At 41.8% G+C, this 72089-nt stretch overlaps 2 protein-coding genes across 14 annotated transcripts; both read left to right on the top strand.

Moving 5' to 3' along the window:
- Positions 1-11841: 11841 nt before the first annotated feature.
- Positions 11842-42793, top strand: LOC141415568 (uncharacterized). Of its 11 annotated transcripts, none has more exons than XM_074052459.1 (12): positions 11842-11936; positions 19413-19463; positions 21144-24463; positions 24838-25015; positions 32249-32337; positions 34114-34221; positions 34441-34622; positions 34870-35057; positions 38220-38413; positions 38982-39026; positions 39846-40033; positions 40303-42785. In XM_074052459.1, exons 5-12 carry the CDS (start codon positions 32258-32260, stop codon positions 40653-40655), a joined length of 1338 nt encoding a protein of 445 aa, XP_073908560.1. In that variant the 5' UTR covers positions 11842-11936; positions 19413-19463; positions 21144-24463; positions 24838-25015; positions 32249-32257; the 3' UTR covers positions 40656-42785. The 11 variants fall into 11 exon arrangements, with proteins under 11 accessions (XP_073908560.1, XP_073908561.1, XP_073908562.1 ...); XM_074052460.1 differs by having other exon boundaries at positions 21144-21246; XM_074052461.1 differs by having other exon boundaries at positions 21144-21239.
- A 91-nt stretch (positions 42794-42884) lies between these two features.
- LOC141415569 (ral guanine nucleotide dissociation stimulator-like) lies at positions 42885-50566 on the top strand. 3 transcript variants are annotated; one of them, XM_074052469.1, is made up of 8 exons: positions 42891-43783; positions 45222-45415; positions 45706-45884; positions 48143-48336; positions 48901-48981; positions 49583-49776; positions 50029-50234; positions 50322-50566. In XM_074052469.1, the coding sequence occupies exons 2-8, from the start codon at positions 45319-45321 to the stop codon at positions 50412-50414; spliced, it is 1044 nt and encodes a 347-aa protein (XP_073908570.1). In that variant the 5' UTR covers positions 42891-43783; positions 45222-45318; the 3' UTR covers positions 50415-50566. The 3 variants fall into 3 exon arrangements, with proteins under 3 accessions (XP_073908571.1, XP_073908569.1, XP_073908570.1); XM_074052470.1 differs by lacking the exon at positions 45706-45884 and having other exon boundaries at positions 42885-43783; XM_074052468.1 differs by lacking the exon at positions 45222-45415 and having other exon boundaries at positions 42889-43783.
- Positions 50567-72089: the final 21523 nt, after the last annotated feature.

Genomic DNA, 72089 nt, shown 5'->3' on the forward strand with positions numbered 1-72089 from the left:
ACAAGTTCACATTCTGGTTTTACCCTCACACTATTCCAGGCTTAAGTATTTAATATTTAACAATCTGTATTTTATAAATAGTAGATGTGCCTGTCTTCACAATGGAGGGTCAGTAGCAGGTTCGATTGTTGACAAGAGTGCTCATGTGTCAGGTGCCAGTGGCTCACACCTGTAATCCTAGCTACTCAGGAGGCACAGATCAGGAGGATCACAGATCAAAGCCATCTTGGGCAAGTAGTTCACAAGACCCTATCTCAAAAAACCCATCACAAAAACAGGGCGGGTGGAGTGGCTCAAGATCAAGGTCCTGAGTTCAAGATCCAGCACTGGAAAAATAAAGAGTGATCACAGTTGTCTCACCTGCTTAACTTATGTTACTGTTAATTTCCCCTTGTGGCTGAGAGTCCAGGGAGGGGTTTGGGTCATTCTGGAGAAGAAAGAGCTGGAAGGAGTCAATTGGAACTGAGCACCAGGGTGCTTGGGTAACTCTACAAGCATCTCAGAAGTTTTATTCTCACACACATGCACATGCTAAGCTGAGAGGAATCACCTGCCCATCCCCGCCAGGGAGCTGCAAGTCTCCCTCCCACAAATACAGTGCCAAAGCCTACTATGTGCAAAGAAGACCCTGTGGGATGGGATGGTTCTCTGTGAAGGGATTTGGCCGAGGTCATAGGGCTAATTGTTGGCAGAGTGGATGAAATTCAATTCAATCCAATTCAATTCAACTTAACTCAATTCAGTTCACCTCAACTCAGCTCAACTCAACTCAATTCAATTCAACTCAATTCAATAAATGGTTGGACAGCAGTAAGAAACAGAACCCTGGCTGTCTAGAAGTTTAGAACATATGAGTCCCTGCTGGAAATTCTTACAAATGAACATCTACTCCATTTACAATAAAATCTGAGCTCCTCTCAAGGGCCAGCATTTCCCCATGAGTTCCTTCTTCTCTCTTTGTGGTCACATCAGCTCCTCAACCTAAGGTCATTGCCTCATCAGGGACATAAATGGAAACCTCTGAAATTGGAAGCCAAAATAAACCCTTCCCCTTTGGAGTTGATTTTCTTGGGTATTTTGTCACAGAGACAGAGAGCTGATATCAACCACTGTAACCATTTGTAGGTGCGCAGTTCTGTGGCCCTTGGTGCATTCTCACTGCTGTGCCACTGTCACCACTGTCCATCTCCAGAAGAGGAAGCTAGTTCTGGGACACTCCAACACTGAGGTCCACAGTGGAGCCGGGGACAAGTTGGCCTAGAGTTAGTGTTACCAGATCTCCCTCTTTTCGAGGGACAGTTCAGATTGTGCCTATTGTTCTGGAATAATTAATAATGGCTCTTTTCACTCTGAAAAGCATTCTAGTTTGGAACTATATGGTTTGGATAATATGGTCAGGCTGGTTCCTATGCCTGATATGCTCTTCCCCCATATAGTCCTGTAATGCTAGGTAAAACAGCATCAAGGCCTCCTCCATCCTGTTCTCCTGCTTTGTTGACTTGGAGTGTATCTCACCAGGGAACCCAACCTATGCCTTTGTTCTGTCTTCTTCACTAGAATGTGAGCACCCCTCATGACAGGACCTGCCTCTGTCCTTCATCTCTACAGGCCCAGAGCCAAAGTCAGTGCTTGGGCTGGTGTAGAAATGTACACGTCTGTGGGTTGATGAGTGAATACAGAGGGAGGCAGCTGAACTGAAGGCTGGCACAGTGCTGAGGGATGCTGGGCCCAACCCAGCCTTCAAGGCCCACCTTGGCCATCTCTCTCTGTTTTCCTCGGAATTTGGCATAGGCATTTCTTGGATTACTCAGGGTGTCAATGTGTGGTTACCCTTGGTTTCTCTGCTTTGGAGGGCAGCTGGGGATTCCTTCTCTGAGCCTCATCACCAGCACATCCTTAGAGGATGTTGTGAAGGAAGGAGGACAGCTGAGGGAGCAGAGATGGGCATTAAGAACTTGGATAGCATTTCTCCTTCTCAATCATGAGCTCCCTTGGGTGGCTGCAGTCTTGGGCCACCCAGTGTTATTTATTAGTCTGATATCTACTCTTTACCAAGAGTTAATGTGTATAAGGGCTGCATTTTTCCCTTGCTTTCAGAACCCAGAACAAAAGCAGACTAGTTCTATGAGTTTGGCATAGCTGCTTAAATAAGCTTTGTGAACAGAAACAAGTAACATAGAAAAAAATATAAGCAAATAAGATGTATGTATGTGTTTAAGTCTCCATGTTAAGTCACCAGAACTTGCTTTCATATTTCCTACGACCTCAGTCAAGTATACTGCAACTTAAAATGAAAATGAGTTGCCAGGCATGGTGGTTCATGTCTGTAATCCCAGCTATTTGGGAAGCAGAGGTAAGAGGATCAAGATCCAAGGCTAACTTGAGCAAAAGAAATCAAGATCTTATCTGAAAAGTAATCTAAGAGCGAAAAGGGCTGGTGGAGTGGCTCAAGTGGTAGGGTGCCTGCCTAGCAAGCACAGGGCCCTGAGTTCAAACCCCAGTACCCCAAAGAGAAAAAAAGAAAAGAAAATGAATGGAGAGACACAAAGAGAGGTGCAACCGTTGTAGAGGATAAAGAGAAAATGGCAATGGGGATTATATACTTATTTTTTTGTCTGTTTTTTTTTTTGAGACAGGGTCTTGCTGTGTTGCCCAGGCTGGCCTCAAACTCATGATCCTCCTTCCTTAGCCTCTCAAGTAGCAGGGATTACAGGCACGTGCCACTTCACCTTGCTCACAAACAATTTTAGATGGGGAAAACAAAGCTCCCAGAAGCTGTGTGAGTTGCCCATTTGCCCCCATCTGACATCGGCAGAGGAATCCAGGCCCAGGTAGTTGTCTAGTGTCTTTCCTTGAATGCTCCCTAATGACAAAGTCAAGTTGGAAACCGCAGCGAAGGAAGTTGAGGAGTTTCTGCTGATTCCATGGTACCAACTGCCAAAAAGGAGTTTAGAGACAAGCTCCCTTGCCTCCTCTCTCCGATTTCCTTTCCCCTGTTGTGCAATTTACTGCTGACTGGGATGGTCTGGAGAATTAGGCTCAGCTGTGGAGTAATCCTGCTGTCATGAACATGGCATGAGGATCCCAGCTCTTGTTCGCTAGCCCTCTGTAGCATTTAATTGTGTTTCTGTGGAGGCCTGGTTGCGGGGAGCCAAGTGCAGGGTCCTGGGGGCAAGTGGAAGGAGGCGCTGCTTCTTGAGGCTGTGCACGTGCAGGGTGAGTGCCTCTGCTGTACCTTGGCTTCCTGGCTTTTGCCCCTGAAGTCCTGGCTCTAGTCTTGGTGCCCACAAAGCTAGCCACTGGAGAGGGAGAATGTGGTAGATAGAGGCTCTGGGGTGTCACTGGTGGGGCAGAGTCTCATTGCTCTTATTTTATTATTTTTGGCATTACCGGGGTTTGAACTCAGCACCTCATGCTTGCTAGGCAGACACTGTACCACTTGAGCCACTCCATCAGCCCTTTTTTGTGTTGGATATTTTCAAGAAAGGATCTCAAGAACTATTTGCCCAGGCTGGCTTTGAACCACAATCCCCTGATCTCTGCCTCATGAGTAGCTAGGATTATAGGTGTGAGCCAACAGCACCCGGCTGAGTCATTGCTCTTTAGACCTGAGGCCCTCTTCTCTGCCCTGTGCCATCTGGGGTTTATCCCCAGATGAGAGATCTCTGAGGCAGGCATTGTCATCCCCTGTCCAGGGCCTGTCACTGCAGCTTCAGAGAAAGTGGGTAGAACTTGAGGGAACTCTCTCTCCCTGCCCTTGACATGGACTCCACACTCACCCGGGCAAGCACTTTCCCCTTCCCATGCAGGTCTCCAGCTCTGGACCGTGGAAAGCCAAAAGGGACCCGTCTCCTTGGGCCTGTGAGACAACCTGAAATGCTTGGTCAGGACTGACTCAGCGCTCACTGCTCATAGGAAATTCCTGGCCGTTGCTGCTTCCCTTCAATTTGTAGGAACATTCCAAGGAGTGGCAAGATGGCCACATTAGATGGATAGACCTCCAGCCCATGGGACTGGAGGAAGGCACTTTGCATTTGGTGATCGTGGTAGCATCTTATTAAGCATACAGCTGGATCATGGTAATGACTCAAAAACTTTTATTACAATAAGAAAGAGGGTTGGGTTTTTATGCATCTCAAGCTGTCAGGTGGGCTGGCTTTGAGAAGGGTTTCCTCCACATCCTATTTAGAAAGAAGCATCATGGGTACTTTAAAAGATGTCACGCCAAAAGAACAGTTGGTTTTTATCTCAGACACACAAACATTGAAAGAGCCAGCTTCGTATTTGACTAGGGTTTAAAAAACCAAAAACACTTGGCGTCTTTGCCAAGGTTTTCCTCTACAGAGCAACTTTGTATGAGAGGAAATGAGCTTCAGTATTGCCATGGAGCCATCAGAGGCTGTGTAAGTCAGCTGGTTTGGGATGCTGGCCAGAGCAAGTGCACGTTTGATGCCGGCCATGGCACACTCCCTGCTTGTGCATGTGCATGTGAAATAAACAAGACCAATTTTGTCACCTCTACCTCTATTATCAAGAGTGAAAATTAGAACTACACAGTGCGGAGATCTAGTTTATGAAGGAGTCACTGAGGTGAGGCGAGGTGCCTCACGCCTGTATTCCTGGCTACACCAAATCTATGAGAGGGTGTGGTGGTGTGCACAACTGTGTCATCCCCACTATGGAGGAGGCTGAGATCGGGAGGGTTGTGGCTCCAGTTCTTGAGATCCGATCTCAACAGAAAGAAGCTGGTTGTGATGGCGTGCACCTGTCATCCTGGCTATGTGGGAAGTATAAATAGAAGGAATGAGGTCCTGGCCAGCCCCAGGTGTAAAGCCAAAGACTATCTCTAAAATAACCAATGCAAAAAAGGGCCAGCGAGTGGCCCAAGTGGTAGAGCTCCTCTCTAGCAAGTGTGGGGTCCTGAGTTCAAACCCTAGAACCAAAAAAAAAAAAGCCCATGATAAAGACAGCATATTTATAACTTCTAAGTATATTTCCTTTAAGTAGTGCATTTTCTGGAGCATTCTACACAAGTTATTTTCCACTGGGCTGTTTATGTTAATCACCTTCAGGATTCCCCTGCATGAAGAATTTTCAAAGGACTTTGAAAGTCTTTGTTGGAACTGACAGGTTTCTTGTCTTTTTCACCTTCACAGGTTTTGATCCAGTGTGCAACATGGCCAATTTTTTAAATTAAGGAAGCTCTAGACAAGGTGTCGAGAAGCTCCCTTCCCATCCCACCATGCAGCTGTCTAGTGTTCATCTCTCAGTGGTAAAGATTGGAAGGGAACCTGAGAACCAGGTCCGGTGACTCTCAGCTCTAATGAAGCATATGGCAGTGCCATCTGCAGAGCGGGGACCACTGACGGCCCCCTGTCCAGGTGTTTTTCCTTCTTTAGGGCTCAAGCAAGACCCCAGAATCTGCATGTCTAACAAGTTCCAGGAGACAAGCCTGTGGCATCTCCTGCTAAAGAGTGTGCAGTACTCACTTAGGGAAGCCTATGATTTCTCAACCTTCTGAAGGTAGGCAGGTATTTATAGAACTGCTCATATTTGACAACAACCAAAAAAACCCAAGAAAAAGAAGAAACCAACCCTAAAACGAGCCCCCGATTCTCCCCTCGGGCACCTAAGCCACCTTGATGTGAACGCTGCTAACTGAGGATGGAGAGGGCCATGTTTTGGGTGCATTTTAGTCTCTAATAGAAGTCACTGGCCGCCCAATCATTACCATTCACAGATGTGTCAGTCAGTGTTCAGTCTCTGTGACAAAATGCCTGAGGAAACCAATGTACAGGAGGAAAGGTTTATTTTTTCTCAGAAGTTTCACTCCAGTCTGCTGGCTCCATTGCTTTTAGGACATGGTAACACCAAACATCATGGCAGTGAACGTGTGGAAGAGCAAAGCTGTTCCCCTCTTGGTGGCCAGGAAGCAGGGGAGGGGGGAGAGAGAGTGGCAGAGGGGCCAGGGACAAGACTCAGCTTCCAGAACAGCCCCAGTGACCCACTTCCTCAGGAGGCCCACCTCTGTTGTGTCCACCCCTCCTAATAATGCCATCAGGTGGCAACCTAGCCTTTAGCATGTGGCCTTCAGGGGCTTTTCAGAGCCAAACCCTGACACCAGGTGTATCCTTGATCTACCAACAGCTGGATAAATAAGAAGTAAACTCTTGATTGTGAGCCTGTGACATAGGAGAGAAATTCCAAGTTCGTGTTTTTCTGAGCACAGGCAGAAGAAGTGTTTTTTGAGTCAGCTTTCCTAAGAGGGAGCTGCACCAGGGGACCAGGCAGCCACTGAATCTGGGTTTAGTCTTCCCCTGCAAACATGCCTTCCTGGCTTTTTTTTTTTTTTGGTGGGATTGGAGTTTGAACTCAGGGCTTTGCACTTGCAAAACAGGCTCTCTACTACTTGAGTCACACTTTCAGTCCATTTTGTTCTGGTTATTTTGGAGATGGGGTATCGTGAGCTATTTGCCTGGGTTGCAGTCTTCTGATCTCATCTTCTCAAGTAGCTAGGATTACAGGCATGAGCCACTGGTGCCTGGTTGCTTCCCTATCTTGGAGTTGGTCTTGGTTCCTCTCTCTCTCTCTCTCTCTTGCACTCCACATCCATGTACTGACAATTTCTGGCTGTTCTGCATTCACAATTGATCCACTACCCCACTGATCCCACTCTGGGGCACCCCAGTGGCACTGCCTGCCTGGATTCTACACTTGTTCCATAACTGGCCTTTTCCCCTTTTCCTTCAGTCACCTCACCTCTCCCTGAAACTGTCCATGCTCTACACTGTGGCCCAATTGGAGATTTCAGATCTATGTCAGATCACATCAGTATGACCCCTCTGATGAACAACCCCTCCCCATCCATTGCCTGGGCTGACTTTGAACCATGATCCTCCTGATCTCTGCCTCCCTGGTAGCTAGGATTACAGGCGTGAGCCACCATTGCCTGGCTTTGGCATGTATGTTTTTAAACTTTACTATCTACCCCCCATCGTGAGAAGGTGAGAAAACCCAAGAGGGCAGGAGTTTCCATCTGGTTGTACCCCAGGGCCTGTCCTCTGGTAGGTGCCTGGAGGTTCAGATATAAGACTTGGCCCAGAGTGCTGGAATCTCTATTTTTATCAAGGGCTGTAGGTCACTTTAATGATTGAGCAAATTTAGGAGATCCTGCACAAACTATATTGTTTCTTTACTATAAGATCCCCCCCAAAAGAGTTCTCCCAATCACTAAATTCCTAGAGTCTCCCCAAGAAAGACAGAAATCAAGCCAGCATATGTGATCTCATTTGTAAGAAGGGGCAAAAGCTTTGATTCTGAAACATAAAACAAACACCTAATTAAAACCTCTTTCCATTCAGCCTATAAACAGAACCATGTGCCTGCCTGCCGTCCTTGAAAACAAAGCCAGGCATGGTGGCTTGTGACTGCAATCCCAGCACTTGGGATGCTGAGACAGGATGGAAATGTCCAGGCCAGTTTGAGCTACACAGTGAGACTCTGTCTCATCAGCAACACAAAAGGAAAACCCTTGCTTTGCCTCTGTCCTCCACACCTTTCTCATCCCATCACTTTTGTGGTTTCTACACCAGGGCTTCACTTCCTTCCTTCCCAGTGGTTCCTCGGCCCCCTGAGGTTCAGCTCCTGCCCTTTTATTTCCACAGAACCATTTACCAAAATCCCCAGTACCTCCCAGATTGCATTCACATCTGTTCTCTAACTTGATGTCTTAAAAATTGTGCTAAAATATACATAACAGAAAATTTACCTTTTTGATCACTTTTATGTGTACTGGTTTGGTGCCATTGATTACACTGAAGTTCAAATGTCACTGCCTTCTATCCCCAAAGCCTCTTCCTCTTCCCAAATTGAAACTCTTCTCCCTGCCCCCTAAGCCCTTAGTACCCACCACTCTTTCTTTCTTGTGACTCCTTCAAGTACCTCATGTCAGTGGGATCATACACTCACTAGTTGTCCTTTGTGACTGGCTCCTGTCACAACTTTCACCCCTGCTGGGACACGTCAGAATTTCGTTCCTTCCCACGTGGAATGTAATACATGTGTGTGTAGACCACATTTTCTCTATCCCTTTGTCCATTCATGGGCACTGTTTGATTCCACCTTTTGGTGACTGTGAACGAGACCCTGTTTTCAATGCCTTGGGGTGATACCCAGAAGTGGAATTGAGGGTTCATGTGGCTTCTCTGTTAAATTGTCAAAAGAATGGTCCAGACTGTCATCTGCTGTCCACAGCAGCACTGTTGTCCTTTCTCACCAGCAATGCTCAGATCCTCTGTATCCTTTCCAGCACTCATTGTTTAGTTGTACTTCTTTTCTTTTTTTTTTTTTGGTGGTTACTGGGGTTTGAACTCAGAGCCTTACACTTGCAAGACAGGCGCTCTACCGCTTGAGCTACTCCACCAGCCCTGCAGTTACTTTCTTTTTGATAATAGTCATCCTTGTGGGTATGAAGTGGCTGTAAGTTAAATTTTCTGAGGTGATAATTCTATGAACACTCCTTCTCTAAACTCTTCTTTCCAGCCGGGCGCTGTAATCCTAGCTACTCAAGGAGTGTCGTGCTTTGAAGCCAGCCTGGACAAATAGTTTGAGAGACCCTATCTTGAAAATATCTAACACAAAAAGGGATGGTGGAGTGGCTCAAGGTGATGACCCTTAGTTCAAACCCCAGTAGTGAAAAGAAAAGAAAAGAAAAACCACGCTCTTCTTTCAGCCACACACAGTGATGCATACCTGTAATGCCTGCTACTTGAGAGACAGAGGTAGGAAGACCACAGTCCACTGGCCTGGGCAAAAATGTCTATGTTTTTCAGACTCTATTTGCAAAACAAACTAAAAAGGACTGAAAAAAGGGGTGTACGTATCTCAAGTGGTGGAGGGCTTGCTTGAGTTTAACCCCCAGTACTCTGACCCCTCCTACCTCCCAGAATTGCTTTCCTCGACCTTCCCCAGCTTTTCTTTTCTACTTTGATTTTGTTTGTCTTTTCTTTTCAGTCTCTAGCCACCTCATCAGCATTTGCGGTACCCAGAGCTGTATCTGAGCTGTGGCTCCGGGGCCACTCTGCTGCAGACTGCAGACACCATCTACTGAAGCTTCATCGAGAGGTGACTTCACCTTCCACCCGAATCGGTGGGGATTCTCAAGTCTGGATCCCCTACCCAGACCCTTTTCCTGAGCTCTGTTCCAACCAGCCACTATACACAGAAGTTAAGAATACCTGACAAAGCCTGACACAGAGAAGCACTCCTGTCTCTTGCCATGTGATGTCCTGCGCCCCCGTGGGTCTGCCAGCAAGAGGGCCAGCATGACCTACAAACCCTCAACCTTGTACCTCCAAAACCATGAGCCAAAATAGCCCTCTTTTCCTTATCATGCATTCTGCCTAAGGTGTTTCATTATAGTAACGAAAAGCTGACCAATATGGTGTCTTAAAATGTACAAATAGGACCTGGGGATGTAGCTCAAGGGAAGATCACTCGGGTAGCATGTGGAAGGCCTCGCGTCCCATCCCCACACCACACAAACATACAAAAAAATCCCTATGAAGCCGGGTGCTGGTGGCCAATGCCTGTAATCCTAGCTACTCAGGAGGCAGAGATCAGGAGGATCGAGGTTCAAGGCCAGCCCAGGCAAGTAGTTTGCGAGACCCTATCTTGAAAATATGCATCACAAAAAAGGACGGGTGGAGTGGCTCAAGGTGCAGACTGCAAAAAAACCAACCCTATGAATAACTTCAACATAAATTACATATCGCCTAATATATAACATAGATTATTAAAAAAAGAGCTAATATTGTGTCAGGTATCGGGGGATGAGTGATTTATAAGTGTTTTGTCATTGATCCTTTTTTCTCTTTCTTTGAGACAGGGTCTAGATATGTAGCTCAAGCTGGTCTTGAACTTGTGATCCTCCTACCTCATCCTCCAGATGTTGGAATTACAGGAATGCACCACCATGCCCAGCTGTGACCTACCCATCATTCAACACTCTCACCAATCCTATCAGGTAGCTTCTATGTTTAGTCCCATATTGCTGTTGAGGAAACTGAGCGTTTTGGGAAGTACCTTGCTCAAGGTCACACAGTTCTGAACCAGCCTCACCAAATCTACTGTGCAGCTAAGTCTGTGCCAGGCCCCTTGGTACCCTTGGCTCCTCACCCCGAGCTTCTTACTGAGTTGTAATCTCGTTTACTTCTCTATCACTGGAATATACTGCATGAGGCTGGGGAAACTTTATTTTTAATTTTTATTTCCTTCTGTATCAGGTCTTAGCATAGTGCTTACTGTTAGCACCTGCATCCAATTTGTGTAGGTGAATGAGCCAGTAGACAGCACACCGTTATTCATCCATGATCACGCAGTACCCAAGTTTACGATATGTGTGTGCATCACAGAAATTATACAAATTAATATGAGTCTTTTGTCTTCGAGCTCAGTTCTCATGATTAAGTGTCATTTGTCAGGAGACTCTCAGAGGATGTGTGACCTGATGCTCCCCTCTCCCCTCTAGGTAGGTAGAAATGGTAGGGAAGCAATTCTTGTTTTTCTTTTTCTTCTTCTTCTTTTTTCTTTCTTCTTCTTTTCTTCTTCTCCTCCTCCCCCTTCCCCTCCCCCTTCTCCTTCTTCTTTCTCCTCCTTCTTTCTACTACTTTTTTTTCCTCAATACTGGGGTACTCAGAGCTTCACACTTGCTAGGCAGGTACTCTAACACTTGAGCCACTCTGCCAACCCTTTTTTGTGTTGGGTTTTTTGATAGGGTCTCCAGAACGATTTGCCCAGGCTGGCTTCAAACCACGATCCTCCTGATCTCTGCTTCCTGAGTAGCTAGGACCACAACCTGCCAACACCTTGATCTTGGACTTCCAGCCTTCAGGACTGTGAGAAAATGAATGTCTGTTTAAATCTCTAGCCTGTGGTATTTTGTATGGCAGCCAGAGTGAACTGATATAGTCTCCATCCATGCATCCATGAATCCCCTGCCCCCTCAGCATCCTGCTTCCTTTGGATGGAGCTGGACTAGGCATCCATCCACCCACCATCCATCCATCCGTCCACCCATCCATCCATCCATCCACCCACCATCCATCCATCCATCCATCTGTCCACCCATCCATCCATCGTCCACCCATCCTTCCATCCACCCGTCCATCCATCCACCTGTCCACCGGGGCCTGGCGGGAGGCACGCACCCTTCCCCCGCGGCAGGCAGCGACACCCAGACTCTGGGCCGGATGATGCACTCCAGAGCGCGGCTCCCCAGAGCATCTCAGAGCCCAAGGCCTCCCGGGACCGCTCCCTGCCACTTGGCAGGTTATGGGACTGCGGAGATTCCAGCGCGTCCGCCCCTGCCACCGTGACCCTACGCGCTGGCAGCGGCTTCCCCGGGAACTTCCTTCAGCCCCAGGATCACTCCATGAGGTGGGGGGGCGGAGGGCGGCCACGTCCTGAGGTGACTCGCGGGGTGTCAGAGCGCAGGGCCCCAACCCCCCCTCCCCGACCCCTGGGGTCGGACTGAGCTGGAGGAGTGGGGGGTGCGCGGGGCGGTGCCAGGGCTGGTGCACAGCTGCGTAGGCAGCATCAGCGGCAGCAGCGGGCATCTGCGGCGCCAGGAGGGGCGCGGCGACGGGAGCCCTGGCCTGGGAGAGGGCTAGTGAGGTGGGAGGGAGGTGCGCGGTGACTCGCGGGGTAGCGGAGCGCGGCGCCCCACACCCCCGGGGGCGGGCTGGGCTGGGGAAGCAGGGGGCGCGCGGGGCGGGGCGGGTGCGGGGGGCCTGGCTGGGGAAGGGGGGGCGGGGGGCGGGGCCAGGGCAGTTGCGCGGCGGCGTCAGCAGTATGAGGCGTGCGCTAGGGTTCCCGGTCGCGAGGAGGAGGAGGATGCGGCGCGCAAAGGGGAAGTGGCTGCCGAAAACAGCCGGGAGGTATGAGCCGGAGGGCGAGGGCCGGGAGGGCGGCGCGGTAGACAGCGGGACTTGGCCCCACCAGACATCCCGGGCATAGGCAGCGCAGGCACAGGGCGGGGGCGCGGCGGGCGGGCGCCCCGGCCGGCGAGAGGCCCGGTGAGGGGGGAAGGAGGTGCGCGATCGCGTCTTGAGGTGACTCGAGGGGTGGCGGAGCGCGACGCCCCCCACCCCCGGGGGCGGGCTGGGCTGGGGGAGCGCGGGAGGGGGCGCGCGGGGCGGGGCCAGGGAGGGTGCGCGGCAGCGTTGGCTGCAGCGGCAGCAGTAGGAGGCCTGCGCTCTGGGTCCCAGTTGCGTGGAGGAGGAGGATGTGGCGCGCAAAGGGGAAGTGGCTACCGAAAACAGCCAGGAGGTAAGAGCCAGAGCGCGAGGGCCAGGAGGGGCGGCGCGGCAGATGGCGGTACTAGGCCCCGCTGGACGTCCCAGGCATTGGCTTGTATCTGATTAGATACAAGCACGTGAGATGATTTGGTCCTTTAACTGGGCTTAAAAAGACTCATCTGCTCCTATTTATGAAAAAGAGAGAGAAAGAAATCATTCTCCCAAAAGTATTTGATAAACTTAAGGAGTTTATTGGACTCATGACAGCTAATTTGTTATTATTATGCAAAATTCAAAATGAGTTGATTCTGGTTGCTATTGTGCTCTACCAAATAGTTTCTGTTTATAGTTCATTTAAATGTCATATTACATTTCAAACAATTTCCTGTCAGCTATACTTTACAGGGTATCTTTTAAGTATCTGACTTGTGTCTTAAAATGTCCAAGCGTCTTAAAATGTCCAAGCAACAATTAAACTATCCCATTATGCTTTCATGAATGGAAAATAGTGTTTTATAAATTTTGAGAATTGCATTACTCACTTGTAAACATCAACATCAACCAAGATGAAAATTGTATATTTTACTTTGTTGAATTACAAAAAGGGTATTAAGTTACATTGATAGGCATAACCAAGCTTGTCTCTGCTTGTTTTTCCAAGAACACAGATGAACTCATTTAAATGTAGCAGTACCAAGGAATCATCAGCCAGAGAGAAAACCATGGCAGAGAAAGTTTTCCCTCACAGATAAATGAGTCACTGTGTCTTTTAAATAGATTTTTCTCTGATGTTGAATGAGACATTATTTTCTTTGCATCAATAGAGTAGAAGTAGTTATATTTTTGTTTTTGTTTTATACTTGCGTTTCTATTCTTAAGTCAAACTTCTTTTCTTACTGTCATGGTCTGATACTGTGCCGAGTAAAAAGCAAATTTAGTTTGTTATAATGTATTTAATTTTACAAGAGTCAGAAGAGAGTATGCTTTTTTTATTTATTACTACTGGAAGCATTACAAATACTGTGCTAAGTGTTTTGCATGTACTATTTTATTTATCATCGAATAACCTGAAATAGGTACTATTAATTTATTTATAGTCTACAGTATTCATTTAATAGTCACAACTAAAACTTATTAGTCTGATGTTCCACAATGAGAACGTAAAGAAGCTGGCTCTAGCATGTGTTCTAACGTTCATATGCTAATCGATTAGGATACATTCTTTCACTCAAGGGGAAAAATGGGCACACACATACACACACAAATAGAAAGATAAGCTCTGCTTTATTTTATCCATGGATTTTTAAAATATTTATTTTCATTATTTCTATACTGGGAGTGCATTGTGATATTTACCAAATTTCTTACAATAAATTGTAGTTCAATTCACCCCCTCCATCACTCTCCTTTATCCTCCTCCCTCCATTCATAAAAGAAAATACATAGTAGAGAAGAAATTCATTCAGCTGATGATAGAAGTAACAAGATAGAAGTTGAAACCATAAATGTAAAATCTGTATGAATTTTAATTTTAGCTGTTTATTTTCTGGAACCTCAAGTACCTATGATAAAATATGAGCACACATTACTTTGCTAAACTGCATCATATACAACTTACTTGTATGTATGCCACTTTAAAACTTTATTTCTCCTATTTTTCCTTGTATGCCACTTTAAAACTTTATTTCTCCTATTTTTCCTGCCCCCTCTTAATAAAAATAATTTACAAAACTGAAAGTACAGCCTCTAAAGTATGGGGGCTTAGAGACCCTCATACTGATAAGTGACATTTCCATAAAATGAGAGCTACCTATGTAGTGATCATACGAAAATCAAAATGAATTGATTCTGGTTGCTATTGTGCTCCACCAAAATCATAGCTACTGTTTAAAGGTAGTTTAAATGTCATTTTACATGACGTTGCAAATAACAAATCAGCTGTCAGGAGTCCAATAAATTCCTTAATTTTGTCAAATACTTTCTGGAGAATGTCTTCTTTCTTGTTCATAAATAAGAGCAGATGAGTCTTTTTAAGCCCTGTTTCAAAGGATCAAATCATCTAGTGTCCTTGTTTTTAATCAGATGTCTTAAACAATAAGAAGAGACAGAGATCTTTATCTTAATATGAAGGCTCATATCAAGGCATGAGCTCATCAGGCTTATATCATTATCAAAATTAAACCCCTTTGTACTATTAAATGTATGCTAACAAAAAAAGAGGATCTTCCTAGAAAAAAACATTCTAATGTATATTTTCCACTTATGTTTATGAAAGGGGTTATTTTCAGATGTAATTATATGCCTGAATGCAATTGGATGTAATAATCAACAGAGAATAACTTTCCTTGGCCTACAGCCAGTGTTCCCCCACTACAGAGTTCATTCATTAGCTGTAAGAAGAGACATTTGCCAGTATTTTAAAATAATATTCTACTTTCTGTCTCGGCTATGAAAATTAGTTGGAGTGATTTCAATGTTTATTCAGTTAGTACTTATTTATCCACATTATTTTTCTTTTTGTAAATTGTTTGAGTGTAATGTTCAATTGAGAAAACCCTATAGAAATCGGTGAAACCAGACTTGGGAGGCATCTTTATGGAGAGTGCATTTTCATCTGTGGCTTTCAATTTTGCATGGGCTGTAGAGGACCTTGATCCAGTTCTCCCAGTTTATCCTGCTTTGTCTGGGTTTTATCAGCAATTTTGTAACATTAGGGAAACAAGGTTAATTATTCGTGAGTTGCAAATTAACAGTCAAGATTTTTAACTACATTATTTATCCACATTACATTCATCGTCTTCTCAGACTTGATTGCTGATTGATCTGTCATCTATCCATCTCTATCTACCTATCTATCTCTATCTATCATCTATCTTGGCAACTATAATTTCAAAGGTGTCATTTAAACATCTGCCTGTGTCTTAAAATGTCTTTTGTATATTTGCCCTTGGTTTTCTGGAAGGGGATATTTTAATATGTAATTATATACCTGAATGCAATTTGATATAATAATCAACAGAGAATTCCTTTGCCAGGACCTGTAACCAGTGTACCCCCACTACAGACTTCATTCATTAAATGTAAGAGGAGACATTTAACAGTATTTTAAAATAAATAGTATTCCATTTTCCATCTTGGCTATGGAAAATGAAAATTTAGCTGGAGTAATTCCAGTGTTTATTCAGTGATTACATATTTATCCACATTATTTTCCTGTTTTTAAATTGTTTAATTGAGTTTAACAATGTACTCTTCATCTTTGCTGAATTCATTAATTGTGGATTCCTTGAGTTTTTATAGAAAGAATCATGCCATATGCTGACAGAAGGGTTTATTTTCTTCATTTCTAAGGTGACTGACTTTTTAAGAGTTTTCTTACCAATTACTCTGGTTAGAACTTTAAGTACAACATTGTGTAGTCTTGGTGATAGTGAGCATCCTTGTTTTGTTCTGATCACGGGAAAAGTTTCAGTATTATACTGTAGAGTATTCTTAGCTGTGAGTAATCATGTTGGGGAAGTTTTCTTCCATTCCTCATTTTAAACTCTTTTTATAAAGCAAAGGTGTTGAATTTTTTCAAATGCATTTATCAATGTTTTCAAATGTGGTATATCAGCTTGGGTGATAATCCATTTTTTCCCTTCCTTTTCTATTAGTGTGTTACAATATATTGATTTTCTTTAGTTAAACCACCTCACATTCCTGGGATAAATCCCACTTGTTCATGCTATAAGTACTTTTAATATATTGAACAATTTGATTTGCTATAATTCAGTTAGTATTTTTATATCTGTATTAATAAGGAATATTGGTTAATTTTTTGTGCTGCTTTTTGCTTTGGTATCAGAATAAACTCTTACCTCATAAAATGAACTAATAAGCAATTTCATATTGTAGAGTTTTTGGAAGAATTTGTGAAAGATTGGTGTTAATACTTTTTAAAATGTTTAACTCAGAAGCAAAGTGACCTAGTCCTAAAGTTTTCTTTTTTGGGAGGTTTCTGATTACTGATGAATTTTTGTTGCTATGTACTTGTTATAGGTCTGTACAGACTATCTTTTTTTTATTTTGGTGAGATTGGGGCTTGAACTCAGGGCTTCAACTCAGGGCTTCATGCTTCTAAAGCAGGTAGTCTACCACTTGAGACAGACCTCCAGTCCATTTTGCTCTGGTTATTTGCCCAAGTTTGCATTGAATCATAGTTCTCCTGATCTCAGTCTTCCTAGTAATTACAAGTACAAGCATGAGCCACCTGTGCCTGTCTATATTTTCTTATCCTAAAATTGTTTAAGTTTGTGAGATTCTAGAAATTTGTCCATTTCATATTGGCTATCCAGCCATTGGCATGCAGTTTTCATAGTTTCCCTCATAATCCTTGGTTCTGTAAGGTTGTATTCATTTCCCCAATTTTGTTTCTAATCTATGTCCAACCACTTTTTCTTCTTAGGTAGTTGAGATAAAGATTTGTTAATTTTGTTGATCATTCTAAGCAACCAATATACTCTATTGAATGTGTATCCCGCCATTGATTTATTACTACTTTAATCTTTATTATTTCCTTCTTTCTTTTAGCTGTCATCTCGTTTGTTTTCAATTTTTTTGTTTTCTTAAGATATAAATTTAAGGTTTTGAATTGACATCTTTTCCCATTAAATTGGAGGTTTTTCCATCCATAAATTTCCTTTTGATTAATACTTGTAGTAAATTCTATAAACTTTGGTATTTATTTTATTTGTTCCAAAACTATTTTTTCTTTTTCCCTTTGTTACTTGTCTCACCCATTAATTTATTGAAAGCATGTAATTTAAATTCCACATTTAGCCAAGTTTTATTCTTTCATTGTATTATTTATTTGTATCTGTATTTCATACCATTAAAAAAATACTATGTACTATTTCAATATTTTTAAATTAACTGAGAGTAGCACTCAGGAGGCAGAGACAGAGGAAAATCAAAAGTTTCAGCCAGTCTTGGGCTACATAGTGAGTCCTAGGTCCAGGTCATATACTGAGAAAAAAGGATTACTGAGACTATTTGGGGGAACTAATTATTGGTGTATTCTGGAGAATTTTAGCCTATACATGAAAAACGTGTGCATTCTTCTATTATATGGTGAACTGTTCTGAATTTATCAGTGTTTTAACTACTTGTTTACATGATCATACAGTATTATTGACTTTCTATTCATTCTTGGAAGTAGAATATTACAGTTTCTAATATATACTTGGCCGTTTCTCCCTTCAATTTTGTCCATATTAGACACATATACTTCTTTTGTTCATTTGTGTTGCTCTCACAAATTACCATGGACTGGGTAATTTATAAATAATAGCAACTTATTTATCAGAGGGTCTGGAGTCCAAAATTACAGTATCAGCAGAGTGAGAGACTGGTTAGGGCTGCTTTCTGCTTCTAAGATGGTACCTTGTTACTACAACTTCTGAGGGTGAGGAATAGTGCATCCTTCAATGGTGGAAGTTTTAGAAGAACAAGAAAATCCTGCTTTAGCCTCAAAAGCCTTGCTAAGAAAGCAACTCCCGATCATGAGGGGCAGAGCACTCATGACTTTACTCCTTATCAGAGGCCACACTTCTTAACACTGTTTGCACTGAGGATTTATTTTCAATAAGAATTTAGAGGGGACACCATTATTCAAACTTTAGCATATAATTGTGGCTTTAGTGTTTGTTGCTTCCATGATGACTGTTGTTATATCTCATTTATTGTACTTTTTTGCCTTTTGTAACTTTTTTTACTTAAAGTTTATTTTGTTTTACATTAGTATAGCCAACTCTGCTCTCCTTTAGTTTTTATTTGCATGGAATATATTTTTACCTTCATTCATCCTCTATATATTTGTGCCTTTGGATGTTAAATAATGCATTATTTCCATTCAAATGTATTACCATTTTTAGCCATTTTATTAATTAGAGCCTAATCCATTCACATTTAAAGTTGCTTACGACTAAGATTTTTTTTCATTTTTACATTTTTATATTTCTTTTACCTTCTTTAATTCCTTGAGTTCACCTAGTGTTGCCTTCTTTGATGTTTCTTTTTTGCATGTATACTTTTGTTGATTCTTTTTTATTTCCTTTTTGTATTTTGTGTATAAATCAGACATTGTAATTAACATATTAAAATGACAGCTACCCTCTTATGATGTTTTTGGCACACAGAACCTCTGGGTTCGTTGTATGACTTTTCACATAAATTTATAATTACTTATTTATATGTTTGTCTTTTAAATCAAATAGAAAATAGTTATAAAATAAATATAAAATAATACCACACTTTATATTTGCCTACGTAGTTATCTTTAATGCAGTTCTTTGTTTTATCACATGGTTTCAATTGATTGTCTAGTGTCCTCTGACTTCATTCTGGAGAACTCCATTTAACATTGTTTTGAAGGTCAGGGCCAAGGGTAATTTTGCTGGATATAATGGTTTTGGCTAACAGCATTATTTCAGTATTTTTAAAATGCTGTTTCATTTCCTTCTCACTTCCATAATTATTGATGTGAAATCTGTTAAAGTTATGATGGATTCCTTTTTTATGTTAAGTAGCTTCCGTCTTTCTACTTCTAAGATCATTTATTTGTCCTTAGTTTATGATAATATGATTAAAATGTGTCTCAGAATATATCTCTGTTTCTCCATATTGAAGTTTACTGAGCTTCATGAATATATGAACCTATGTTTGTTTATCAACTTGAGAAACATTTAGCTTATCATTTCTCCAAATACTCATTCTTCCTTTTCCACCCTTTCCTGTGTTTTTTATTCTTGTATGAATACCATTACAGTTAGGCTGACTTATTTGAAGATTTATTCCAAGTGGTTTTTAATAAGAGTATTAAAAAAAACCCTCCCATGTGTGCCTTATGCAGCTCACATGATGTGAAGAAGCTGTGTCAGTCCTGCCTTAATGTCAGTGGTGTGAGTGTTCATGGTGCTTTCTCATGGTGTCATTGGAACTTTTCACCCACAGACAGCGAGGGCCAACTCTGTCCTTATGTTTGTATGCTTCATGCTCCACATGTACCTTCAGTTCATTGCATGTTCTTTTGTTCTTTTTACTCTCTTCTTGTTCCGTTCCTGCTAATTTCTGGAGGAGGAGGATGCTGTGCGCGAAGGGGAAGTGGCTGCCGAAAACAGCCCGGAGGTAAGAGCCAGAGCGCGAGGGCCGGGAGGGGCGGCACGGCAGACAGCAGGACTCGGCCCCACTGTTAATCCCGGGCATCGGAGGCGCGGAGCCCCCCATCCCCGGGGGCGGGGGTGGGCGCGGAGCGGGGCGGGGGCTGGCTGGGGAAGCGGGGGGCGCGCGGGCAGCAGAGCCCCGGGTGTGGGGCAGGGGGGAGGAGAGGGAGGCTAGATGGATAGAATGCTGGAGGAGGGAGTAGAGGAGCACAGCTTCCACCTGCTGGAACAGTGGGTGGGTGACCCTGGAGTGCTGAGCACAGATGGACCCGCGGTGGCCCAGATCCGGTGATGCTGCAGCTGATCCTGCTTCCCGTGGGCCTACCAGGGATGATACACACGACACACACACACACACACACACACAGAGAACACACCAATACAGACACATACAACACAAACATACACATCACACACAGTACACATACGCACACAACTAGGCATACACAGAGACACATACATGACACACACATGCACAGAACAAAGATACACAACACATACACACGCATAGCACACACACACATACATACACAAGATACACAACACACACATTCACGCATCGAAACACAGCATACAACACACATACACGACACACACAGACGCACATGCACACACACCTCCTACACCCACAACACATACCACACTAACACGTATACAAAACACACACACAAAACACATACGTAAACAATACACATAAACAAAGACACACATACATACAACACACACAGACACACACCTAATATCCCCACAAACCTACACACAAAACATATACACACTGGCTGAACACACTAGACACACACACCAAACACAACACACACACCTGACACCCACACCAAACACATACAACACACACATACAATTGTGCTACTGGTACAGCCTGCATCTGTGCTGTTCCGAGCCCAGGTGCCTCCAGGAGCCTTGCAGTGCATTCAGCAGACCATTTCTGCAAGGCAGAGCTCGCCACAGACTGAGCACCCTGCCTGACCCCACAGGCAAGGATGGCTCTAGGATGCCATAGCCCAGAGACATTGGACCCAAACAGGGCAACTCTGGTGCCTGTGACTCACACGGACTTCTGGAGCATCCAGTCCTCTCTGGAAACCTCAAGAGGCCTTTGGGAGGGATACAGGGAGCCAGTGCCCAGGTTGCAGACACAAACACTGCGACCTCCTCTGGAGGGGGTAAGGGCATCTACAGTGGACCAGACCAGTCACCCTACAGACCTCAAGCATCTTGCTCTGACCCAGGCCTCTAGAGGAGGAAGAGGACCTCACTGCTCAGACCCCAACAGGGTTTGGCTTCCATCAACCCTCAGCAGAAGCCTCAGCAGACAGCCCATATGCAGGGAGGCATTTGGGGAGAGACTTCAAGCCCAGATGTCAGCCCTGGCAGAGTTGTCAGAGAAAATGTGCAGCATGGAGCTTGCATGCCCCATGAGGATTTCCCTGGCCACCCCGGGCTGAGTACCTGAGATAAACTGGGAGAACTATGGCAGCTACTTTCATCGACGTGTACCTGACCTAGCCCTTGGGGACTTTGTGTGCTTGAATTGGCTAAAGATGGGGTGCTGAGGGGCAGGAATGGTGAGGCTTTCTAACAATACTTGAAACCTAATGATAAGCAACATTTCCTCATTATTTTCCAGTGACCGACCTTACTGAAATGGTGCTACAGTTGCTGTGCAAAGAAATTCTGGCGTGAAGAAGAATGTAAAAATCTACCTTCTGTGGTTCAAGATCAGGTTGGGTGTGAGTAGGAGGTTGTGGGGATCCTGGGAGAGCTAACTTAGCAAAGGTGTCTTTAACTTTTCCTTGCTCCAAGAAGCACCCTGACTGCTTTGCCACTCAGGCAGAGGGGACATGTGGGGAGAGTTATTCGATTTTTTTTGTGCTTTATTCTTTCCAGAAATCCACAGCCAAAGTATAGGCTCTTGAGCTCCAGGTACTGCTCTTGGATCACCTTGCTCAGAGCTCACTCCATCTCCCTCTCATGGAGTGTACTTTCTGCTTTCACTTTCAGTAAAACTTGGCTGCTGCTTTGCAATCTGTTTGTTCCCATCCAGTTCTTTGTTCAGGATGCCAAACACCTGAGATCTTCTCAACCAGGGTCTTTTGCGACCACCCTCTGGGAACACTATGAATACATCTGGGACACATTCATCTAGAGTGCCTTTCCCCACAATTTCTTCCTTTTTTTTTTTTAACTTTCATTTTTCTCTGTTCTATTTTATCACCTTCACATTTATTTACATATGTGTACATTGTTTGGGCCACCTGCCCCTCCTCCCATGCCCCCCAATACCTCCAGTCTGGGCAGAACCTGTTCCACCATCTTGTTCTCCGATTTTGTTGAAGAGAAAACATAGGAGATAGTAAGAAAGACATAAAGTTTTTGCAAGTTTGAGGTAAAGATGGCTGTACAGAGAGAGTCCTAGTGTTGCTTCCATGCACTTGTGTATTACAACCCACATTGGCTCATCTCTGCCAGACCTCTTCACTTCTTCCTGGTCCCCTTCCCATACTGGCCTCTGCCAGGTTAAGATTACTTTATTTGCTCCTCTACAGAGAGCACATCAACCACATTCAAATTTTAGGTTACCTTCCTTTTTCCTATTCCTCCCACACACATTCTCTCCTTACTGTGTGACCCATGTCCAATAATAGTATTGAATTTATTTTGGGTCTACAATCTGCATTTTAGGGAGAACCTGTGATTTTTGGTCTTCTGAGCCTGGCTAACTTTGCTTAAGATGGTGTTCTCAACATCCATCTGTTACTTGTGAATGACAAAATTTCATTCTTCTTTGTGGCTAAGTAAAATTCCATTGTGTATAAATACCACATTTTGTTAGTCCATTCATCCACTGAGGGGCATCTTGGCTGTTTCCATAGCTTGGCTGTTGTAAATAATGCTGCAATAAAGATGGGTGTGCAAGTGTCTTTGAAATAACTTGAGCCGCATTCCTTTGGGTATATCCCTAGGAGTGGGATTGCTGGATCATATGGCAAATCTATGTTTAGTATTTAAAAAGCCTCTATATTGTTTTCCAAAGTGGTTGAACTTGCTTGCGTTCCCACCAGCAGTGTATGAGGGTTCCTTTTTCCCCTCATCCTTGCCAACATTTGTTGGTGGTGGTGTTCTTCATGCTAGTTATTCTAACAGGAGTGAGGTAGAAGCTTAGTGAGGTTTTGATTTGCATTTCCTTTATGGCTAGGGATGGTGGGTATTTTTTCATGTGTTTTTTGGCCGTTTGGACTTCTTCCTTTGAAAAAGTTCTGTTTAGTTCAGTTGCCCACTTCTTTATTGGTTTATTAATTTGGGGGGAGTTTAGTTTTTTGAGCTCCTTATATATTCTGGTTATCAGTCCTTTGTCGGATGTATAGCTAGCAAATATTTTCTCCTACTCTGTGGGTGTTCTCTTCAGTTTAGAGACCATTTCTTTTGTTGAGCGGAAGCTTTTTGATTCCATGTAGCCTCATTTGTCCAACTTTTCTCTTAGTTGCTGGGCTGCTGCAGGTCGTCTGAGGAATTCCTTGCCTATAGCTATTGTGTCCAGGGTATTCCCTGTTCTTTCACGTACTAACTGCAAGGATTTGTATCTAATATTAAGTTCCTTCAATCCACTTTTGAGTTGATTCTAGTAAGTGTGATAGGCATGGATCTAGTTTCAGTTTTCTATAGGCAGATAACCACTTTTCCCAGCAACATTTGTTGAAGAGGCTGTCTTTTCTCCATCATTTGTTTTTGGCACCTTTGTCAAAAATAAGGTCAGATAGCTGTATGGATTCATATCCAGGTACTCTATTCTGTTACACTCTTCTTCATATCTGTTTTTGTGCCACTAACATGCTGTTCTTATTGCTGTGGGTCTGTAGTATAGTTTGAAATTGGGTATTGTGATACCTGCAGCATTGGTCTTTTTGCTCAGTATTGCCTTGGCTATTAATGGTCTTTTGTGTTTCCAAATAAACTTTAGGGTAGATGTTTCGATTTCCATGATGCATGTCATTAGGATGTTGAGGGGAATTGTGTTGAATGTGTAGATTGACTTTGGTAGTATAGCTATTTTTACTAGGTTGATCGTGCCAATCCATGAGCATGGGAGATCTTTCCATCTTCTATAGTCTTCCTTGATTTCTTTCTTCAGTAGTTTGTAGTTCCCTTAGACAGTTTATTTACATCCTTTGTTAAGTTTATTCCTAGGTAGTTGATGTTTTTTAGGCTTTTGTAAATGGAATTGTTTTCCTATATTCTTTCTCAGTTAGTTCACTGTTGGTGTATAGAAAGGCTACTGATTTTTGTAAGCTTATTTTGTATCCTGCTACATTGCTGAAGGTGTTTGTGGTGTCTAGGAGTTTTGGGGTGGAGTTTTCTGGGAATTTGTAAGGTAGTACTTGTATATACTCTCAAAGGTTCTCCAAGTTATTAAGTTCGTTAGTTCTTGTGAGAGAGCACACAGTAATTAGTACCTATTAGTCTTTGCAATTGAAAGGTAGTACTCAATGTAGCATTCACATATGAAGTATTTACATTCACTGTTTTATGACTCATGTTCCTAAAAGAAGCACAAATTGCAAGTTTACCAAATCTACCTTTGTTAATTTTGAATTTTTCTTATTTTAGATTTTCATTAATTTCAAGGATATGTATGTATATATACACATACATATAGTGTTCATATATAAATAATATAGCCTCTGAAACTAAACAAATCTTTGCGCTTGTGATTTACAAAATATCTGATAACACCACCTTTGATATTCTGTATTCTATATTCTTTCACCTCACAAAATATTTTGATGTTAATTATTTCCAGAAATACTTTCTGTGACCAAAGATCAAGTTAAATTAATGTATTCCACTGGTTGAATTATTTGAAAATGTGAAAACATTTCACCACAGTGCTTGTGATGTTAGGTCATCCCCATAACCACGGAATTAGGGATGTGGACATGAACTTGACAGGTGAGATTAACTTCATGATGTAGTTCACCGCCTTGCAGGTCAGAGACATTCAAAGCTGCCTGTGCTCAGCTCCCACTGCGCTGCTGTCCCTGCATCTTGCTCTACAGCCATGGCTACTCAGGGCTCCTCTCGATGCTGTTTGGAGAAAATGTTTGTCACTGTGTCACCCAGGTGTCCAATACAGTAGTGTAACTGGGTGTTTTCAGTTGAAACTTGAAATTGTGGTGTTAGTAGTCACATTGGTTTTGAGGAAATCCTCAGGTTAAGGTGAAGTGATCATGAGCAACAAAATGAGAATGTTTTGAGGAAAATTGGGTATTAGGTGAAATAATTATTAGCAGTTAGAATAACTTTTCTGATATTTGCTTTTTAAGAAAATCATTTCAGGAAATACACAAATCAGATTCTGCGTGATGGACCCTTCAGAAGATCTGAGAAGCCAGCTTGGACATTTAAAATCAGAACTGTCATTTATACATATGCTAACTGGCTTCAATATGAGAAATTCTTCTGGAAGACAAGGACTGCTGACCTCTGAGATTATCAAAAAGGGTGAGCATTATTTTAATCTAGAAATAGTTTTGAAGCTCACCTTGTTATGACCAGGAACTTGGTTATAATAATGTTGAATTAAGATTCTGCACATTCACTGTCATGGTGTACTTGTGCAGTGAGGCATCTTTTGAACATCATATTTGCTCAGTACTTTTTTTGTGTCATTAGGGTGTGAATTCAGGCCTTGTGCCACCTAGGGAGATGCTCCAACTCTTGAGCTGAAGTTCAGCCCCCAAACTCTTAAAAGTCACCTGAAGTAAATATTAAAGTACAGAACAGTGTCCTTGATTACCTTCCTGGTCAAGTAAGAGTGATATGGTATTTGCGATTTTAACACACCCCAGGGCCTCATGCATGCTAGGAAAGTGCTGTACCAATTGAGCCATGTTGTCAGCCTATTTTAATTTTTTTGAGACAAGGTGTACATCGTGGCCCAAGCTGGCCTCCTGCCTCAGCTGCCCAATTGCTGGCATTACAGGTGTGACCATTACACCAGCATTAATTTATAAATCTTACAATTCATCGCTCCCATGAAAGCTGCCTCACTGTACTGTAGTACTCCTAACTGTCATTACCTAGGGTCAATAATCGACCATCAGCTGAAGCTTTTCCCAGAAAGAAGCAATCTGGTCTTAATGACTAAGTTTTATTGCCAAGGATCTAAGGTGCCCTGAGAGGTGAAAGGAAGGTAATTTACTGTTGCAAGTGAATGTTAGGAATTTTCTTTGATCAAGAACAACGTTCTTTAGCAGAAATCATTTTTGGAAGTGCTTGCTGATTTTTCTACTGAAATAACTCTTAGGAGAGGGAGAGTGCTCAGTGGGTCTTCAGCAGCTCACTGCAGCGGTGTTTTTAATTACTTATATAATTGAAGTGATGGAATTTAGAGACTTGAAAAGATTTGAATGGAAGAGATGGGATTCAGAAAGTACAGCCAGGTAGGGTTTGCATAACAACTTGAGCAGTAGAGTGCCTGCCTAGCAGGTGGAAGGTCCTGAGCTCAAATACAGTCCCACAAAAAAAAAAAAGGCTAGCCCTGTATGAAACTCTTTATCTATCTATTCATTGCTGGTACTGGGGTTTGAACTCAGAGCCTCACATTTGCTAGGCAGGTGCTCTACCACTTGAGCCACTTCAACAACTCTTTTTTGTGTCTGTGTTGAGTACTTTTGATATAAGGTGTCATGAACTATTTGGCCAGGCTAGCTTTGAACCACAGTCCTCCTGATCTCTGTTTTGTGTGTAGCTAGGATTGCAGACATGAGCCACCAGTACTCAGTTGACAGTCTTGAGTAGTAGTCACCCACCTCGGGTGGGTCTCAGACCTCAATCCTCCTCACTGTGAGACCTCATGCAGAAGGATTACAGGTGCATACCACCATGCCTAGCTTGTTGGTAGAGATGGGGGTCTTGCAACATTTTGGAGTTTGTTGGGTGGTACTGGACTTTGAACTCAGGGCCTTGTGTTTGCACAGGTAGTCTACTACTTGACCCACACCTCTAGACCAGGTCTTCTAACTTTTTGCGTGGTCTGTACTAGAATTGTGATCTTCTAATCTCTGCTTCCCAAGTAGCTGGGATTTGAACAGGCATGAACCACTGCGCCTGGCCTCTGTTCTTTACTTTTTATTTTTTCATGATTTCCCAGCACTGTACTAATGAGGACTGCTCTTACCTTTTTGTCAGCTCTAAAAGCATGTTATGAAGAGTAAGTACTTTGGCTTGATAGTTGATCATTTTGAAGGACAAATCTTCCGGTGTTCATTAATTTTGATAAAAAATATACTCTCACTGTTTAAAATTTTTTTCTAAATTTTATTAAGAGTATAGATCTTTAAATTAAGGAAATTCAGTGAACCCCCAAAAGAACAAACACAGCAAAAACATACAAAACTAATTGCTATCTTGTTTAGGAACAGCTAAAACATGATAAAAACAAAGAGCAATGTCCAGATTTCCCAAAATTCACAAGAGTGGTTATGTCTGGGGAGAAGAATGGCAAGGCTTCAAGTATATTAGTAAATTATTTTCTTCAAGTAATCTAAAGAGTACATAATTATTTATTACTCATTAAATTGTGTGTACACATTTGTGCATATAGTATAGAGATCACAATATTAATACAATATTAATGAAGTCCATCTTTTTTTGTGTGTGTGGTTCTGGGGAAGGAAACCAGAGCCTTGTACATATTAGGCAAGTGTTCTCCCAGTGAGCTGTATCCCCAGCCCTCCATTCTTCGTCTGTTACTTATAAGAAGAGAAGCTATTCCTAATCACACTTCTTATTCATTTAAAAAAATTCTGGGGCTGGCAGAGTGGCTCAAGCAGTAAGAGTGCTTGTTTACAAAGCATGAGGCCTTGAGTTCAAACCCCAGTGTCGCCAAAAAAAAAAAAAATCTGTGTTCAAGTTAACAAGTACTGACATTACAGTTTGGCACACTGTTTTTCTTTAGAAGCAATTATACATGCATTTTATACTTCCATAAAGAAAAGAAATGAAGCCTGGACCTTAGATAATTCAGAATATCTCTATGGGCCTGAGTTTGTTGTCTACAAAATAAAGTGTTTGCACCAGGTTATTTTAGATTCATCCACAATTCAATGTTTACTGCATTTTGACACATTTTTATGGAGAAAGCCCAAGGTCACCTAGGTTTTCTTCTATGTTATTTTCATAACATAAGTTTTACATGTGTGTCTGTGGTCCATTTTGCATTAATTTTTGTAAAAATTGTAACTCAGTGTTTAGATTTACTTATTTGCTACATGTGAATATACAGCATCTTCTATGGAATAGACTGTCCTTTCTCCATTGAACTTCCTTTGCTCCTCTGTCAGGAATCACTTTATAGCCAGGGGTGGTGGCTCATGTCTATAATCTCAGATGCTCTGGAGGTGGAGATCAGGAGGTAGTGGTTCATGGTCAGTGGGAGCAAAAATTTAATGTGAGTTCACCTTGACAAATAAGCTGGTTGTGAAGGTGCATGTCTCTAATCCCAGCTACATAGGAGACTGTCTATAGCAGGATCACTGTCTGAGGCCAACCTGGGCAAAAAGCACTGGATCTTATGTGAAAAACAGCTAAAACAAAAAGGACTGAGGGTGTGGCCCAAGCTGTAGAGTGCCTGCCTAACAAATGTGAGTCCTGAATTCAAACTCAGTACTCCCACACTCCACTGCCAAAGAAAATCACTTTTCTGTATTTGTGAATCTATTTCTGGACTCGATCTTGAACTTGTGATCCACCTTCTATGCTTTCACCAACACCACACTTTTTATTAGTGTAAAAGTTAAGTGTCAAAATTAGGTAGTGTTAGTTCTCTGACCTCATTCTTCAGTATCATGCTGGCTGATCTGAATCTTTTGCCTTTTTTTTTCCTACTGTGTTGTGATTGAACTCAGAGCCTTGTGGCTGCTAGGCACGCAGTCAAACTCTGAACTATATCCACAGCTTCTGCCTTTCTAGTCCATGTAAACTAGAGATTCTCTTTTCTTCTCATTTATTTACTTTTTTTTAATTATAAAAAAATTTTATTGCGATGTATTTGTTATATGGGGGGAACCATAGTGATAGTTCTGATTAGGATTATATTGTACATTATTTAGATTGCCCTGATCATGTCTCCTCCTAAAAATCACTTCACTTAAAGCATTTGCAAGAGATTTCTTCTATTTCATATAAGTATAGGAAGTCCATCTAAGGTATATGCTCATCTTAATCTCCTTCATTCACCCTTCCTCCTCCCACTAGTGCCCCCAGACACACACTGTACCTGTTTTATAGTCCTTGTTTCATTACTAATATTTAAGTTGACGTTCAAAGGGTTTCTCTATGTTTCCCCTCTGTGAGTATATTTTGTTCTGTTCCATCCCTTCTGTTGCTCTCCCTTACCTTTTTACCTCCCACCCTCCCCCCTTTTTCAACTGCTTTCAGTACACACCTTCATATCCTCTACCTTCACAGATGTTATGTTTTATGATGTTACTGATGCTCTATCATTCTCTTTTCCTTTCCCTCTTTCTCTGAGTTCCATGGAGCAGTTCTACTATGACAAACACATTCTGCATCTGAGTTTGTATATGTTTTTCTTTTGGATCTATCTTCCACGTATGAGAGAAAACATGTGGCCTTTGTGTTTCTGATCCTGGCTAACTTCACTTAACATCATGCCTTCCAATTGTATTCACTTTCAAACCACATGTCATTATCCCTTCTGGCTGAGTAAAACTTCTGTGTATACACCACATTTTCTTATGCACTCATAGTTGTAGGACACCTGGGTTGTTCCCACAGCTTGGCTATTGTGAGTCATGCTCAGATGAACATGGGAGTACAGGTGTTTTTATTGTATCCTGTCTTATGTTCCTTTGGGCAGATGCCCAGGGGCAGTATCAGTGGATCATATGGCAGTTCTAGCTTTAGCTTTCTGAGGAATCTCCGTACTGCTTTCTGAAGTGGTTGTACTAATTTGCATTCCCACCAGCATGTTTAAGGGTTCCATTTCACCACATCCTCGCCAGCATTTGTGGTTATTATTGCTCTTGATTACAGCCATTCTAACCGGGGTGAGATGAAATGTAAGTGTTGTTGTGATTTGCATATCTGTTGTAGCCAGGGAAGTTGAACACTTCTTCTTGTATATACTGTTCATTTGTACCTCTCCCTTTGAGAATTTCCTGTTTCATTCATGTGCCTGTTTTAAACTCTTGAGTATGCTTGTCATTATCTACAAAGCAGCTTGCTGGGGTTTCAGTTGGGTTGCATGGAATCTATAGGTCACATTAGGAAGAACTGACATCTCAACCACATTGAATCTTTCTTTTCATAAAATCATGATCAGGCATTCCATTTAGCTGTCATGTGTCTTTAGTTTCCTTTAATCTGGTTGATCCTTCTTTGTCTTTTGTAACACTGACTTTTTTGAAGTTCACTTACGTTATAGATTGTTATTTTTTTTCCTTTCTCCTTTCCTTCCCCTTCCTCTTTCCCTTCCTTCTCCCTGTGTAGTCCAGGATAGCCTTGATGTGTGATTGTTTGACTTCAGCCTCCTGAGTGCTGAGCTTACAGGTATGTGCCACTACACTTGGAATCAAAGTTCACAATCATCTTGTTAGAATAACTTGGTTCTACTAATTCTGAATACCTACCTAGCACTCTATTTAAATTGACTTCCCTCTGGGCTTTCCCCATTGCTGTCTTAGGTTTCAATTTTCCTGGATATGCCAGGACAGTTCTACTTGTCCATGTACTATTCAATTTATCCCAGTGAGTTCCAGCTTCCAAAATTAGGTTGCTCTTATCTTTCCTTTTCTCTTTACCCTTGTAGAATTGTGCCCTTCTAAAAATAATCTCATTCACAAAACTGCATGCCAACCTAACATCAAAATTGTGCTTATGAGGTATAATAAATTTCTGTTTCTTGATCTGGGTGGTGGTTGCATGGATAAACATATATGTAGAAAATGAGTCAGGTTTGAACTTCAGAATAGGGCATGTTGGCTGGCTGTGGTGGCAAATGCCTGTAATCCCACCTACCCTGGAAATGGAGAAAAAGATTGAGCCTCAGGCTCAACTTGAGTAGGAACTAGCAAGACCCTATTATAAAATCAAGCTTTGTTACATGATTCAGGCTGGCAATCCCAGCTATTCAGAAGACAGAAATAAGGAGGATTGAGGGACCAAGTTGGCCCAGGCAAAAGTGCAAGAGTCTACTTGAAAAAAACAAAACTAAAAGCCAAAGAACTGGTGAGTCTACCCAACTGGGCATACATTGAGAAACCCCTTTGAACACCAACTTAAATATTAATAATGAAAAACAGGACTGTAAAATGGATACAGTGTGTATTGGTGTACTAGTGGGAGGAGGAGAGTGAGTGAAAGAGATTAACATGATGGTATATGGTTGATGGACTTCATGTACCTCTATGAAGTAGAACTGAGAAAACTTGCAATTGCTTTAAGTGGGGTGGGGAGAGGGTTAAGGGGAAGAGATAATGGGGACAGTGTAACCAATGTACAGTACAAGTCTATTCGGAATTGTTAATCCCCCCATATAACGAATATCCTAATAAAAAGTTTATAAAAAATAACCTTGTTAACACCTCCCTCAAAAAAAAGGAAAAGGACTGGCTCAAGGGGTAGTTTGCTTGAGGTGTTGAAGTAAATGCTCAGTGCTGCCAAACTAAATAGATGCATAAACAAACAAACAAAGGGCTTGCTGGGCACCAGTAGCTCATTCCTGTGATCCTAGGTACTGGGAGGCTGAGAACAGAGGGTCATAGTTTGAGGCCAGCACAGGTGAAGAGACCCCATCTCCAAAATACCCAGAGAAAAATGGTCTGGAGGTTTGGTTCAAACAGTAGAGCATGTTGAATTCAAACCCCAGTTCCACAAAAATGTATGCATGTCATATCTTGAAAATAGCACTCATATTAGTGAAATTTTGAGAGGTAACAGAGATAAGCATGTGGGTTCCATTTATTGTCTTCAACAGTATTTAGGACAAATGGTCCTAATGTATGTGGCCCACCCTAGGTGTTGTGAGACTAAAGAAAGAGGCTAGACATATCTACAGTTGCACAGAGTAGAATTTATTGGGGGGAGTTACTGCCAGAAGCATGGCTCTGGGTGGCAGCAAAGACCACTTGGATTCCCTAAATATGGTTTAGAAAGAATGGCATATTTGTGAGTTAGGACAAAAGTGACTTCATTCCGGCTGGAATGCTCTCAGTTTATCTTAATATTGAGAGTCAGGTGCATCTGGGAGCCAGGATCCCTATTTAAAGCTCCATGAATGTCTCTAGTGGTTTTGTCTAATAGTGATTGTTGGAAAAACTGACTAGGGTTACTCTGGGACCACCATAGTGGTTATGAACCAGGATGGCTACAGTCATGTCAAGCCAAATCCATACATGAACAAGATAATGATGAGAAACAGAAAAGAAAGAACATCAAACAGTGAACATGATTCAAACTTACCTAGGGTTTTCTATGTCTATTTCTGTTTACCTTGAATGTTGGTATAATTGAGCACTAGAAAGTATAAATTGATATTGATCCAATTTTGTAAGGCTAATCAATTTGATATACTTTCTTCCAGATTTTTAAATACAATTGCTAATGTACACTTTCATATTTCTACATATGTTGTAGATATTCATACAAAATAATGGATATCTGAAGACATCTGTTGTTTGCATATAAAATGCTTGTTTATCTAATTTACAGACGTGAAGAATGTTCTACAGAGACACCGATTATCAGAAAGTTGCCACATGGTTACATTTCAACTTGAATTTCAGATTCTGGAAATGCAGGTAAATTAAGGAGCATGTTGAGATAACAAAGATCTTTCTTCTATGAGAGAAACAATTCCCACACCCCAGCTTCTAGCAGTGACTGAGCTGAGGAGGAGTCCATGAGGCAGAGCTCCCTTAGCACATTTCATCACTTCAGTTTTGTTAAGTATCAACCCCATCATCTGCACGTGGTAGGGTTGTTGCTGAGGCCATAAGCACTTTCTTGTAGAGCAGGTGTCACGATGCTCCTGGGCTCCCAGTGTAAGACCCTGAGGTTGCAGAACAGTGCCAGATGCCACCAGTAGTTAGCATATGGGCCTGCCATCTGTTATCTGTAAGTTTCCTAAGCTGTGTAAGAGATTTCTCTAACATTTAGCATAGTAAAACAAGAAAAAATACTACTTTGCTCTTTTTCTGTGGGTCAGGAATTTGGAAGCAGCCCAGTTGGGTGTCCATGCTCAGGCCTTCTCTTGAGCTTGTAGTCATCTAGGACCATAGCCTTCCGGAGGCTGCTTTGGCTGGATGACTCTGCAAGTTAGTTGTATTGGAGTGCTGAAACACAAGACAGGGAGGGGAGGGAGACAACTTTGGTTAAGGTTTTAATACAAGATGATGAGGCAGACAGAATGATAACACATAGCCCTACTGACTGGGGATGGGCAGTGCAGGCTGAAGCATCTTCAAAGTCTGTCTTCAGGAAGGGCAGAATTCAGGCATAATTTTGAGAACTGACAATGTTTGATGGCGAGAAAGCAAGTTTCAACCAGTAGATTTTATCATTTGGAAATGTGTACAAAAAAGAGGAATAAAACAAGTCCAGGAAGGCTGACTTGGCTTCAGCTTTTCAAATGAATGTAAGTATAGAGCAGATGTTAGTCAACCCTGTGGACTGGCTGCATTTTTGCAGTCAGGGAGCCAGAATTCTCATTTGTGTCAGTGTGTCTGCTTGTGAGCCTGTGTTCACACACATGGCCATGCATATCTGTGAGAGCATATGTGATTATCTGTGAATGTAGATGTTCATAATAAGCCTTTGTGTGTCTGTACATACACATCCCTATGCTTGCAGTTGTGATTTTCTCTATCTGGCACTGTGGTATTCATGTCTGTGTTGAGTTGTGTTTCAGTTTTATTTTTATAAGAGATGAGGACTGGTTATGGAGACCAGGGTAGCCTTTAACTCTAAATGCTCTTCCCTTAGCCTCTTAAGTGTGGGGACCACCACACTTGGTCCTCATTATATTGTTCTTCTCCTTCTTGTCATTGTCCCATCTCTGTTAGTGCATGTGCATCAGGTGCCAGCTGTCTCTGAGGGTTCCAGGCTAAGGCAGGTAAGATAGGCATGGCTAACTGAGGCCTTTCTATGAGACAAATACTAGGATGATCTCAAAAGTACAAGTAATGAAAGGAGGAAAGTCATGAGAGTCAGAATAACCTGTCTGAGATCACATGCCTTGTTGGAAAGAGGCACTGGGTGTGAACCTAACTTGATTTCCTCCCAGTTGGGCACTGGCACATTCAGACCCATCTGGAGACAGTGGTGGGGTGGTTGTAGGTGTGACATGGAGCAGTCCAGGAAGCATTCAGCAGCATAGTGAACCTAGGAGATGTCTTGTCTAAGACAAAGTGTCAGTTGAGGAGACCTTCAGAGATATCCTCACTTCCTGGATACGGGCCAGAGAATTTAGAACCCTGTTGGCCAGGCAACCACTGTCCTGACCCACTGTAACAAACTCATATCTCTCTAAACCTTATAGAGTAAAGGATGTTTTCTCGATGTCTCCCATTGCGCAGAGGCTCACATTCCAGGAGAAGCAACCCTGGAGGCCAGCCTCTGTCTGGAGAAACTACATCAGTACTTGACCACAATGCCAGTGGAGATGTTTCCAGAGGACCCCAAAGGTGACAGAGGGCAGGACAGGGCAGTTGAAGGGGGGGCACACAAGCCACTCTAATCTCCCAGAGACCACAACAGATCCCTCCTCTTGTGGGTGTGTGTCTGTGTGTCTGTGAGTATAGGAAAATTTGATCCTCCTATTTCACTTGACTCTATGACAAAGTCCTTTTTCCAGTGAGCTACTGTCTCCATGCTTGAACTGTCCCTCTTTGGCCCCAAACCAGGAAGAACTTGTGCCAGCCAACTTCCTCTGTGAGGCCTACAGGGAGAAACTCTCCAGGGCAAAAATTTTGGAGAAAATGGTGCCTTCTGTGCTGTTCTGGGACCCCATCTTCCTCCCCACAACCAGGGGCAGCAACCGAAGGTTCACTGCAACAGAGCATGAGCTCAACAGACTGTTCAAATGGTGAGCCCAGAGAATTTCCACTGCTGTGACTTAGCAATGTAGTATCCTGCTCCTGGCCCAGTTTGTTGTTCAGAGTAGGTGGCTCAGGTTATTACTCCTGGAGGATGATTCTGGGACTCATTAGGATCATCCCTGTATGTGGTAGCCCAATGCCTCATCCTACAGAGTCAGCCAACTAACTAAACCTAGCATAATCTCTGCCTTTGGAAGGCAAGGCAGAATTACAGGATCTTATCTCTTCCTGCAGTTCTATCACCACATCAAGGTGTGGAACCAACTTCAGAACCTATTTTGGAGGATGTGGAACTCAAATTATCTCATTTAGAGGCTGTGGAGTTTGAGACAGCTCCCGAAGAGACTCCAGTGCTCCAGCAGGCCATGCTGCCGGTTCCATCATGCAAGTCTACCTGGCCTTCATCTGTGACCGTAGAAAAGGTGCTGATTAAGTATAAAACTCAACTCTTGATATTCTAGCCCAAATTGGTGGCAGGGCAATTAATGCTAACTGATGTAAGTGGTTGTGCAGTCATAGTGGAGGCAGGCATTCTTGGGACCCTGTGACCCTTCTGCCCCAATCTGGCATTCCCTGGTGCAGGAACATTTTTCCCATTGAAATCCAGGGAGCAACATGAGCAGGGCCATTTTCTAGACCCGATAGATAATTCAACTCCACTTTGTCCACTGCACAAAGGCCAACGCAGTTACTATGTAGATTCAGGAATGGAACAGGATGGCTAGTCCCTGATTGATCACCTGTGTCAGAACTCTGAGTGAATTCTCAATGATTGGCCTCACTCCGTTAGTGAAAGTGAGAGGGAGTTTAAGCCTGTAGGTTTGCATGAAAGGATAGATTGGGTAGTGGGTGCCCAAGAGGCTGTGAGCATGAGCAGAAGCTGGACAGCTTCCTGAGGGAGGAAAGAATGACTTAGAGTCACCGTGGTAAGGTCTTGGAGCATGAATGTGAAGAGCATATCACAGGGTCCCCAGGTTCAGGGACAGCGACCTTAAGATACCTAGTCATGACAGGTCATTTTAGCTTCAAGGAGAATGGGAATGATAAGGGGAACCTGAATCAAGGAAGCCATATCCCACACAACCACCAACATGGCCTCACAGCACCTTCCATGCAAGGGTGGGTGTGGGCAGGGCAGGTGCCCTCCTGGGTGACACACCTCCTCAGAATAGCTTGGATCAAGGGCCCTTCACAGTGTGCTCAGAAAGAGTTGAGTGTTGAATGGCAGGTACATGACACCATCTAATCTAGTACTCACTGGGTGACTACGGTCTGTGTGTTATAACACATCAACCTCCATCTCTGTGTTCTGTGACTTTGCCCTTGTCATCATTTCTCATCCTCTTATACATCACCCAGGCCTTCCTGGGTGATGTCTGATCAGTCGATGGACATAAAGCTCATGCCAATTTTTAGTCAAGAGTTGTAGAAAATATTTGGTTTGTAGGAGAGGGCCATGCATTAAGAATTTATTGATAATAAATATTATATGTAGAATTCTATGTGATGAAGAGAAAGAATCTTCTCTCGAGACCAAATTTGGGCAAGGGGAGGAAGCAGATGTGGACTGGCATGACCTGGGCCACTTACACTCTGGTGAAGCCTCCTGATAGCAACATTTGTTGCTCTCTCAGGAGAGGGAAGCAAATAGCAACATTTGTTGCTCTCTCAGGAGAGGGAAAGCAAATAGGTGGACCTATTTGCGACAGCTCCTCCTTTGGCAGGCAGACCCAGCACCATAACCCAGGGCATCCTACCTAGGACTACCTGTAGTCCTATCCATCAGCCTGAGATTCTCCTTCAGGACAGGGCCCTGATATTGGAATCCTGGGTCCTAGCATCACTCCTTTCTAGGGTTGTCACCTCCTCTGTGAGGGCAGGAGGAAGTGGAGGCAGTTCATGTTGCACAAAGAGGGCAAGCTCAGCCGTACAATCTATAAGAGCAGCTGCCTGGTTCACTTTGCTGTTTCTGTGCATTCTTACTGTTGCCTGCAGTTCATTCTGCTTTGTGGCACTGGGAGCAGTATTCTCACTTACCTTCATGAAAGCCCATCCTCATTTGTCTGTCTGTATATAGTTTTGTTTGGATGGCATTACTGTGTGAAGTTAGCCATTCTCAGTGTCCTTGATGCTTTCTCAAGTGGCCTTGAGCAGAGGAGAGGTTCATCAGAGTGGGAAGTGCACTGCCTGGGAATCTGGTACCACAAGGATAACAGGAAGGGTTTCTTGTGATACCTGCCTCTCCCAAAGCCACGATCAGCCCTAGTCCTGACAGACACCCTGGAACTCCTTGTCCACCCAGGATCTAGTTCCCATCATAAGGGTGGTCTCCACACCTCCACATTCCTCCCAGATATTCAAATATCATGCAATGTCCTGAATACCCCCAAACACTTCCAGGGATACACAGGGCTGTGAATGTGCATGTAAATATGTGAGCTTGCATAAGCCATTTTGTCCATATGTATCCATTTCTATATACACACCTGTGATCTTCCCTTCATTCCAGTATTGAACTTAGGCTTGTGTAGAGTTGTGTTTCGTTTTTTATTCATTTGAGGGACAGCATCTTCCTATGAGGCTCAGTATAGCCTCGAACTTGAGATGCTCTTCCCTGAACCTCCAAAGTATGGCAATTGAAGATGTGTACTGCAATGCCTGCATTTCATTTTTTTTTGTTGATTCCCTTATCTACCCTTCTAATTGTCCCTTCTCCATATTAGTGCATTAGCTACATCTTCCAACTGTCCCTGAGCGCCACAAGTAACACAGGTAGCTATGGGCATGTAAAAGCAAGGGTTTCCTAGCTAGCAGATGCTAGGGTGGCTGCTCAATGAGCAAAAGGGGAGAGTGGGGAGGATGTGAGAACCACAGTGACCTGTCCAGGGTAACATCCAAGGTTGGAAGGAGGGGCCACTTATGAATCCTGCTCTATCACTTCAAATTTGGGTTACTGTCTAGCCAGGCATGTCTGAGGACAGTGTGGGTGAGGATTGGAATGTGGCTGTGTGTAGCTTTCCACATGGTCTGGGCAGGCAGGTGGGTCAGAATACCAGTGGACCTGGGGCAAGTTTTCTCTGAGACAGAGGTTCAGTGGAGTACACCTTCAGAGATGACCTTACTTATAACATTGAAAGCCAAAGACAATGCAGACTTTGAAGACCAGCAAGTAGAATGCAGAGCAACTACAGCTAGCTCATTTCTCTGGAGACACTAAAGAGTGAAGGATGTCCTCTTTGTGTCTCTTGACTGGCATATAGTCAGGCTCCAGGAGAGGCCAGAACAGAGGCCTCATCCACATTTTGAGACACTGGATCAGCTCACGAACACACATCCTTTGGTTTTTCCCAGAGGATGCTAAAGGTGACACAATCATTGACAGTATAGGTGATGCCAGCCATCAGACCAATCTGTCCCCTCGCATAAAGCAACAGATCACTATTGGTATGCCTGTGGGTGTGGGTGTGTATATACCTGAGTGTGTGAAAAATTCTTTTTGGCAATTTTCACTTCACTATAGTGCAATGCTTTTTGCCAGTTGCTACTGTTTGTGTTTAAATTGTTCCTCCTTTTTCTCCACCTAGAATGAAAATACATCAGCCTCCATGTTGGATGAGCCCTGCAGTGAACTGAAACTCAAGGCAAGAAATCTGCAGAATTTGGTGACCGAAATATTGAACTCTGCCTTATGTGAGGACACCACCTGTATCCACAACTTTCTGGGCAGCTATAGATATTTCACTACCACCGAGCAGATGCTGGATGTGCTTTTCACTTGGTGAGCACTACTTCAATACCCAAAGGACAAGCCAATTCCTAGCTGAGACTTGGCAATGCCCTGCCTTACTTTTGTTCTGGTTTAATTGTGGAGACTGGAGTGCTCAGTAGAACCCTTTCATAAGGACCAAGAGGAATGAGCCCTAGAAATGCCTCTCCCAGGCCTGCTCCTGTGGAGTTCGCCACCAGGTCTGTTGATTACATTGGGTGTCCCGACCCCTCCTTGGAGAATCTCTCTGACTTGGTCCTCACTTACCATGTCCTCACCCCAACAGTCTATTTTTAAAAGGAGGTTTCCCATGTCCTGTAGCACATCAGGGACTGCTCCAGGTTCTGAGGAACCTAGACCCAGTGCGGTATCTGTACAGGAGCTAGGTGACCTCATTCATTGCACAAATATACACAAAGCACCTACTGTATGGGATTGTGTTTCCAGCCACATAGCACAATACTGTAAAAGGACAGTCAAATTGTTGATGTCCTAGGCTCCATTCCCTTCGGAAGTCACCCAGGAACACTCGGTGTCATAACAGGTACAGTAGATGTGACACTTTCATGGACTTCTCTAGGTTCGACTCCAATGAAGATGACAGGCCAGAGGAAGAACTGAAAAAGTAAGCAGATGTTGGGGCCAGTGGGTGTGCATCTGTCTAAAGAGTGGGGACATGTGTAGGCTGAGTTTGGTTAGGATTAGACACACCCTGTGATCCAAAACACTTGTGATTCCAACTGCAGGGCTCAGGTCTAGAGCTTCACCTGAATACAAGGAAGCCAAAAGAGCTGTGGGTGTCATTCTGAGCACTTGATTGCTAGATGAGGTGTTAGGACCTCAGAGCAGGACCCTGTGTTAATCCATCATCCAAAACACATCCCATCCCTGTGGTAGTTGCCCACCATGTTGCCCCTCAGGGCCACAGAAATGGGTTGATGTCCTCACTTCATAGTGGGAAATTAGCTGATACCCAGGGACCCAATGCATGCTCAGAAGCAGGCTTTGCCAATCAGGAGAAAAGTGCTATGGGCAGATAGACCACGCCCATGGTCTTCAGGGTATTGAGGCAGCTGGAACTGCAATGTGAGGGCTCCCAGAGCCGTGTGTATGCCAGGCAGGAGAACAAGCCCTAGTGTAGTTGACATGAGGAAAGAGGCCCCAGAGACACATAGAGCTGTGTGTGGAGAGTCCTTGGACAAGGAAGAAGTGCTCAAACCACTTAGCTTGGGCTCCCTCTCATAGAGGATCCCTGCAACTCCTGTTTTTTTTTTTTTACCCTGACTGCCATGGCCTGGACAGACAAATATCATGGTCTAGAGTGTGCAGTACTTTGGATAAGCAGGGGTAGGCACAGGAACCATGCACCCATTAATCCACTGTGGCAGGGAAGGGAAAGGGAAGGCCAGGCCTGTGATTGAATTGCCCTTCCATCTGCTTCCAGGGTCTTGTCATCAATCTTTGGCACCTGGCTGGATTATTTCTCTCAGGATTTCCATGAACCACCACACTTCCCGTGCCTGAAGTTATTACTTAATTACCTGGGGATTTATATGCCAGGCTCAGAAGTGGAGGTCCAAACATTCCTTCTGCTGGACCACTGGGAGGACATGCAGCCCAGTGAGATGGAAGGTAAAAGTGAGGAGCCTGGGGACAGGGGACAGAGAGCACATGAAGAGGGATGTGTGCACACAGCCCTACCTTGTGTATATTCCTAGTCTAGCACTGGAGCAGGAGTAAGGATGAGCTTTGGACACTACAGGGATTGAACCACAGTCTGGGAGGATGTCCTGCTGTGGGTTCCAGGCTCTGACTTCTCAGGGAAGCTGAGAGAGATCATCTCTGAATTTCCAAAGAATAAGGGCAAGGTGGTCATGTGGGTTTCTTATCACCTCTTGCAGATCTAGCTACAGCTCCAATTTTGGCATTACAACCAAATCCAGAGCCTGAACCAAATTCCTCAGGAGCACCAGAGGTGGAGCTGCCTCCTGTGGAGATGCCAGAATATAAGACTGGTCCATTTGGAGAGCCTTTAAGGCCTCAATTCTTGGACATGGAGCTTGACCTGATCAGGGAGAACCCTTCTATATTGGATTCCCCTCATGACCTTGTTGATCACTTCATCCTGATGGAATCTGTGAGTGGCTCTGCAGGGCAGGGTGGTGGCAGGTGTCCTTCTGACTTCCTCTGTCCAGACCTGGTATTCCATGGCTCAGAGCCATTTTTCCCCATTCAGATTCTTAGATCTACATGAACATGGCCATTTTCTTAACCAGACCTCATTTTCCCCCTTCAGTGCCTGAAATTTGGCCTTCTGCAGTAATAGAATCAGGGTGGAGAAAGGTACAGCAGAAAGGACTTCATTTGTCCATGTGCTAGAACCTCAGCATTTAGGTGAGTGCTGAGGGGCTGACCCCACACTCTTTGAGCAGAACATGGAGGTTATACTCTGCAGGTTTGTGTTAAAAGTTAGGGTTGCTCAATTCACCAGACTAGGAGTCTATGAGCCAGACCAAGAGCTGGACACCACCCTGAGACAGGAAAAGGTGATTTAGAGTCATAGTGGGAAAACCTTGAGGTCAGAGTTTATAGGTCCAGGTGCACCGCAGGGACCCACAGTTCCTCAACAGCATCCTTGACCTTGAGCTCTCTTTGACACAAGGTCAGTTTAGCCTCCAGGAGGAAGAGAGTAAGGACAGTGGAATCCATATACAGGAAGTCATATCCCACACAGATGGTGTCAACTCAGCATCTCTGAATCTTTGATGAAAGGAAGGGGCTGGGTAGAACAGGTCCCTCTTTGGTGACAAACCTCCTTGGATTAATAAATACCAATTACCCCTCACAGCCTGCTCAGAGAGCTGAATGCCAGAAACATACACCATAGAATCCAGGACTGCCTGGATCACAATGAGAATGGTGTGACAGGTCAATCCCCATCTCTTCTTCTGTGGATTCTGCTTTGTCCACCTGTCTTACTGTCTTCATCTCAGTGATGAGGATTCACCCAGTGAAGGTTGATCTCTCTAGGGGCATCAAAGCTCTCTGAGATTTTAGTTGAAAATTTTGGGAAATCTTTCATTTCTAGGAAAGGGCCAAATGTGGGCATTTCATTGACTACAAAAATTCTCAATACAATCCTGTCTGCTGCAGAGCTGACAGTTGGTCAGAGTGAGAAGCAGGTATGAGCGTGTCATGACTGGCAAGACCTGGACTAGGGACATTCTGTGGATACCTGCTTACACAGACCGATTTTTCTCTCCCAGTGGAAGGATAATCATTCTGTATCCTTAGGGACTAACTCAGTAGATTCTCCTCTGTCAGGCTCACCTGGTATCATAACATAAGTCATCCTACCCAAATTTACCTGTGGGTAAAGTCCAGCAGACTGATGCTATCACAGAGGACAGGGTCCTGACTTTGGAATCCAGAGTCAGATGCTCATTCCTTCACTGGCCTGTCACCTCCTCTGAGAGGATATGAGGAAGTAGAGGCAGCATGGTTCTCCCACAGAGGGAAAACAGACATGCAATCAGACAGAGCACTGCCTGGTCCCAATTCTCACTCCAGGCCTTTCTGCAATTGCCTGCAGTTCTTTCTGCTGTGAGCAGGACACTCCTTCACCTGTACAAAAGTGCACCCTCCATTGTTGGCTCTGGGTATTGATTATTTGGAATGGATATGAAAAGAGGGCCCTGCTTTGTGGAGTTAGCCATTTTGAGTGACTTGATACTCTCTGAGGTGTCCCTGAACAAGGGAGAGATTTGTCAGAGTGTCAGTGCCCTAGCAGTGAATCTAGCACAAGGAGGATGATAGAAAGGGCACTTTGTGCTATCTAACTCCGACAATGCAGGTTCAGTGCTGGTCCTGAACAACACTCCTGGAGGACCTTGTCCAATCTCAGGACCTGCTCTGACCATCAGTGAAGTTCTCAGGCCTCCCCAGTCCTTGAAGGTCTTCAAGTAACAGGCACGGAGTCCATCTCCTGTCCAAACACCTGCATCCATAGCCAGCGATATGAATGTTTGTGTGAATGTTCATGTTCAATTGAGGTGTTTTGACATTATATACATATATATTATAATATGTATAAATACACAGAGATAGATAGATAGATAGATTGATAGACTGATACATGTACTTATCATTTTATCTCAATTCCATTGTGGAACTTAGGCTTGGTTTGAGTCCTGTGTCATTTTTGTAGTTGAATGAATGACACATTCTGGGTGTGTGGTCCTGGCTGTCCTTGAAAACAACATTCACTTCTATTAGCCTCCAAAGCATGGAAATTACAGGTGGGCATCAGCACAACCCAGTCTGCATTATATTCTTTGTTTTTCAACTTACTTCTATTGTTCCTTCTCTGTGATTGTGCATTAGCTTCCTTTTCCACTTGTCCCTAAGAGTCAAGGGAATACAGTCACCCTGGAATGTATAAAAGCAAGGACTTTCTTGGTAGCTGACACCAGGATTATCTACAGCAAGCACATGGGGACAGTGCCAAGGACAGTAAATATGCAATACCTGGCCATAGAGAGGCACCTGCTTAAATGAGGGTCCAGGTATAAACCGAGCTCTTTCCCCTCAAAATTACAAAATGGGCTGACTAGATCTGCTCATGGCGGACATGGTGTAGTGTGTGGGTGTTATCGTGTGGACAGGGTAGGCAGGTGCAGCAGTATACTGGTAGATCTTGGGGCTATTTGGTCTAAGGACAGACACTCAGTAGAGTAAAACTTCAGAGAATAAACCTCTTACACCACTCAGGACTAGTCACATTGTAGAACACAGGGGACAAGTCATCTACATTCCAGAGTAACTCAGCAAACTCATTGCTCTAGAGAACCTCCAGGGAGAAGGGGATACAATTGGTGTCTCCTAATTTGTACATACTCTGTACCCAGGAGCACCCAAAAGGAGGCCTAATCCCAGTGTTGAGACTCTCGTTCTCCCCAAGCCCATGATGCCTCTTGATTTTTGCAGGTGCCACCAAAGGTGACCCAGGGATGGCCAGAAGAGCTGGCAAGGGACATCTAGTAGAATCTGATCCCCCACCTAAAGCAACAGATCCCTATCAGTGTGTGTGTGTTTGTGGAAAATCTTTGGGTATTTTCTCAGTGCACTCTCCTTTTGCTGTTTGATACTGCTTTTGTGTTTGAATTTATTGTCATTTGTCCCCACCTATATTGAAACTCCACCAGTGTCTCTCCAAGAAGAGTCCTGCCATAATGAAATTCCTGAGGCACACAACCTGGGGAATTTCACAGACCAGATTTGGACTGCCCTGCTCTGTGGAAACACTGTTTTTGTTTACCACATCCAGGGGATTTATGGATGTTTTACTACCACTGAGCATGTGCTGGATATTCTTTATACATGGTGAGCAATACTTCAACACCCAGAGGAATCCCAAACTCCTGGGTGTGACTTGCCCAGCTACCATGCTGCTCTTTTCCCCATTTGATTGTGGAGACTGGTGGGTTCAGAAGAACCCTCTTAGGAGGTGTTTCCAGGATCCAGAGATATGTGCCACAGAAGCTCTTGTGTTGGGTCTGATGTTGTGTATTCAGCTAACAAGGACTTTGGCTCTTCTGTGTGCCCAGAGTTTCTCCAGGAGAATCATTCTACCTTGGTCTTCACTTACCCTTGGCCCTGGCAAAGCACCTCCCCATTTTTAAAGGAAGTTCTCTATTCTGTGGAGCAAACACTGTCATATCACAGTCCAGGGAGCTCTTGGGGATGCAGGAAAACAGGCCCAGCAAACTAGCTGGGAAAGACCCAGGTGGCTTCATTCATTTCTGAAATACAACATGAGGCTTTACTGTGTTCGGGCAGGATTCCAGGCACATAGCGTATTTTAGTAAAAGAGCAGGCAAGTCAAGGATTTCCTGGGCTCCATTCTTGTGGGAAGTTACCAGGTAACACTAGGTGTCACGGTAGATGTGACAGCTGCATTGACTCCACAAGGTATGACTCCAATGAGGAAAAAAGACCAGAGGACAAACTGAAAAAGTGACCAGCTATTGGGTAAAGAGGATGTGTACCAGTCTCCATAGGGACATTTAGGGGCTGCATTTGGGTAGCACTAGGCACACTCTGGGTGCCCAAACTCTCCTGCTTCCAAATAGAAGTCTGAGGTTGGGGGGCACCTGAGTTGAAAAGACTCCACGAGAGCTGTGGTTGTGTCCTGAGCACCTGAGTGTGGAGTGGCTGCTTGGGCCTCAGCAAAAGGCACCTTTGAGAGTCCATCATACACAATACAGCCTATCCTCCTGGGGCTTGCCTACCCTGTTGCCCATCAGGCCCCAGAGAATCTGTGAGGGTGGCCTCATCACTAGTGGAGAGTCAGCTGTTCCCCAGCTGCACTGTAAGTGCTCTGAGGGAAACTTGCACAGCAATGGAATAGTGTTCTCTCAGACAGCTGACACGCATTGCTTATGGAGATGAACCAGCTGGAACCACAAAGTGAGAGAAACTAGCCCCATAGAGAAGCCAAGGAAGAGGACATGCCCTAGTGGAGTTGACATCCCAGAGGCAAGGGAGGCCAAGGCGCACACACAGCAGTATGTGGAGAATCCCTGATCAGGGAAGATGATTCAAGCCATTTAGCTTCTACCTCCCCCCCCCCATGCAGGCTTTCTGCCCCTGTGCCTGTCCTGCCACTGCTTGGACAGACAAAACATTTGGTCTGCTTTTTCTTGTCCTTTGGATAAGATGGTAGCAGGCACAGGATCCTAGCACTTCCAAGTCTGGTGGAAAAGGACAAAGAAAGTCAAGGTGAGTTCTGTCATTCTTCTGCCCTACTCTCTGCATCCAGGGATATCAGCTCCATCCTTGGCAGATGGCTCTACCAGTACTGGGAGAATTTTGACAATTCTGCCAAGTTTCCCTGCCTCACACTGACCACAACATACATGCAGTTACAAATGTCTGGAATACATGAGGAGTGCGAGGCCCAACTTTTCCTGGTTCACTGGGAGTACCGGGTGCCCAGTGGGGCCATATATGAAGGTGAGGAGCGTGGCATGCATCATTAGCACATGAGGAGTGGTCTATGTAGGCCCCACCTTGTGGACCTTCTATTTCTGGAGTTGGGCAAAGTGGAATGAGGGACCCACAACCCCGCAGCACTGGGACCACAGTCTAGGAAGGTTTCCTGTTGTGGGGCCAGGGCTCTGGCTCCTCCGGCAGCCTGGGGTTATCTCTGATGTTCAAAAACATCAGGCCAAGGTGGTCTTCTGGAGATTTGTCTCCTGCAGCTACATTAACAGGTCTCGTGATGGTTCCCCAACCAAATGCAGAGCCTGAGCCACCTCCTTCAGAGGCCCAAGGATTTGAGCCAAATCCTATGCCAGGACCAACAACAAATTCTCCTGGGCCTATGGCTGAAGACATGGATGTGGAGTGGATCGATGAGGACACTAAGTTCATTGCCATGCCTCAAGACCTGGTGCAAGAGCACTTCCTGGTAGTGGATGATGTGAGTGGTGGTGCCGGGAGGAGTGTTCACAGGTGTCTTTCAGACCTCCTCTGTCCAGACCTGGCATTCCCTGGTCATTTTAATAACCAGGATCACTATGGAAAGAGCTGATCTTTAACCAAAGACCTGAGTTCTCCATTTGAACAGTGGAGATAGGCCACCACAACTGGCTGTATGCACTCGGAGATTGCACAGAGGGGCAGCCAAGCATACATTTGTCTTCTGTGCCAGGACCTCAGGACTTTGGGTTAGGTCTGAATTGACTGACCCCCACTCAGTGTGTTAAGTAGATAGGAGGTTAAAGTCTAGGGGTTTGTGTGAAAGGGTAAAGCACGGTGCTGGGTTCTCCAGGCCCAGGCAGCTTTGAGCATGGACACAAGATGGACAGCACACTGAGACAGGAAGGAAGAAGTAGGACTCATAATGGTGTGTCACTAGAGATACCCACAGCTTCTAAAGAGCTTCTTTGACCTTAAGCCCTGTTTGGCACCAAGTCACTTTAGTGAATAGAGGGAGGACAGCCATGGTAATGGAACCTGAATCCATGTAGCCATATCCCACACACATACTGTCAACTCAGTTTCTCTGCATCATGCATGGATGGGAGGGGCTGGGCAAAGGCAGGGGCACACCTTGGTGGTGAACTCCACGGAGTAGTAAAAATCAGTGGCTCCTCACAGCCTTCTCAGAAGAAGCTGAGATCTGAATGTCAGACAAGGCACATACACCATTGAATCCAGTACTGAGTGGATCACAATCATCATGGTGTGAAAAGTCAATCTCTCTCTGTCTTCTGTGGCTTCTGCTTTGTCCTCCTGTCTCACCCTCTTACACCTCAGTGATGAGGACCCCATGCATTTCATCCTGCTGTGTCGTTCAGGGAGCAGGACACTCATTCCCCTGTACAAAAGTCCACCCTCCATTGTGTGGTTGTGGGTATAGCTTAGTTGGCATGGATATGAAAAGCGGGCCCTGATTTGTGGAGTTATCCATCCTGAGTGACTTGATACTCTGAGGAGTCCTTTAATAAGGGAGAGATTTGTCAGAATACAAGTGCCCACCCATGAATCTGGTACCAGGAGGATGATAGAAATGGCACTGTGCTACCAGATTCCCCACAATGCAGACTCAGCCCTGGTCCTAACCAACACCCCTGCTACACCCATACACACACACACTCACACAGGCACACATATACACATGCACTTGTCATTTTTTCTCAATTCCATTGTGGAACTCAGGCTTGGTTTGAATCCTGTGTCATTTTTATAGTTGAATGAATGACACATTCTGGGTGTGTGGCCCTGGCTGTCCTGGAAGACAACATTCAGTTCCATTAGCCTCCAACGTATGGAAATTACAGGAGGGCATCACCACAACTTGGCCTGCGTTATATTCTTTGTCTTTCAACTTACTCCAATTGTTCCTTCTCTGTGATGGTGCATTAGCTACCTGTTCCACATATCTCTAAGAGTCACAGTAAATACAGCCACGCTGGGATATGTAGAAGCAAGGACTTTCTAGGCATCCAACACCACCATCATCTACAGTTAGCACATGGGGACAGTGCCAAGGACAGGAAATATACAATACCTGGCCATAGTCACACACCTGCTTAAATGAGGGTCCATGTGTAAACGCAGCTCTGTCTCCTCAGAGTAGGAAAATGGGCTGTCCAGATCTTCCTGGGGCTGATGTGGTGTAGCATGTGGTTGTGACTGTGTCTGGTTTTCCACATGAACTGGGCACCCCAGGGGGTCAGCATATCAGTACACCTTGGGGAGGTTTTGTGTGAGGGCAGTGAGTGGGTAGAGTATAACTTCAGAGAATAAGCCTCTTATAGCACTGCGGACCAATAACTTTGTAGATCCAGGGGACCAGGCATCTACATTCCAGAGCAACCTCAGCAAACCCACTGATCTGGAGAATCTTCAGGGAGCAGAGTGTTCTCTTGGTGTCTCCCAACTTCCACAGTCTCATTCCCCATGACCTCCCCAAGTGATGCCTAGTACAAATTGGCAGATGTTGGGTCACTACAGTCCCATGAAGCCACATGATCACCAAGGTGACACAGTGATTACCAGAATAGGTGTCAAGGAACCTTCAGACCATACTGAACCTTGTTTAAAGCAAGAGATCCCTGCCAATTTGTGTGTGTGAGTGTGTGTCTATATGTTTGGGACATTTTTCTCTACACTCTGAAGGCAAATAGCGTTTCTTGTTTGATATTTGAATATCACCTCATTATACCCATCCAGATTGAAAATGCACCCGTGTCCATACAAGAGGATTCCGGGAGCAATGGAATACACACGGTTGGCTCCCTGGAGAACTTATTGGAGCAACTTTGGATTGCCATGTTCCTTGGGGACATCATATTTTTCAACCACTTTCTTGGCATCTATGGCCAGTTCACTACTGCAGAGCATGTTCTCTATGTTCTCTTCACATGGTGAGCACTGTTTCCTTACCCACTGGAGTCCCTCACTCCTGGCTGTGATTTGGCCATGCAGTGTCCTGCTCTTGTCCCAGGTTGATTGTAGACACTAGTGTGCCCAATAGAACACCCTCATGAGGTGTTGCCATTGCCTACAGGGATGAGCCATAGAAGCAGTTGTCTTGAGCCTGATGTTGTGTAGGCAGCTAGCCAGGGCTGTGGCTGCTCTGTGCATCCCCAGTCCTCCTGGGAGAATCATGCTACCTTGGACCTCACTCACTCTTGGCCTCAGCAATCAGTCTTCCCAGTTTTCAAAGAAAATCCCCAGTCTATGGAGTACTATCTGACCTGTCTTAAGCAGATTGGCAGCTCTCGGGTTCTGAGGAACACAGGCCGAGGAAGTTATCTGGGAATGAGCCAGGTGATTTCATTCCTTGCACAATGTAACATGAGGCACCTGGTACGTGTTGGCAGGTTTCCAGGAATGTAGTATATGTCAGTCAAAAAGCAGGCAGATCCCTGACGTCCTGAGCTCCATTCCTTTGGAAAATTACTCAGTAATGCTATGTTTCATCGCAGGTTCAGTAGTGTTGACAGCTTCTGTGAGTCTGCATGGTGTGATTCGCATGAGGCTGATAGACCAGAGAACAAGCTGAAAAAGTAAGCTGCTGTTGGGTAAAGAGGGTGGGCACCTGTGCCAGGACTGTGTACTTTTAGGGGATGCTTTGGATAGGACAAGGCACACACTGGGCCCCAAATTGTCTGGAGAGATTCTCTAGTGGAGAATCTAGTGGATTCTCTATTGGAGAGACACCAGTACTGAGATTCCTGGAGTGCTCACAGTCAGCATGTCAATTGAATAGTGTAATTGGCAGACAGCCAACACATATTGCTTAGGGAAATGACACAGCTAGAACCACAATATATGAGGGACACCAGGGCCCTGTGGAAGCCAAGCAGGTGAACATGCCTTAGTGGATTTGACATCACAGAGACACACAGAGCAGCATATAGAGATTCCCTGAACAGGGGAGATGTGCTCAGACCATTTAGCCTTGGCACTGTCCCATGGTGGCTCCCAGCATCTCCCTATTCTTTTCCTTCCCTGCCACTTCCTGCACAGACAAAGGTTTGGTCTGGTTGTTCTGTCCTCTGTATAGACAGGGATGGGCACAGGATGCCAGGTCCAACAAATTCACTCTGGCAGTGCAGGGAAAGGAAGACCAGTTTCTGATTCTGTTGCCCTTCTATGTGCTTCCAGGGCACTCACCTACATCCTTCACACGTGGCTTAACATGTACTGGGAGGATTTCTATGAACCTAGTGAGTTTCCCTGCCTCAAATTGATGGTAGCGTACTTGAACCTCCATATGCCTGGTTCAGAGGAGATGCACCTGGCCCAACATCTCTTGTTTCAGTGGGAGTTTCTGGAGCCCAGTGAAACAGCCTATGAAGGTGAGGAGCCTGGGTTTGCATGCTGGGCACATGAGGAGTGGTCTGTGCAGGGCCCCACCGTGTGGACCTTCCATTTTATGAGGTGGGCAAGGAGGAATGAGGAGCCTGTGACTCCACAGCACTTGGACCACAGTCTAGGCTGTGTTCTTCTCTGCAGTCAGGGCTCTGGCTTCTCTGGCAACCTTGGCCTTTTCTGATTTTTGAAAGCATGAGGACAAGGCGTTCATATGAGGATCTTGTCTCCTCCTGCAGGGCTTTTAACTGCTCAATTGCTGATGCTTCAACCCAATGCAGAGCCTGATCCATCTCCCTCAGAGGCCCAAAGATTTGAACCAAATCCTATGCCAGGACCAACAATAAGTTCTCCCAGCCCTATACCTGAGGACATGGAGCTGGAGATGATCAGTGATGACACGCAGCTCCTTACCATATCTGAGGACCATGAAGAGCACTTCATGGTAATGAGTGGTGGGAGTGGCTGTGCAGGCCAGGATGGTGTCGGTTCTCACCTGTTCTGTTCAAATGTGGCTTTCTTTGGTTCACAGGCATTTTTCCCATCAGAGGATCCTTCCTGCCCTGGCCTTATTTCCAAAGAGGATGAGCCAATGGAAGAGGAGCTTTACTTCCTTTTTTCTTAGTTTGTTTTATTCTTTTTGTGATATAAAAATGAGTCTATGAAAATTACTGTTCATATGATATTTACATTATTTACATATTGATTATTTACATTATTGTAACTAATTGACAACATTATTTGACATAAATAAACATAATTTTCTTTACTCTTTGACATTAGATGCCAAACTTCATGGCATTTCCTTCAGACCTAGTAGCATAGCACTTCATGCTGACAGATGCTGTGAATGGGTCTGCAGGGGAGGGTGGTAGCAAGTGTCCTTTAGGCTGGTTCTGCACACACCTGGCATCTCCTGGCTAAAAGCCATTTTCCCCTTCAATTCAACCTGAAGAGGGCCATTTTCTTAATGCAAAACTTCAGGTCAACCTTTGGACTGTAGATGTGTGCTCCCTCCAGTTACTGTGCAGAGTCAGGGATGGGGTAGAGGTGCATCTATGCATATATTTACCTCCTATGCTATGACCTCAGGCATTTGATTGAGGCTGGAGATGGCTGACCCATCCCTTTTGTGAGTATAACATGGTATTTAGAGTGCAGGGCTTTGTGTGAAAGAGATGGATGCTGTGTTCACCAGGTCCAGGAGTGTGTGAGCATGAGTGACAAATGGACTGCTCCCTGAGAGAGGAAAGGACTTTTGAGTCATACTGGGTCCCTGAGAGAGGAAAGGACTTTCGAGTCATACTGGGATGACCTTGATGTCAGAGTTTATAAACCAATGGGTTGCATTTGTCATTTGTGGGAGTCACAGTTCCTGGACAGCAACCTGTTTGGCTATTAATATCCCTAAGACTAATCCCTAAGTCTATTCCAATGAAACTTTAGAATCTAATTTGGTAATACCATTTGGATATAGGAAAATAGTATGGAAACTATAATGCTCAGAACTTCTTTGAATTATACACCGACAAACACAAAGACAGAGATATTTTAATTTTAGTACCAAATTTATCCCTTTTATCCCTCAGTTAAGAGTAAATCCAAATTTAAAAACCCTTTTCTCCTCTTAGGAGGGTGGCATTTTTAGTGATTTTGATCTCAAAACACACAAATAAAGGAGACTCACAAACCCAATTTTCTTATAGCTCTTACAGTGAGGAGAAGATCTCTAGAAAGAATGTATTTCTATATAAAAGTCACAAAAGTTGTTAAATCATTGAATGAAATTTGCAGTGGTGGAATATATATATAAATCACAACACAAGGAACTAGCAGCAAAAATCAGGACACTAGCTAAAAATATACAAAATCAAATCCATGCTTCATTACAAATGATCAGGATTTCGATACATAAGGCCAGAAATTATTCTTCCCTTTAAGTCCTGAGATATCTGTCAGGGAACGAACAAAAGAGACTGTGTTTTTATTTGGCTTGAGTAAAGGGGAGTTTTAAAATGAAGTGCAATCTTAAGTCATGGTATAAAATATAAATTGGAGAATGCAGAAGTTAATTTTATTCCGACTATTGCAATAGTGAGAACTTTCATTTCTGCAGGAAAACACAAAAGTTTTACAGAGGCATCAAACAAGGGAGTCAAGTGGAAGGGTTGATGGACTTTAAGTTGTGAAGAAGAAGGACTTCTTGCAGTTAGCTGTTTCAAAAGATAAAGTATGCAGTGAGAAATTTCTTAGTCATAACTGCTTTCCAGGGCCACAGGATAAAAGGAATCCAATATTATCAAGAATATGCATGGGTTTTTCAAATCTGGTCTTTGACAAGGAAATTCAAGGCATTGACGAAGATGGACTTAAAACTCTTTTTAAGACAGCTAAGGCAGTCTTGAGAGGAAAGTTTATAGCCATGAGTGCATATATTAAAAAGATTGAAAGATCCCAAATCAATGACCTAATGATACATCTCAAACTCCTAGAAAAACAAGAACAAGCAAATCCCAAAACAAATAGAAGGAGAGAAATAATAAAAATAAGAGCTGAAATCAACGAAATAGAAACCAAAAAAACCATACAAAGAATTAATGAAACAAAAAGTTGGTTCTTTGAAAAAATAAACAAGATCGATAGACCCCTGGCAAACCTGACTAAAATGAGGAGAGAAAAAACCCAAATTAGTAGAATTAGGAATGCAAAAGGGGAGATAACAACAAACACCATGGAAGTCCAGGAAATCATCAGAGACTACATTGAGAACCTATATTCCAATAAATTTGAAAATCTAAAAGAAATGGACAGATTTCTAGATACATATGATCATCCAAAACTGAACCAAGAGGAAATTAATCACCTGAATAGACTTATAACACAAAATGTTCCTGAACATTGCCTTTCAATGGGTTACCTGTTGTTGGTGGTGTTGCTGATGATGGCTATTCTAACAGGGGTGAGGTGGAATCTTAGCGTGGTTTTAATTTGCATTTCTTAATTCTCTTTAAATCCTTAGCAGAATTCTTTCTACAAATGGACAGTGCAGACCCAGCAAGGACAGAGGTGAAGGTGGAGTTGTGGTAGAGAAGAGGGCTTATGGGAGCCTGACTAATGCTGGTCAGGAAGAGACCCTTTGTCAGTTCTTCCTCTTGTTCAAGGGAAAAAGAGACTATGTCCTTTCTTCTGAACAACCTGAGCTCATTTCCCATTCTTTTGCTCTTATGGACTTGGTAGCAGAGGATATTTGCTAGACAATGTAAACCATTAGGTACTTAATGAGGGGAATTTTTTATACAAATAAAAGGAAAAACAAAGATTGGTGCTTGGAGCAGACTACAGAGGTGGGGGTTGGCGGTTGAGGGAGCTAGATGAGAAGAGTTCTAGCTATTGAGCTGGAAGCAATGCTAGGTGGTGGAGCAAGGACAGGAATGGAAAACCTATAAGTTTCCTGGTTTAAAGTTTATGAGTCTTTGGTGGCACAACAATGTCACAGTCATGGTCACATCCTGGAACAGAGCATGGATGAGTCTAATAGCAGCTCTCAGACTGTCTCCTTTTGCTTTTTTAAGTTTTATTTATTTATTTATTTATTTTTATTCTTGTATTGGGGGTCCATTGTGCCATTTACAAAAATTCTTACCATATATCATAGTTGAATTCGCCCTCTCCATCATCCTCCTTTATCCTCCACCATTCCCCTCCCCACTCCGCCTCATTCCTGGGGTAGTTTCAACAGGTCTCATTTTTCCATTTAAATATACATATTAATTAATTACAAGCATAATATTCCTGCCATATTTACACTTCTGTACTCTTTTCTTGTATCCTCCCACTCTCCCACTGGTACCAACCCCCCAGACAGGACCTGTTTTGTTTTTTTAAAAAAATGACATTTTTGTTTAAGATAGCTGTTAAAGACAAGGCACCCTGTAGCTGGTTATAAGCATGTTCAGGAAATTACCAGAGTAAAACAGTAAGTATCTATGGTGAGAAGAGTCTCTAAATGACCAAGGCTAAAAATCTAATTAGATTCATTGGGCACGTTCTGAGAAGGAGATTTGTTTATTTTTGTATAACATAACATTTAAAAACAATACCTAGGATTCTGAATAATAACATCATAAATCACATATCGTATACAGTGTGGGCATTAATAAATTTCTAGGAGCTAAACAATTTATGAAATATTTGGATTAAAAACTTCTACCTGTGAAAATACAACTTAGCAACAGGTAAATGTATCCTAATTTATAATGTTTCCTAGACAATTTAATAAATCAAATAAACATGACTTTTTTTAGGTTTCTCTTTTTAAAAGATAAAACAATTTTTTTTTAAGATTTTTCCAAGGTCTCTCTGAGAACTCTCAAAATCATTTTGAGGTCAAGATTTCATTTGGGGTGTGATTTGAGGAAACTATAGCAAAAATGTCAAAAAGGTTTGAACATTTGATTAAGTAAGATCACAGGTCACTGTGATATAATACTTAGCTACCTATTTATCCAAAGTGACAATAAAAGATTTCAAAGTGCCCATAAGTGATAACATAATTATTAAAAACTTTCAGCAGTTTTGAAAGGTTTTCTGAAATACTCACAGACATGGTAAAGGTAACAAAAGGCCTAGGAAATTATTCTCATAAGACACAAAATTTTTGCTTCTGTCCTTGCTGGGTTAATTAAAAAGAAAGAAAACTCTCTTATAATGCCTTACAAACAGCAGACAGATAATTCAAGAAATTTTGTCCATAAAAAACCTTTGTAAATGAATATACTCAAGCTTACATTCAACCACCCAAGCTTTCTTTTCTGCAAATCTTCCATAAGTTTTTACATCCAGTCCATTTGGTACCTGAATTTTCCTCTTTCTCATTCTAGAACAAGTCATTTTATATTAAAACAAAATTACTCCCTCTTCCCCTTTATTATGGGAAAACATGCTACATGCCTTGTATTCTTTGCATATATGTTATTTTCCTTGTAACAACATTTTCTTTTCCAATGTGGTATTGGAGTTTGAACTCAGGGTGCTGGGCTCCACCTTTTAAGCCACTCTAGCCTCTCAACAGAGAAAACTAAGAAGCAGCAATTGTAAAATGTCTGTTACATACCAGGATTCTGGAGCAGACTAGAAAATTTTATGAGTATAGTAACTGACAATTTTTTACGGATAGAAGATTCTTCATTGTACAGTGTTCCAATGTAGCCAAGAAGAACATGTCTACCCACAAAGGCAAATATATTTAGCTTCTGTATGAATAAAGACATTAAAGTTTATGCTCTTAAAGTTATACTCAATGATTTAGTAATTAATCTTACTTATACATTATTAATGAATATCTGTTACTTAATTTAGCATAGGTCAAATGGGCAAAAGGCAAAAGCCCCTAAAAAGGTTTCAGAAAGTATTTTTAGGCAGATATAATAAAACATAAGTGTTGTTGGAAAGTCCCTGCACAAAAATTTATTCCACTTAAGTCAACTTAACACACATGCTCTCAACAATTATGCTTGGGTTTTTGAGATAAATTTTTTAAGATATTAAATAAAGCTCACCATAATTTCAAGTTATTTTCCTGCTATTTTTACAATACATGCATGTTAGGCAAGAGTTTTAAAAATCACAAAAGTGAAAAGGCAGGGTGATCAAGTGGATCAAGTGGTAGAGCACTTAGCATGCGTGAGGTCCTGAATTAAAACCTCAGTACCTAAAACAAACAAACGAACAAAAACCCAAAGTAAAAAAACCTAAAGAGGTGAAGCAAATGGGCTTGTGTTTTCTTTGCTTCTGTGCATGATATACACAGCAACTGGTATTCATTTTTGTTTCAACTTTAGGTTGAATTTATAATTTTTATCATCCTAAACACCTGGTAAATATTATAATATGTTATTTGGCTAGTAAATCCAAGCAGAATAAAATTATGTGTTCATATGATATTTAATGCTGATAACTAACAAGACACTCTAATTGCTTTATTAAACTAACAATCCCAAGCTAGTCTTACTCAAGTCACATGAACCTGAAAAACATTTGAGTTAGAATCAAATTACCATTTGGGTTAGTTTGTACATTTCTTGGATTTATAGAAATATTTAATTTATATGAGCACATATCATCCAATTTGAATAAAGTTCTTTTAAGAAACTGTAAGTTAATTTGATAATACCACCAAGGGGTAGAGAACTATCATGTATACGTGTACATGTGTCTGTCTATACACCTATACATGCACACACATATCTGTATGTGCACACACTCACAGACCGGTGCAAATGGAGACGTTAGAGCTTCCTTTCTGAACTTTAGCCATGACTTGGATTAACACAAAGCTCACTAGCTTATATAAAATAGGGGGCTCTAATCTTTGTTACACTTTACAGATTTTAGATAGAACAAAATTTTTTTCAAATAGAACAAATTACGATTCAGTGCTCAGCGTAATGGGTAATGCGTTTTACATCTATCTGTGGGACAGACTATGAAAATTTTCTGGGTTTTGTGCTGGATAGGGGTACTGCAGCGTTTACAAAACTTCTTACAATAAATCAAATACATCATATTGAATTCACCCCTCCATCAGTCTCCCCTCCCCCACTCCTGGAGCAGTTTCCACGGGCCTCATTTTTCCACTTCCTACAGTATTTGCACTATATTCATCACCCACACCCTTTCCCCACCTCCTCCCCCATCCCACTGGAACCAACACCCCCCAACAGTTCTGATCCACCCTCCTGTTCTCTGGTTTTGTAAAAGAAAAAAACGATATTCTTGTTTGTTTATGATAGCTATTCAGGGAGTTCCTTCGTGACATTTCCGTGCACATATGTATTAGAACCCAGATTGGTTCGTCTCTTCTATTCTTCTCCTTTTTACTTTAGTCTCCTTCTTACAGTGATTGCAACAGATTTAAAAATTCTACATTCATTCTTGTTTGTGAAGTACATCAACCACATTCATTTGCCCTTATTTTATGGAACTTGTGGACTAAATTTTGAACAATAGACCTTTTAAGAATCAGAAGCAGTCTGTCAACAGTTTTCAAAGGCCATCTGACTAAATAAAATATCTAACCTGTTTCAAGTTAGCTTCATTTTTTGTCTTTTCAGCTCTAACTGGTTGCTTTCAGAAGGGGGGATCTGGGTTCCTTGATAGCCCCCAGTGGGGCAGGAAACCTAAAGTTCACATGACTATAGGGATAGAAGGGCTGGACTGGGAAAGAAAAAGTCTGGCAGTGTGTGCAAAGGATAGAGGAGGTAGGAGATTGAAGGATCATTTCACAGGACACAGAGGAGCTCACAGAAGAACAGAGTCAATAGAGGAAGAGGGAAAAGAGGAGGAGAGACCTTAGATGCACCAGAGAGCAGAGTTGTCTGAACAAAGTGAATGAAGTTCCCAAGTTACTCTTAATAATCTCTTGCCAACAGGAAAGAGTTGGTGGAGCATATAGTCAGCAGATTTTTTAAAAGGTGGGAGAGTTTCAGTAGATTGAGAGGTTCTCACTGGAAAGCAGGAACCAAGAGAACAGAGGAGCATTACAGAGAGCCAGGAAAAATGGCCAGTTGAGGAGTGAAGGAGTAAACCCCACTCGAAACACACAACCAAAACAAACCTCAGCAAGGAGGCATTTTCCAAACAAAAGATTCAGAGAATCATAGGAGTCAGATCTATTACTTGGATCCCAGGTCTAGGACTTGGACTCCAAAGGCTCCCAGATCATCCAGCCCATAGCACAGAAAATGGCTTTGAATGAGAGCAGTGGGGTTCTGGCTGAGAGGCCTGGGACACAGTGATAAATCTAATCCTATCCAAATTCTAGTAGTGTAATGTTAAAGAGAACCAGAACCAGGAAATGGTTAATGAAGTAAAACCAGATTTTATTCAGAACTCTTGCAACTAGGGGAAAAGTGACCTCAGTAGTGGACTCAGTTATGAAGACAATAAAATAGGGATGCATAGCTGATGGGCAGAATGAGTCCTGTGGATGGAAAACCACTAAGAGGAGACATTCAGTGTAGGGGATTTTTGCTCAACCAACTTAACAGTGTTCTGGCTGATGGCAACAGGGTGCTCACATATCGATGGTGGGAGCTGAAGAATTTGATCAGATACAGTGGGAAATTCTCTCTAAAAGATTTAGCAAGATTCTTCTACACCTGGGCTATACAGGTCCAGCAAGGTCAGGGGCCAAGGTCAAGACCTCTTCTTTGAGGGCTTGGGGGAACCTGACTGCTGTTTGCTGGGCTGGGACACTAATGCAGACAGAATATGGGGTTGTCAGAAGCAGCAGCTACACTTCAGTGTGAGAAACACTCTAGGATGCCTCCACATGAAAGGATGCTAATAAAGGGAATATTTTCCCAGCCACCTGAACAGCACACAAAAATGAAGACTCACTCAAAGTCAAATGAAAAGATGCAAAAATGAACCAGGCACCAGTGACTCATGCCTGTAATCCTAGCTACTCCAGAGGCTGAGAACAGAAGGATCACAGCTCCAGGCCAGCTCAGGTAAAATTTTGTGAGATCTCATCCCAACCAATAGATAGGCATGGTGGTGAACTTCTATTTTGGAGGATGCTGGTTTCAGGACAGCCCTGGCAAAAAGTTCACAAGACCACATATCAACTGATAGCTGGACGTGGTGGCCTGTCTGTCATCCCGCCTACTGCAGGAAGCATAAATAGGAGGACAGTAGTCCAGGCCAGCCCAGGGGAAAAATGAGACCTTAACTCAGCAATAACCAGAACAAAAAGGGCTGTAGGCATAGCTCAAGCAGTAGAGCATCTACTGCTTGATGCACTTGGTCTGAGTTCAAACCCCAGTACCACAAAAAAAATGTAAAAATGAATCTGTTAAAATCTGAACTCACAGCTCAAATAGCCAACAGTATAGCAGAGTCAGGGAACAGAAAAGTGTTCCTGTTTCTAATGATTCATGGGTTTCAGAACATGTATGAAAGGTGCTAAAACATACACTTGCACATTAAAAGTATAATGGGTTTAACTACACAGCAATTCATGAACCATGCAGTTCAACACTGAAAGTGGGTGAGGGGTTCAACAAAAGGGAACAAAGGGAGGGCTTTTAAAGGATGATTGCAGTCACAAAGCAAAGAAAAGGTTTGGTTGGTTAAAGGAGCAGTTGCCAATTGGTATCAGTGCAGTGGAAAATCCCTAGTTAGGAGTTAGTTGGCAATGTTTGATTGGTTCAGCTTAATACTGTTGTCTGAGACTATGATCTTTCCACTGAGTTGGGTTTTGGTTTGCTTCCATAGGAACTCAGCACACTAGAGCCATTCTAAAGCCATCCCAATTAATTATTTTAACAGTGAGAGAAAGGAAACCTTTTCTGTCTTTTCTGTGTTCTGTGGAAACAAGTGAATCTGGGCAGAGCTCTAGACATGGACAGAAGGCTCTAGAGCCTCACCTCTGCCTCCTGCATTCATTTTTGCAACTGAGTTCTTCTACCTGTAGAATCCTCCTACACCAGTCTGGCCTCTCTGGCACCCTATCATCACTGAGAAATGGTTCTGTGCTTGTTTCTTACGTTACTCATTGGGGTTGCTACCACATGATGACAAATAGAGAAGAAAGCCTCACTGAGTGAAAAAAGCTGCACTTGAGCCAGGCTCACCTTACGCAACTCAATTCCCAACTTCATGTCACACCTAATTTGAAATACAAATTCCAGCTTTAGCAGTCTTGAATTTGTACTTGTCATAGACCTTTAGGGACGATCTCATCCAGAGATTCTGAAGTACTATTGTGCACAATAAGTGTTGGACTGCTTTTTAAAAACGCAAATTCGTGGGACTCAGTCTCAGAAATTCTGATTAGATCTGTCTTGGTTGGGACTCAGAAATATGCATTTGTAATAAGACTTCCAGGAATTTGCCTTTTTAAGAGGGCTTCTCAGAGAGTTGGTTGTGTTCTCTGAGAATCACTGTCTAGTAAAAATCACAAGTGTCCAAAACTCCTGTAAATTCGAATAATCTCTTGTCTAAGTCAAATTAAAGTATTTGACTTAATTTAGAACAACACAAATTGAGGAGTGAATAATCACACAAGATTAAATCACATAAAAGTGTTTTTAAACCATGAAAATGTAGGAATACATTTATTTATAAATTTCTTTTGTAAAATTAAAGTTTTGAGAGCTTTCTTTAAACAGAAACTTGTTATAATAGGAGGGGAGGAATTCCATTGTAAGTCAAACATCAAAGCCTTTGCTGAGCACCCTGATCTACCACAGCAAGTGTATTTTTCAACTCCCCAAATTAAGACAATCTATAAAGAAATGTTCATTTATTAGCAACTGGTGTTTGACAGTTCATTTGCTGTCAGCCTCCATCTTTCCTTTGCAAGCTGATTTGCATAATGTGTTATTATGTCTGAATGGAAAGCTAAATGCCTCCATGCAGTCTTAAAATGGCAAGTGCTTGTCAGTGCCATGCAATATTCAGAAGTAATGGATCCAAATCAAAACAGCAGTCACTGAGATGTTAAAAAAAAAACTTGCTGTGTATCCTTCCTTGAAAAATTTACACTTTGATACAGAATTGTCAATTAGACATTACATGTGTTAAACAGTTTAGTTCAACTGTGAAGGAATTTACTGTAGCTTGAGTCTACTGTGTTCTAAGTAATTACAAATCACATTACAGTTTATTATTATTATTATTTCAAAGCAGCACAGGGAATAATCTCCAAATGACCTTGGCAAGATATCTCCAAGAATTTCTACTTAATTATTTTAGAATACATGGAAGTTTGTGATAATGTTTTTTAAAAACTCTGAAAAATCTATCATGGAAATCTAAAATTATTTTAGTCTTACATTTGATGTTTTACAATTTGCAAAATGGTGCTAATTTTTGCTATTTAACAGGAAACACTCTCTTAAAAGAGTTTTTGCTGCATAGTGGGTTTCCCTTGCAGATATTTAAAATAGTTCTCATTTTAACGTGCTGTTTCAATATTAACATTTGATTGAACATTAGCACCAACAAGTGAAGTCATGAAACTTCCTCCGAATAAACCAATGAAAGGATGTCATTTTGTCTGAAGGATCTTTTCAACTGGAAGACAACAAAGAAGAGAATGTAGTTACAAAACATTTATGCGTGTAGCATTTTCAACACCAGGATGTCTAACTTTGCTCTCACTTAAAAGCTGCTACCAAAAAAGGTTAAGTTCAAAGTTATGGTTGACTCTCAGTAGACTGGGTCCTGGAAGAGTTCCATAAGAGAGAAGCATGAAAAGATGACCAAGGTCTGAAACCCCAATTTAGGGATCCTGGGATCTTCCACCAAGGCAGAGCTGGGAGTCAGGCCTATACTCTTAGGAAAAGAACAAGTTGGTGTCCTGCTTTAATCTACATCCCTGTCCATAAATGGAATGCCTGGAAATGGAATGAGAGAAGTGATAGTGTGACTGGCTTCCCCAGTGGATCCCTCAGGTTGTAGTTGATTTGGGACTTTGAGTGCTGGGAGACACACACTAAGTGTCAGCTGGTGGGAAATGTGCTTTTAGAGTTTTTTGACCCCCATACTAGCCCTAGAAAGTGATGGTGTGTGCAATATGTTTTGTTTGGCTGTAGACTGGTTATGGATGGCAAATGAGTGGACAGAAGCTGACCTCAGAATCAAAACAAGGACCCAGTGAACCCAGATAATAGCCTATTGAAGAGAATTCCTAAGAGACCTCAGATGTAGGCACAGAGAAAGAATTCAAAACAGTGAGATGGAAAGAAAGAAGTACAGGGGGTGGGTGGGAAATAAATGATCCAGAACTGTGGGAACAATGGAATGTGTGATTTTAGAGGTATCTTACAGACAGACTGGCCCTCTTCCCTCATTTTACAAATAACAAAAGAGAGGCCCAGAAAAAATGAGTCATGAAAAGATTTACCCAGCTGTTTACTGGCAGGACTGGGCCGACTTGGATTATGTGGCATTTAGTCATGGATTCTTTTATCATGTCTCATTGGAGAAAGTATCGGCTTAACCACATTCTCCCCAATGATTTACTTATAAACCAAAATAGAGTCATTGGACAGATAACAAATCCAATGCTGCTTCATTTGCTACCAAGATGTTCTTGGCAGTTTACACTTTCTTGTTTCTTCCACTAATATTAATGCTAGTGCCAATTATAATCATAGTATCAACAAGAAAAAAATTATAGACTAAATGGTGGTGAAATTGTTCTGTCTCTGCTCCATTCTTTCTTTAGCAGAGCAAGAATATAATATTCATGTGTTTAAAATTCATATAATAAGTAAATTTTTATTTCTTAGCACCCACTCCATTCATTCATTCAACAAAAACATTTTTAACACCCAAAGGGGCTGAGCATTGTTCTAGAAATGGGACAGATAGCAGTGAACAGAACCCAGTATGCAACTACATTTACACTGCATGTACTCTAGAGGGTGAGAGAGTGACCACACAAAATAACTGACAATATTATCTCAGAAGTGGGGAGTGCAGTGCAGAAAATGAGGCCAACTAAGTGTATGGGAGAATTCAACTTCTCCACCATCACCACAGAGCAAATTTTGTGGCCACATGGCTGGGAAAGTCATTGCAGAGCACTAAAGATTCTCACTGCATTCCACACTATGGGACCTGTGTAATACCAGTTCTGCAGATTATAAATGTTTTGCAAAAAAGGAAACAAAATTCTCTGATTAAATAATCTTTTAAAGTCCTAGCTAAGTCGAGTAAAATGAATGTATTTCTGTACAGTCATTTAGACAGTAAGAATGATACTATAATCCCAAATTTCTACAATACAAGAATACTAGAATATTACAAGGGGAAATTCCATATCCTGACTGTAAAACTTGCTGAAAATGTCCTCTGTGGAAAGCATTTGGAGAACAAAAGCACCTAGAGGTAGATTTTGATAAATGGAGGGAAGTGTATATTTGCAAATGTGTTGCACGGGCATATCCTTAGGGATCCAAATATCCATCTGTTGGTTAACACGCTTGATTCATTGCTGCATTTTAACAAGTCATTGAGGCTTCCGACTTTGAATATTGATAACTTAGGAACAACCTGTTGCACATCTCCACTGAAGTTAAGAGAGTTATTTTTAACTACAAAATAATCAACTTGTAAAATTAGAAGATGGACATTCAAAAAGGAAAGCTTCAATAACCCATACAAAATACTAGATCAGTCTCTATCCTACACTTGACAGGGTGCTAAAAAGACATTCAGTCTGCCTGGATGACACAGTACAGTGTTTGGTAGAAGACACACATAGTGAACACGAGAGAATTAGTCAAATCAGTAGTCCATAGTGCCATGCTTACCATTTTTAATGATAGAAGTTAAATTAATAGAACACACAACCCAACACTTTAAAAAGAACTATTAGTGCATTTAGTATATTTGCAATGCTGTACAATCACTATCTACATCTCCTCTGAAAATATTTTCATCACTCCAAAAACAGAAAACCTATGCCCATCAAGCAGTTCCTCCCCTTATGGTTTGGAACCTGTGTTTCCCTAAAAGCTCATCGGTTTTTAGAGATGTGGTCCCCAGTGGTGATGCTACCGAGAGCAGGTGGACCTTTTAGGATACAAGGTCTAATATCAGGAAGTTAGGTCATCAGAGCTGTTTCTTTGAATGGAATATTGAGACCCTGGTTCTTCTTTTCTAGTTTTCTCTTCCAAGCCACCATGGGGCAAGCAGCTTTGCTCCATTATCCATTCTGGCCTCGATGCTCTGCCTCACCACAGGCCCCAAAACAGTGAAGACAGATGGTCATGAACTGAAGCCTCAAAACCATGAGCCAAAACAAACCATTCCTCCTTATAAGTTTTCCAGGTATCTGTCACAGAGACAGAGAACTGACTGACACATTTCACACCTGTCCTGCTTTTAAGCCCCTCAACATTTACTGTTTCTTGGCTCTGTTTTTTTTTTAACCTATTGTGGATGTGGCTTTTTGTCTCTGACTTCTTATTCTTAGCATGGTCTCATGTATCAGTGCTTCATCCCCTTTTCTGGTTGAATATTCCATGGTCTGTATCTACCACAATCTGTCCACTCATCTGCCTGTGGGTACTTGGGCTAATTCTTCCTTTTGGTGACAATGAATAGAGCTTTGTATGAGCATACCTGTGGGTAGCAAGTAAATGTGGGTAAATGGGTATTTGAACATCTTTTCATTTATTTTGGGTATTATGTTAGTTAGCTTTTCTTGTATAATTTGTAAAAAATTGTCCTTTTTTCCAACATGTTTGGACTTAAGTATTGTTGTCTTTATTGGAATACAAGTATTAATTTTAAAGGTCTACTAACTAAATTCTTATCATGGTAAATTTCACATTTTTTCCAACTTATTTTTGTAAGAACTTTGAAATCTCTTCTTAGTTATAAAACATTAGAAAACCCTAAAACATAGGGCTTTCTTTCAGTGGATCCATAATATGTTGCTGACCATCACAGCTTCATTTCAGAAAGTAAATGCAGAAGTGATTTTTTTTGTGATAAGTATGCTGTAAAATTTATTTTCAATGATTTTGTCTGATTGACTTCCTTTAAAGAGACTTTTTGTGAATATTGGTACACATGGTAATCAGACTTTATATAACTACATGTTAATTAACTGAACAAGTTCATCTCTAAACTAGAGAAGAAATTAATGCTTCTGGTATACTTAATTACACATTGTAAAGCTTCAAAAGTAACAGTAACACAAAAATATTCATGTATAATCAAAGGGAACAGATAATAGAAAAATATTCACATCAAGATTAAAAGTGATTTAATGTAAATGGTTTGATTTAAAATATAACATAACCTAGGAGCATATTTACCATTCTATATGTGTCATAAATAGTAAAGATAAAAGAAACCATAGCTTCATAACATTAAATCAAACAATCTGTACTACTTCCATGCTGAGCAGGTAAACCTCTGATTTTTGAAATCATACAGCTGTGGCGCCATGCACATTAATGTGAATCCTCTGAGGTACTATACATGTATGTAATACATTTAAAATTGGATAAAAGAGGTTAACTTACATGATATAAACTAGTGTGTCTGTGTTTAAGGCCAGTTTTAGGATGGACAATTTTACCATTATATTTTTTACATTGTTTTTGCCTATATGAAAAGTTTCAAAAATTTTTTATTGATTTCCTGTATCAAATGTCTCCATATTTTAAATATATGTGTAAGTATATATCCCAACATTTTCTCACTGTGAAAGAATCACCATCATAAACTTTAGATTGTTGATATAAAGAAACACAAGTATTGCATGAATACCAGTACGAAAAGGAATCAATGTGTACAGTAATAACCACACTGGGATTTACCATCAAATTATCTTCACACTATGGAAGGATACTAACTAGCATTTTTAACATTATACCACATAATTAATGAAAACAAATGTGTGAATTTATCTCATAGATTTTAATGAAAATTATAAAATAAGTGTATATTTGTTGATAATTTGTGTTAACTATTAACAATGTTGCCAGTACATTCTAATTGTGCTTTTTCCATCAATTCTTTCAAGTTCATACCACCTAAAAGAAATTCCAAAGTTGGTCAGCTTCTGCTGTGGTCGTTAGTTACATCCTAGAATTCTTCACTGACTTTGTTTTATATAAATGTTCAAATTCCTAAACCTATATTTGCAATATGCTTTCTCAAATTCCTTCTCTGAAATCTTACATAACGATGGCTTCTCCAAAATTCTATTAGGCCAAATCACTTCCTGGAGCTCAAAGTCCATTTTATGTCATTGTGTAAAATATTAGTTGATGTAATAGTTTCCTTTTTTTCATCTGAACTTATTATCTCCATTATCCAAATTGCTTAGAAGACTGCATTTTACATAGGGATAAATAGCAGCACAGTCTTTGAGTGATTTTAGAGAATACCTTATGAGTGGATTTCCAAACATCTTTAAAAAATTCCCTTCTTTCCTGAAATTAGCACTGATATTTTTATGATATCCCTCCTTTGTATGGAGACCATATGCCTTACAGGAGACTAGATGTGAAAAGTGTGCTGATTTATCTAGCCCTAACTCACTGATGCCAGTAAACCTGTCAGAGATGAAGCTTGTCATGGGAATGTGAAGTGCGTCAGGAAATGAGGCAGAAGGTAAATTCTGTTGAAGATTCTCTATTCATGATTCCTTTTCTCCTTTATAATTTTCTAATGTGATGACTAAAACTGTTGAGTTTTTGTAGCATGAGGATAAAGCTATCTAACAAAAGTTATAAAGAACATGGGAAAATGTCTGGGTATTTTATGACATTACTAGGCCACTGAATTCAAACTACAATAATCTTTATCTTCCTTAAAACTTATTATAAATTAGTGTTAAGTCTAATGTTTATGTCACTATAAGTAATAATTTCTTTTGAACGTAGTGAAAGCATAATGATATAGGTGTGTATGTTAAAAAATGGGATTTACACTCCACACTTAGATTAAAAGTATTCCGCAATTGCTTCTAAAGCTACATCTCATTATCTTTTGAGTGGATTATTACCTCTTTGCCAAAATCTGTGCTATTTTAGTAGGTTTTGGAAAGAAATTATTAATTGTTGATAAGGCAGACTTTGAAGTCCATGGAGCTTAATCTGCTCTTATATGCTATATCTTTTTTAAAAAAATTAGGTTGTTTCATAAAGGCTATTATGATTATGATGCTTAGGACCATCAAGAAGATAGCAATATCTAGTTTCTTGCTAGGTTAACACACCATTATTAAAAAAAATATGTCAAACTTCATGAAGAATGATTTATTTGCAATTCTTGATGTAAATGATAATGGCTATGGAATCAAAGAAATGTCTTCTATTTTGAGAATATGTTTGTGGTACCAAAGGAAAATATTTTAATATCTACAAGTTGTTTATAGACTATATTAATATTATGAATTTAATGTTTGTGTCCACTAAAATTTACATGTTAAAACTAATTCTAAATGTGATGCTATTTGGAAGAGAAGCCTTTGCAGGTAATTAGGACATGACATGAAGCCATCATGAATTGCAAAATAAGACAAAGGGCTACTTTGGTATTTTGTAGTGATGTGAGGAGATACAGAGAGGGTAACAGTCAATATAATGGAAAAGGTCCTAGAAAGAACTCAGATATGCTGGATCCTTTTCTTGGATTTCTAGCCCCCAGAACTGTGAAAAATAAATATTGTTATTTGTGAGTCATGCAATCTATCGTACTGACGAAGACATTTAAGATAAAGCATCAGAGAAAGAATTTAGTACTGCAGAAAGCACGATGGACTTGCATTAAACACACTATATTCAAATTATGCACTTTCTGTTAATTGGATAGATGATTGCAAAAAAATTCAATGTCAGAGATTGAATGTTGGACATTATATGCATATTATAAGACATATGATAATAAAATCATGCAAATTATATTGAACTCCTTAAAATGGTTAATGGTTATAAAAGTGTCTATATAAAGTTCTGTTGCTGACAAGAAAGTTGTAGTGTACAAATATGTTCAATATAAATTCCAGGAACTACCTTGGAAATACATGATATTATCATTAGAGTTATTATAGCACATTTTTTAGAAAGTAAAAAAAATTATTGACCAGATTCAAAACACTTAAAAACCGTTTACAATAATTCTGTGAATTTCAAAGCACAAATGAAGTATTTGATTTTATAAAATGTAAAGCTGTAAAAACGTTTGTTTAGTGATTTTCAGAAATATAATCACATGCAATCAATTTTCATCATCTCTGTCTTTGGAAAGCAATGAATCAATTAGAATCTCACTTCTACAAAAAAGAACAAATATTGCTTAAACCCTATTTTATTTGACATATATATATATATATTTATATGTATAGTGTTGAAATGAAAGCTTTAAAAATAATAACATTGAAACATTTCTTAGTAAAATTATTACACGATAATACACATATATAGTCTTTGTAAGGCATGCTCTAGAAACTTGTTACAAGGGTTTGAAAATTAGTCCATTCAAGCTAAAGAAACATATGCCATACAGCATGCTCCACTAAGTTCCTACAGAAGAAAACTTGGGTCGCAGAGTGGAGCTAGCAGCACCAGGACAGCATCAATGTCAAAAGTAAAGAATTGGTGAAGTCAATAGTCTTGTCTACATAAAATTTGAACTGAATGTGCCTGGAAGCTGAAAAGAAATTTGATAAAAGTTGTCATATAACTGATGAGAGGATAGGGAAAGAAAATATGCTAAACATTTTTAATTTAAAAATAAAGCAAGGGGGAGATCAAGAAGGCAGTTTGCTAACAATTCTAAACTCTGGTGCTTCCCAAAGTTGAAAGAACTGGAATTTGACAGTTGTGGAAAGACATGTACCAGGCTCCAAAGGTAGCAAGAAGGAGAACACTTGTCCCACCCAAAATCCAGTGAAGCAACAGAGTTACCAGAAAATCATTTGGAGGTTTGTGCTTCTTGCATTGGAGCAGAGCATCAGCTCCTCCAGCCCAATGTTCACAATAAGTACAATATGGAGAAGGTTGGTGCCCAATCAACAAAGGTTTCCAGCTGAAAATCTGCTAAGGAGAGCTGAAGGGACCCAGTGAGCAGATGTGAAGCCACACAGTGCTCCAGGCAGGAACAAAAGCCCTCACCGGATCCAGCTGTCAACTTCCCTGGAGTGTGTGTGACTCCTTCTTAACCTGGAGCCAGTGTAACTCCCACTGATGCCTGCCAAATCCCCATTCCAGCTTGTGTGACCACCAGCATAAAGCCTATGGGGTACAGTTACCCAACAGGGAAAACTTACTGGAATCGAGAAGCAGCCCACAGAGGTCACAGGGAATGGAACACAGTGTGGCACACTACCAATAGTGAGCTGCACCTCCAACCCATTAGAGACCTCCATAAATGACATTGAGGTAAAACCCTGTGCTTGTGCATACCTTCATATAGAAAGATCTGGGGACCTTGAGAGACTGAAACATCGCAAATATGAATGATGTGAAGCTGGCAAGTTGTCAGTACAAACATTAACATGTTAGATCTATAAACACTCCACTTTCTTCAGCACTGGTCACCAACCCAGAGGGAGGTATCCAATTTGGTCTGACGTCTAATTGACAGAAAGACAGATACAAAGTCTGGGGAAGAGCAACAGCAATAGAAAATTAGCAATCTTTACATAAAATTTATGCCTATTGCAGCTGAAACTGTGATGTAAACCTCTTACTCATTTACTTGAAGCTAGTTTTTTTTCTGTACATTCCAAGAGTGTTTTTGACTTCTTGCTCCCCAATTCTCTCTATTGACTTTTCACTGTCTCTCCTCTCTCATGGCAGTCACAAGACCCCCATGAGCCACCTTTAAGTTTGTAAATCTAAACCACTTCTTCGTCTCCATTTCTACTACTCTCCCTAATTTATACTTACTACCAGTCAACCAGCAGAACAACTCCCTAGTTGTCCATCTCCTTTCTCCTTGTCTATTCTCCTACAATCCTCCTTAAATAACAATAATTCCAATACATAAAGGGATTCACTTTTGTTCTGTTCTGTGTTTATAATTTTATTCAATTTTCTCCACTATTCTCCCACACTTCTCCACTATTTTATTACTTACCTTAGCTTTTCTATCCATCCTACTCTGCCTCTGAATTAACACCTTATATTAGCTAGGTCAGCACCCCCTGTTACCACATAAACATTTTGCCTAATATTAACCACTAGACCTTTCCCTCTGTCTCCCTTCACAGCACTAATAATCTTTAGCCTTCAGTAGCATAAAGATTCATATTTGTTCCAAAAAACCAAACACACTGGAGCAGTAGTAGTAACTGATCTACATCAGGGATTATTGTAACTTCATGGCTGCAATTCAATATTGTGACAGCTTTGGTAGCTAAGCCTCCTTGACCTATGTGGAACAGGGGGTAGATTTCAATATCTTGATAATAAGAAGCTGAAGTGATTTTTATTGAGCCACTGTCCCATCTTGAGACAAGAAAATATGCCAGAGCTCCACCATTACTCAGTTCTATACAATGTTCCATAAAACCCCAACTGAAGAGGCACAGGGAATTTGAAACCTGAAGTAAAACATCACCAGGTGTGTAAATCTCAATGTAGAAAGAAGCAGTAGCAAGAGAATAGAGCTCCCTCAAAACGCCAACTCTACCACTAAGGAACTGAACAACAGTGATTAGTAAGAAATATCAAATATTGAATTCCAAAACATAATAGTAGGAATGATTAATGAGATAAAATTGAGGCACACAAAGTAGTGTCTGAACTCAAAGAAGATATGAATAAACAAGTAGAAGCGCTCAAAGATAACTGAAACAAATATGAATGAAATTAAGAAGACCATGGAGGATAGGAAAGAGGAAATCAATAAAAATTTCCTCCTTATTTTGTCTATTAGTTAATAAATCAGCAAATCTGATAAATAACCAATCTGAAATGAACAAGTCAATATCACAAAAAAAGTCTCAATCAAAAGCTTGGTGAACAGAGTGGAGTAAGTTGAAAATAAAGTACCAGGGACAAAAGATAAAGTAGAATACATCAAATAGTAAAAGACCATGAAAATATGCTGAAATATGAATGGAACATGCCAGAAGTCTGGGACACCAACAAAAGACCAAATGTAGGAATCATGGGTATAGAAGAAGGAGAAGATCTACAAATTAAAAGCATCAATAGCACATTGAATTATATAATAGCTGAAAACTTCCCCAAGATTGAGAAAGAGAGGGATATCCAGATTCAGGAGGATTTCAGAACACCAAACTGATAGGACCAGAAAAGAAATATCCCCAGACATATCATAATCAAAACATTCAATACAGAACAAGGAAAGAATATGGAAAGGTGCAAAAGAAAAATTACTGGTCAAATATAAAGCCAGCCCATCAGTAAAACAGTGCATTTCTCAACATAAACTTAAATTCAAGAAGGTCATGGAAACATATATTTCAGGCCCTGAAAGAAAAGAACTGTCAACCTAGACTACTCTATCCATCAAAAGTATCCTTCCTAATTGAAGGAGAAATACAAACTTTCCACAACAAGCAAAAGTTCAGGAATTCTTGACCACCACATAGCATTGCAGAAAATAATTAAAGGACTCTTACAATCCAAAGAAGATATAAGAAGATTTTATAGTCAAACAGAAAGATGTGAAGAAAAATGAACACTTTTACCAACCAGACTGGTAAACAAGGACTAGGGGAACAGTAAACATCAGGGGAATAAAAATGACTGAAAAAAATGCACAACTGTTAATACTCACATTGGATCTTAATGGCCTCAATGCTGTAATCAAAAGTAAAAGAATAGCAAGTTGAGTTAAACAAGGAGACACATCTTGTTTACATGTTGCTTACAAAAGACACATCTCACTGAGACAAACAAAAATGACTTAGATTAAAAGGATGGAAAAAGGTTTTCCAAGCAAATGGACCACGAAAACAGTCAGGAATAACTATACTTATATCTGACAAAATAGGCTTCAGAATAAAATCAGAAGAGACAATGAAGGTCACTTCATATTAATTAAAGAAAAATATCATCAAGGGGAAATATCAATTCTTACCATAAACACACCAAAAATAGGGGCACTCAACAACTTTAAAAAACACTAAAGGAATTAAAAATACAGATAGACCCTAACACAGTGACAATGAGAGACACATATACCCACTGTCACCAATACATGGAGTATTCAGGGAAAAAATGAACACATGCTAGACTAAATGGACGTAATAGTCATCTGAAGTGTATTTCACCCAAACACTATGCAATAAACATTTTTTTCAGAAGCTCATGGAGATTTCTCTAAAGTAGGTCAGATTTTTGGCCTCAAAAGAAATTTCAAAAATTTAAGAAAATTGAAATAACCCCCTATATCACAACAGATAACAATGGAACACACCTAGTACTCAAGAACAAAAGAAACTACAGGAAATATTCAAACACCTGGAGACTGAACAACACACTACTGAGTAACTGGCAAGTGATCAAAGAAATAAGAGAAGAAACTAAAAAGTTCTTAGAATCTAATGAAAATGAAAATACAACCTCAGTATTTGTGGGATACAGCAAAAGCATGATAAGGGTCATGTTTACAGCTATAAGTGTCTTCATAAAAAAACAAGAGACATCACAAATTAAAAAAAAACTAATAATACAACTGAGTCATCTAGAAATACAAGAAAAACCAAACCCAAAACAGCAGACAGGGAGAAATAATAAAGATAAGAGCTGAGCTCAATGAGATCTAGACCAAAAAAACTATACAA

The sequence above is a fragment of the Castor canadensis genome, chromosome 13 (genome assembly GCF_047511655.1).
Source record: "Castor canadensis chromosome 13, mCasCan1.hap1v2, whole genome shotgun sequence".
Lineage (NCBI taxonomy): Eukaryota > Metazoa > Chordata > Mammalia > Rodentia > Castoridae > Castor > Castor canadensis.

Bases quoted from the DNA above. Each gene is read 5' to 3' on its own strand.
- LOC141415569 (XM_074052468.1), top strand. From the start codon at position 43,633: ATGAAATTCCTGAGGCACACAACCTGGGGAATTTCACAGACCAGATTT. The intron at 43,784-45,705 runs GTGAGCAATACT...AACCAAATGCAG, and splicing joins CTGGATATTCTTTATACATG to AGCCTGAGCCACCTCCTTCA. The intron at 49,777-50,028 runs GTGAGGAGCCTG...CTCCTCCTGCAG, and splicing joins CAGTGAAACAGCCTATGAAG to GGCTTTTAACTGCTCAATTG.
- LOC141415568 (XM_074052459.1), top strand. From the start codon at position 32,258: ATGTTCTACAGAGACACCGATTATCAGAAAGTTGCCACATGGTTACAT. The intron at 38,414-38,981 runs GTGAGCACTACT...GGACTTCTCTAG, and splicing joins CTGGATGTGCTTTTCACTTG to GTTCGACTCCAATGAAGATG. The intron at 39,027-39,845 runs GTAAGCAGATGT...ATCTGCTTCCAG, and splicing joins CCAGAGGAAGAACTGAAAAA to GGTCTTGTCATCAATCTTTG.